Genomic DNA, 58,158 nt, shown 5'->3' on the forward strand with positions numbered 1-58,158 from the left:
AAGTGCATACATTGCCATTGCGAGCGGATCCCCTTGTGTAATCCCTTCTTCTGACTGAATTTCTCCTCCTCCAGTAACAAACAGCCTAACTGGCACTTGATAGGTATTATTTAGTACAGTTGATATTGAGGGACAAATTATTGCAATGTTATGCAGTGCTACTTGCCGATTGATAGTGTTAAAAGCATTGAGAGCATCTACTAGTAGTACAGCTTGTGTTTCATCTGATGATATGATCTTATTCATTGCATGGATTGCCGCTTCACATCCTGCTTCATGACCTGCACATGCTTGTAAAGGCCCTGCTGCTTCCTGGACATCTTTCCCAACCACTTTAAGAATCGCCTTTGCTACAATCCGCCGTGGAACATAACCAGCACCTATCGGACCTATTCCAGGATTCTTATCTAGCGGTATTAACCGACACGCTACAAAAGCTGACAAACCATCGGCACTGACATATGAAGTACACAGACGACGGGCAACCCCTGCAAGTGCATTACACAGGTCAACTGATGCCTCTTTGAATGAGGAGCAAAAACTTCTCCAGGCATATGCGTCCAGTCCTGATGGACCAGTTGCCCAGTGTGTGTTGGTTTGGGCTACTTTTATTGCTTCTCCGGTAATTTGATCAAAAATTATAGGATCATAACAAAATTTATCAACTTCTGCCTGTTTTATAAATGTTTCCATATTTGGGAGAGTACCTTGTGGATGTTTTTCTAACAAAATTTCTCTTGTCGTTTTCCAAATCTTTTCTTCAACATTAATAAGTGATTAAATGGAGATATGTTCTTCGCACTTTGCTGGAAAATTTAAGCAATTGTCTCATGAGCCCATGAGAGCAGGTTATTATATTTGATATCTAGCATAAAAATATCTTTAACGAGACACTAAAAAAGAATTGCATTTTGACTTTAATTGCTTTGATATAACAGGTCCAGCTTTGAATAAATTACCACTTAATGCTTAAAGTGCATTAAGTGCTTAAAGTTACAAGCCTTATTTAATCCTATATCTTTCACTTTCAGTATGTTGCATTTCTTATTGCACCACCCTAAGTTCTAGAAAATGGAGGGGGCTTACCTTAAATTCAGATAATTAATTAGGCACAACATTTCAGTACAGTTGGTGTAAACAAGAGTAATACTAGCCCAGATTAACTAGACTTCTTAATATTTTGAGCACACCTTTAAAATATAATTTACGATGTGATTGATTGAGCCATTTGACAACTATGTACATCATTTGAAAATAAATAGATATAAATATTCTCGATTCATGCTAATTGCTTTAGATTAACAAATCTCTAACAAGTAGAAAAAGTGCAGCACTTTTTTAATCCAAACATATTTGACTTGATACCTGCTGACAAATGGACAAGATTGCGAAACATAATTCATACATAATAATTAAAGAGTACTTACTCCGCTTTTTTCTTATTGTCTAGCCAGTTGTGCTTTCAATCTGAGGCTTCCACCATATCATTAGCTTGTGTGTTAATTTTATCAAGCGATGTTGTTCTCAGCCTTCTAGTTGTACCTGATTTTGGGTTGGCTATTGAGTTTGGACCTGAGGTCAGGTTTACCAAAGTCAATGTTTTTAGTGCAACGTTTTATATCTAAGTCCAAGGACTTCTCTGGCATCCATACAATTTGTCTTTGTTTGCTCTGAATCCAATCATGTCTAGTCCCAGATCTAGCTAAACACTCTGGAAATGATACAGATTTGGAAGGAGATCAAGTAGAAATCCATTTAAAAGTAAAAATTACAGTAAGAACCAAAGAAACAGTAGGCAGTATGTAATTTTTCAACATGTTTCTTTTACCAGTACTGTCAATGCCTAAACTTTTATCAATCTTCAGACATTTCAAAATATTAACTATTCTTTATAAAAATAGCAAATACCATGATTTTGAAATCTATCTTTAAGTTTGTCACCACGACAAAGTCTCTGTTTCATTATTCTTTATCATGAGAATTTGCTTTACCGGAGAAAACCTTCACATTATTTACGTGAAAACAAGTTAGTTACAGCGTTAGGCGTTAGGGTTAGGTTTACTGTGATTGAGGATCAAGGTAATATATCGTTGTCTAGTGTGTTTTGAAGGTTTTTACAATGCCAGTTGATTGAATTTCTTTTCTACCACCATTTTGAGTATAGTTATAAGTTATAGTTATAGTTTACCTGTCTAGAAGGAATTATGATGTAAAAAATTCAACTAATGATTTATAGAAAGGAAATAATTGAAAATGAGAGCAAGTAATTGTGGCATAAGAAATAATTAGGAAGTAAAAAATTTCATGACACCCCTCTAAACATGTAATTAATGATTATGTTAAGCTCTCCAGCTGAGCCCATCCTAAGTTTATAGAATCTGATGACCGACGTGCATTCGTAGAATTTGGCGTTGTACAAATCACGGCAACTGTATGACCACGAGCTTTCTTCAAAGATGACATTGGTCGCCAGATTTTCTCATTTAGGTTGTATGATTTGACGGATCTAGTTGGTCCTTTACGACCCAACCCCCCCATAACAATGATCTCATCACCGTTTGCGACAGCTGCGCATCCACGTCTTGCATTATTAAGGCGAGGTAACGAGGTATACAGCTTCGTTTTGATGTTAAATTCAATGACTTCATGCGAAAAACCATTCTCATTTTGACCACCAATAAGCATGATCTAAAATATTACAAAAATTATAATCCGTCAAAAGTCTAAAAGCATATTATAATAAGCAAATATTGGATGAGAATGAGAATGATATCAAGAATTATTCAGAACGACTTCAACGTTATCTGCTAAAGCAAAGCTGAGGCGGATAACATTGACCGAGATCTGAATCATTCTTGATATCATGCGAAAAACGAATTCAATAATTGTTTTATTATTCATCTCAACTAACTGAAATATTAAAACTTTTAAATGTAAAACATTCTCAAGCCTTCGCTGATTTGTCACTAAAAACGGTTTTTTCAAGTCTTTCTCCTTTTAATATGCTGTAACTATGTTCAAAACTAGTCTAGCCGCTTTTTTAATGTTTTTCTTATGCTTTTTCTCAAACGTTTTTCCTTGTCGTGCTTAAAAACTGTGATAAACTTCGCTATTACTTTATGTTTTTTCCAAACCGGCCTTTAATGGCGTCAATAATTGTAGAAACTATTGTCAGTAGATATGACGTCATAATTGCAGATATCGAGAATTACCTGCAGGTACTTGACCAGTCACAGCAAACATTACTTACATAGTGAACAGCAATAATAATTAACAGGGGTGAAATTAGAGCGCCAATTGGGAAGGGTGATGAGTTTTCATAATATATTCAACTACAACTTATGCTGATTTCTTTTCAAATTATAATCACTAACGAAATATGTAACGAGTAGCAACGTGTTCTTTTATCACAAGACCAAACAGCAAAATGTTGCCGACAACCGACGTGACGAACGAGCCCCCATGCTATTACCAATTGAAATTCACATATACCAAAAGAGTTCATGATGTAATGAAACTAAATGTGGTTTCTAAGGCAACAAATAATTTCATTAAAACGATTTTCGTGCTTTTTCCCTTTAACTGCTTTACGATTTTTACATATTCAATTAGTCTTTGTCTCAATTTTTAATGCCTAAGGATCATACATCGATCAAACTAGAATAGTTGGAACATGAGCGGACAAGTTTGCTATAGCATGTACTAGCGATAATCACTTTGCACAATTGATTAGATTTTTGGCTTTTTGGGCCAAGAATATTAAACCTGCTTGATATGTAAGAGAAATATGAGAACGTTGCATGAGCTGCAGCTACAAATTAGCAAAATCCAAATTCGAAAAACGAGTTGTCAGTTAAGCTTACAAGCATGAGAAACTTTTTGCTCAGGAGATCGTTTTCATGTGCTGGAGGCTTTAGAGCTTGTTAAGAAAACAGTGGCCAAATTAATCTTTTTTTGTCATATAATATAATTAATTTGTTTATAAGCTCCTGTGAAAAAAATTTGAAGAAAATATTTCAATTTAAAAGGAATTTGTATATTATAAATTTGAGCTTTCTTTACAACTGCAAAAATGTGCTCTACGTCCACAAATCCTCAAAAGGGGTTTTTAAACATTTTAATTTTAAAAATCTGTGGGATTCACCTTTTTTACTAGCTTAGTATGCCATAAAGGCTAAAAATTTTACTAAAGGTTAAACTTCTATAACGTACAGTGCCCCATCGTAAAATATAAAACAAAAAAACTAAAAATTACTTTGTGTTTACAGCGAACAGTGCCCATGCTTCGTAATGGGCGCGGCAATTTTGAGATGATCTCACATTTGTTTGTGGTAAGATCCAATAGTACGACGTCATTATAAGTTTTGTTTTCATCTTTCCCACCAAAAATAAAAACCTTGTCGTCAACCTTTTCTGACCCATGATAACCAATTGCCTTGGGTAAGTCACAGAGTGGTTTACATTGGTAAGGTTCAGACAGAGATATTTCCATAATTTCTTTAGAAAATGCACCTTAAATAAAAAAGGAAAGAAATATTTTGGAGCTGATGATGTTTATCTCCTTACAAAATCATGGTCAAACTCTTGTGTCCGGATCTAACAAAACCCTAAAGATTTTAAATGAAAAAGCGTAAATTTTATTTTTCCTGCTCATATAGTTACCTAAAGTCTTATGTTCATTTAAACAGAATAATTTTTTAATGTTATTGACGAATCTTCCTCATGGGTTCTTATTTCCCATATTTTCCACAGTTAAGAAGCCTGAATCATATTTTTGCATTTCTGCCATTTAGATAGTTTAAGTTACTTTGAAAACTTTTTAATATATTTTATAATTAGAAAATATGATTTTGCTGGATCTTTTTACACTCCAAGTTGAAAAATTGACCATTTTCACTGTTTCACGCCTTTACAAAAATATTGGTAACTAATGGCAATTTTGACGTGACATCGGGAATTCGTCTGTTGTATTTTGTTTAAAATTGGATGTTTTTGAACATTCACGACACAAGATGCCATCAACGTCTTTAATGCGACAATAAAGCTATGCTTTTGAAGAAGTTATATCGTAAAATAAAAGGTTTTCTTAAAGCGTTTTCCCGATATGACTTCAGGTGTAGCCCTAGTTTTTTTTAATGTTATAATCAGGCAAATAATCACCAATTTGAGCTTTAAAAAAAGGCACGAAGATCAAATTTTCGAATTATAAAATAAATTGACAATATGTTTTTAATCTTTTGAACTAACTACACAGCTAAATTGCAAAAATATGATGCAGGCACTTTAATGAAAACCCGTTTTACGGAGCAATATAACAAACCCACCCACCACCCCCAAGAAAATTTCACTGCAGCGTCTTTTTCAATAGCTTTAAACACAAATTCACTTAAAAGTCTGCAATTAAGACTTGATTTCTGCAAAAAAAGGTTGGATGTCACAAGCTGTGGATGTAAAAGAGAATAAACATATTAAACAAATATGTTGCAAGATGGAGAATTTTATAAGGTAAGGAAATCAACAACGAGTGGTCATAAAGACAAAATTTGACGAAATCGGTCCTTAATTACTTTTTTTTGTATACCAAGAAAACGAAAGGTCTGTCCTTGGAATCTGTTTTATTTTGTATTCCTTACTTAAGACGTTGCCTTCGTGATTACTCAGCCTCCTAGCACGTGAACACACTTCCTATCATATGAGAATTATATATTGACATTTATTTTCATGCCAAAGCTATGTTAGATATTTGATACAGGATTTCACTACGGCATTAAATGATCATGTGCAGGTGCTATGGAAATATTAAAATTTTACACAGGTATTACAACAAGCTTAAAAAAAAACCTACAATACCTTCATCTTTATTATATCCACCAATCAGGATAATTTTCCCATTATGCATAACTGTTGACTGGCTGTTAACTGCAAATGGCAACTTAACATTCGATATCTTCCACTCCAGTGATTTACTATTATAGTCCAGGAACTCAATAATGTCTGAGTCTCCAATGACGTAAATTTTTGAATCAATTACGACAGCCGTACTGTGGTATCTAGTACTTTTTAGTCGTGGTAACATCTCCCACGTGGCGCCACTCTGGTTTAGTGATAATTTTTCAACCATATTTATATCTGACTGGTCGGTACCTCGGCCACCCCAAACGATGATATCGTTATTAAGGTCAAGACTTTTAGATCGAGATAGTGTGGCAGGTGTCGATACCTAAGTCAATATATAATAACAGCGTTTTAGTGAAGAAATCATTTAAGTCGAATCATTGGTTTTCATTGTCTTATCGAGGAGATTAATATACCAAGTAGAGTAGCTTGCTTGAAGTCCTAATTCCATACAGATTTTTCAGTAAAAGAAAATCTAAAATTATTTTCCCTAGAAGTAAAACGTCTAACAAACAGCACTACTGAATGGATTTTTATATCTTTCTAATAAAAACATATCTGCAATGCTTGCCTTTAAAAACACTTTAGTTGCTGCAATGTGTTTGAACATGATAGGAAGGCTAAAATATGAAGATTTAGTGTCTAACATACAGCTTTCTGTCTGAAAAATTTTGCAAATAAAGCACTTTAGTGCATGCTTGAACTACACGAAGAAATTTTTACGTATATTAGTCCTTGCTGAACTCATTTCATTCAAAATATCTTTCTTGATGCTGAAGGGAAAACAACGCCAGTATTGCATAATAAAAAGGTGGTTGCAGATTAATAGCAAGGATTTTATGTCAGTTTGTTTTGCAAAAATCTTTCAAGCGAAATGCATAAGCTGAAAGATCATCCTGCGTAAAATAAGAAATAACAACGTGTATAAAGCTATATATACTAACAACGTTTTGTCGTACCTCGCGAATTATACTCTGCTCCATAAAATGTAGATGCTCTTTCATCTCGCGCTGATTTTTTTCAATATTATCAAGTTTTCTTGACATTTTAACGAGTTCAGCCTCAGATTCCTGTATTCCACATAAGGGGTTTTCTGATCTCGTGTTAGAAAATCTAAATTTATATTTAATGTTTTCTTTCAAAAAATATTTAATTAAAAATTATGTCTTTTATTACTCGTTGGCTTATTATTCTGATAAAATTAATCATTACAAAAAGAACTTGAAAACTTTTACGTTATACTTAACCCCCATCAAACATACACACTCTATTCTGATACTTTTGTCACTGTTGAAATTCTACGTACACAAAAGCTATTGGCTTACTCTTTTTTAGTATTATCCCGTCTCCTTGCTATTTTAACAAGATCTCCCTCAGATTCATCTTGCTGCATTCCACAAGACAGGTTTTCTGATTTCCTTTTACGAGATCTAAATTAATGTTGAAAGTGAAAGTAAATCTTTAAAAAAAATCAATTAAATGAATTGATTATATCTAGCTAGTTTTTGTTACTTCAATTAACTTATTATTGCGATATCCTTAACCATTATCAAGAGAACAAGAAAATTTTAACGTTACTCTATACTCTCAATACACACAAGGGCTTTCTGCTTACTATAATGTCATTTGTATCAGCGTGCTTAAGCAACGAGCTCGGGGGTGTGGTGACTTACTGCGCAAATATTCAACTTGCATCATAAATATTTTTTCGGCGAATAATAATTTTCTTTTGTGAGTGTGCCAAAAGTTCTGAAGCTCGCTTTTATTATCATAAAAGCACATACACATGTTAATGAATCTTACTGACCATAAACAAAAACAAATTGGGGTACAGACAGTTTTGCAGATAGAAACAGAATATATCTTTTCAACTCAATAGACAACACGTGTAAATGATACAAAACTTTAACTAAAGCTAGAGGAGGATACACAGGTTGTCGCAAAAGAAACGAAGCAAATGAATACATAGCTATTTAATTTATGTTGTTTCCGGTTTTGATGAACGCTTTGTACTATGAATGTTACTAAATATAATGTTAAAATATATACAAAATCATGTTTACAAAAATATTTAATGTATTGATCAGCTTGATATGCAATATGACACGCAAATACAACAAAACTTTGACTCGAGTAGACGAAGTTGAATGCTTGAATACTTGATAAGACTTGACCATGTATGCACTTTGCTTAAATATTTCAATTTTCTGTTTCACTTTTAGCAAGTTATTCGTGAAAAAATTATAACATATTACCCATTTCAGGAACATATATCGTGAATAAAACACCCCATAAGATCGCCGTTGCATGCTATTTTTCTAAGAAAGCTGCCACAAAATAAAGTTAGTCAAGCAAAAATCTTCAGTTAAAACTTGATTTACACTTCATGTAGTATCGTGTCCATTTGTATACGCAGTTGCGCACGAATATGACAGAGAGAAATAGAAAATATCTTTTACGAAAAAAATTGTGTCTAACCTATAATTTATGATCTCCATTTTTTCCTTCACCTCTTTTAAATTTTTGATCTCAACTTTTAAACCTTCTACTTTAACGTCATGTGCTTCAAACTCATCTTGAAATCGTTGCAGTAGTATTCCTGATTGATAGTCTTCCCAAACTTCCTTGAATTGGTCTTCAGTGAAGCAGGAAAGATCGAACACAAAGGAGCCTGATCCCACATTACTGACTTCTATAGTATAAATAAAGATATTCAGTACAAAAGCAACCACTTTTCGTGGCTTGTGAAAGTGTATGTTGAATCTAAAGGTATAAGCCAGTTGATTATGAAATAAACGGTTAAAATCGACTTTTAAAAATAACTATATGACACAGTTATATAAATTTGTTTGTGTCATATATGTGATTTTGTTTGAGTAAAACTTTCATTTTACAAAAAAACAATTACGTCAAATACATAAATGTTTGTAGTGACTAAAATGCATTGAGCGCACAAATACAATTTTAAGGCTGTGTTGAAATTTGTCATGACGACAAAATATTAAAATAAGTTGTTCAACTTCCATTAGTACATCTGACTTATTGCATCGCAAATACCACAAAAGTTATATAGCTACATTTTCAGTGGGATGAAACTGTATTACTAATAAATACTTCTGATATAACGTGCACACAATTAAAAATCAAATGTAAAAAATAAGGTTAAAATATAGCACATATTATTCAAGCTAAAAAAGTTTTAGCAAATTCGATCAATGTGTACGAGAACGCCGGGCTTTAAAATCTTAGATTATTTTCTGACTTTTCCCTTGAAATATTTTTTCAGGAACAATTATGTATATGTACACGTATGAGCTTACATTATAGGAAACATAAACATTTGCTGAACTTATCAACGCATTGGCCAAATTTCAATAAACTTTGTAAGCTTAAAGAAGTTTGTAATCGATGGGTCATGCTTACCATTACTGGGACCATTCGATGAATTTTCACAGGAGCCTTTATTAAATATTTTTTGAAGTATATACTTTATTGCGGGTTGAAAGATTTTACTTAGAGAGTAAATGCCGTAGAGAGATACAACAGTGATCCCCAAAGGTTGAATAACAGCTTTCTCGCAACTAACTGCAAATGAAAAGTTGCCTACAGAGACCACAGCCCCCCAAGATTCGTTTGCAACGGCTCCCAAAGCTTTTACTGCATCACTCATGCTGACGAATATCTGAAACGTAATTATAACGTAAGTGAGATATATGCAAAAGTTATGACAGTAGATACTAACCGCCCACAGGATATTAGAATTTAAAACCGTCCATAAATGCAGAGGGTCAATAAAATTCGATTCAAACAATAGTTTTGCACAATTAAAATAAATGTAACGATTAGCTTGGCAAGTTAGGGCTTGATTATATGGAGGCAAGCTGGCCAGGATAGCAAGCTAGCCCGATGATTTCAAGGGAATGAAAGAGGCCAATACTTCAAGGTTAAAAATTACAACTGTTTGCAAAACGCAACACATCATTCCGGTTGTAATTCTCAAATTAAGGCAAAGAGTTTTTTCAATTTAAAATATGTTGCGTAGTTATTGAATCAGAATATTATGAAATTGCTTGAGATGATTTATCTGATGATGAGTATTGAATCGTTTCCATTTGTCAAAATCATTTAACGCTTTGCTGAACCCCGGCTACCAGGCTCATGTAATCAGCCCCTTATATGGCCAGCTCGATAATTGCGGGATGGGAAACATTTATATCTGCATGGATGCCGTGTTAAATTTCTTTGACACAGTTTATTGCATATTGAAGTATTTTATTTTAAACCTTAAAAACCGTAAATAGACACAAAAGTAAATCATATAGGCAATGAACGAAAGTCGTATTTTGGATGCAATATAAATTTTATATATGACAAATTGTTTTATTATCTTAAATCAAATGAGACATCACAGACATCTGTAGTAAAATCTATTTCATCACCAATGTTTGCATGCTTTATTTATGCTTGCAAAATAATATATGATGTTTGCATACCGCCGTCCCCAATTTACATATTTGTTTTTTGTACTTATCTAGCTAATCCAAAATTTAATTTAAATGCTTGTAATGTCAACAAGCTTTTTATTAAGCTTATCTATGTCGCAAGCACAATTAAGTTGCTCTGTTTTAGATACAAACTGTTGTCTTCCACGTCAAATCCTGACTCAATTTCAAGTTCTTTGTGGGCATCCAACTTAGTTTTTCAAACGTGCAAACAACGTCCATTCAGTCAAATTAACTTTTAACGGAATGAGCCAATTTGATTTAAAGACTAAAGCATAATTATTTAGACATTAAATACAACGTATTCATATACCCGGAACAAGACATATAGAAGATATTCCTTCGTAATTGCTGAAATGTAGCATGAATATCAAAAACGTTTTTAAGTTAATGATACGTATAGTTAACTATGGTTTCCATTCTTTCAATGTATCGCGTACAAGACCTTTTAAAGCCTCTTAACGCTTTTGCCACGTCAAACTAAGCACATCACAGCATGTAAAAGGAAATTCACTGAATCGATTTGAAACAGCGTACTTTTCGTCTTTTGAAATATATTAGCTCATTCAACAATTGTCATAGAGTATTTTTGCTCCTGATTTACAAACTCTTTTACTCGTTGATTAATAACCACGATGTGCAAATAACGGAAATATAACTCTCTACGACACGATAATATCTAATCATTAAAGTCTTCTCGAGTTACGTTTTTATTCTGCTCGATAATGCTAAGACGTCACAAAACACAGCAGACATAAAAAATTTATTTGCTTACATTTCAGTTCAGTTAATACACCGTCCTTATTCCTAGCACTGCAAGTTAATGTGTCTAAATGAATTGGCAATAAAGATAGCTTTCAAGTATCTTGTACTTCAGTACAGTAGTTGAATATTTCTGAGAATTGTTCATTTTCAAATGTTTGACAGGCAAAATTTTTGCTAATTAACGATTCATGTTGGATTACCTGATGATTAAGACACAATCTAAAGCAACAATTAAATATTTTAAACGGGATATAAAATCGAGAAGATGCAAACTGCAAAGAAACATAAGCCTAAAACAGAGAAAGTCAATTTCACATCAGCATCATTAGGCAAAGTACATACATAAGCATTAAATATATTTTGAAATTTTGTTTTATTACATCGTTCTATAAAACATGTAGCGTGGTTAACACCGTTGATAAACATCATTGGTTTGTGCAGTCTCTTTCATGATCGCTAACGAACGTGCTAGTTAGACTTTGCGTGCTGTAAATTAGTCACTTTTCTGATATTTTCTACGATAACGCAGTTAACACAAAAGCATCTTTGGTATACTTGAGAAAACGAGAAAGATTAACACACAATTAGGAAATTGCTCATACAAAGAAATCTTACGAATGATGTTATTTTGAGAACAAAATTTTTGTCCTATATGTCTATAAAATTTGTGGCTTTGCACCATAGTCTTTGAAGCAAGCATAATTTCTGAATGACTGAATCACCTGTTTTACTTATTTGAACGAGATGTTTATCATATGTGGTGTTGTATTAAAACTAACTATTTCTAAATCATAACAAGTTGAAATATCCTCACTTTAAACTAAAATGCATTAGTAGACAAAAAATAAAGATCTTAAAGTAAGATTGTTAAAGTGGTTCTTATATGAACAGTTTATACGCCTAATCAACAAGACCATTCGGTCGCAAATATACAAAAATTTGATAGAATGAAATGATGGACTGAAATGTATTTCATTGTTGAAATCTTACACTTATTTCCGCATTTGCAAACTAATGTAAGGCGAAGAGACGCAAACATTTCTTACCTTCACAATTTTATAGTCCTTCTTCTGTACGACTGACGTCTGACGAAGCTATGTACTCGAGAAATACCGAGAAATTTATTTACATAACAAAGAAATATTTACATAACATTTTTTTACATAATAAACCGTGAACAAGAAACAGAAACGTTGCTAAGGATTTCACGATTATTTTACGAAAGCTTACGTGTATTACACTCGCTTCTTTCCCTCTCTACTCTTGACGCCATTACTGTTATTTCGTGAATGCTACTAACTAATGATGAGTGATGTCCCTATCAGTTTTCGACACACGCACCATATAACTCAGAATTGAAATATATGTCCAAAAGGAAATGATTTTGGATTGAAAAATAACTGTAATAAAATTTCTATGGAATGGTTTGTGTTTTATTTAGTTTTCCTAATATTTACTTGCCAACAGGCGCCCACACAAATATTTCTATGAAGAAAAAGGTGATTTTACATGCCATGCATTAATATGAAACATAATCTGTTGAGAAGAACGTGGGGTGCCGTTTAATAAAAATACTTGACTATGAAATAGCCTTTTATAGAGCTCATTTTAATAGCTTTTTAAATCAACAGTCTATCACAGCTTATAAACTCTTAAAGATAACAAGTTTAACGCTGAAAAAGTTTCTGTCGATAATTTAGTGAAATTTTTACGAATTAGTTTGTGTTTTATTTAGTTTTCCTAACATTTTACTTAGCAACAGGCGCCCACACAAATATTTTATCAAGCCTAAAGTAATCTACGTGCCATGCATTTATGTGAAAGAGAATCTGTTGAGAACAACGCAGATTGTATGAATGCTTGACTATGTAATTATCTTTTAAATAGCTCTTAGAGTTGCACCTGGTCATCATAAAAAGTTATGCTCTCGAATTTTTTGTAGTACATTTGCTTTGTTAAGTATTTGTTGATAATAACGTATTCGTGCCGAATATGTCTTAATCCACGGGATGTCTAATTTTATCTTGTAAACTAAATTCCAATCATATACGAGATAACTGTACACAAATGCATTGCGAAATGTACAATACTATGTTTCAGTTTATTAAATAGTATCACAAATGAATTTTCAATACGTTTGACAAATTTTAAACACAGATAAAGTGTAAAAATTGATGTTTACATGAAACAAAACTGTAATGAATAAGATATTTTCTCCATATAGTAAATGGTTTGAACCCGGGAGTATCGTTACTGCTATTGATATTGCAAAAAATATTTTAATGTCTCTTATATCAACAATGTGATTGAGAGAAAATAACCAGCAAAAAAAGGTTGTGTTGTATAAGCTCTACTTGCGATATCATATTACAAACACAAGAAATTTATAAACTACAGTTCTTATTAAAACTTAGAAAGATCCAGACATAATGTCCTTGTTTGGTAAGAATGTTTAAACTGCATATATTAAATTTGCTTTTGGCAGCTGGGAATAAAATATCTGTACCAATTGGCTGTTTGTTTTCTATGAGCATCTTGTAGCATCTGAAATGTTTGTAATACATAAACTTTTTTTAAAACTGTTATTATTTGGACACAGTGTTCTGCTTATTAATTTATTGTTGAATGTTAAATGAAATATTTTTCTTTATTATTAGGCTTTATGTTATAAGTAATCTTTCATTGAAATTTAACTTCATAGTGTTTTTATCCATATGCATGTTACTGAATTCAAGCTGCCATTTACCTTCACACTTCCTCATGCCGACAAACCTCATGCAGAGGTTTCATTACATTATATGTTAACCTACTGCTGATGAAGCTGCGATTTAAATAACTGGTCCCCACTTTAGGGGGACAAACCAAAACAATTATGTTGTTCATGAATAACTATGTCACCCAAATCCTCAGAGTCATACTTATTTGCTCGTCTAAATAACTCCATGACTTATGGTCTCAAATTCAGCTCCTTGTAATATAGGTAATATAACTATGATGGTCAATGCTTATTTTTTATATAAACAAATTTACAGCATTTTGGCTATCCTGTATGATCTTATTATGAGTTTAGTCAAATAGTAGTTATTTGTTAAAGCATAACGATTTTAACCACATAAAAATAAAGAAAAGGGCATTTTGGAAAGGAAATATCTTCAGTTAGCTATTTTTTTTAAATATCACTCAAGAAAAAGTCCTTTACAGACATAGTATAGTTTGAATGTGTGTTTTTTGAAAGACAGGCACAAAATTACTGTGCGGCACAAGGAGGCTGACTTTCTGGTGAATTATTTATTTACAAATGAAAGAATATTCACAAAATAGTCATTGAGGCATCTGTTATGTTTTCAACGAAATCATATTGTTGCATTCCTACAAGAATTATTGGTGCAGCAAAGTTTGTAGTTGAAGTTACAACAACTAAGCAGCATGATTTTGACAATTTTATGTTGTGTAATAAATTGTTGCGTGCACATGCTTCAACTTGAGAAGAATAACTTTGAATCAATTCAGGTGCCACTGTCCAGATGTTTTTTGGCAGCAAAGATTGCTGATTATTCTTTTTTTCTCTTTATTTCGCGGACTTAAATATTTCTTTGAAGAAGTTGGCTGACATGTATCATTTTTATTTTTCAAACTGTTTGACTTATTGGATTCTTCTATTTTGGCTGCTGTAGGATTCATTGCTATAACAAACTTATCATCAATTTTTTTGCTATTGTTGCGTGGTTTAATCGTTTGAGAATTACTTTTGCTTGTTCTATATATGGAGGTACTCTCTTCATAGTTTATACTATTTCCTTCAATAATCATTGGTGCTATTTTCTGTCTTTCAAACTTGGCACAATACTTTCGTGGAAGTGACTTTTTTGACACAAAATAAATCTTAACATACACTATAACAGTTCCAACTAAATGCAAGACAGATACGTAAGCAAAAAAAACTCTTTGATACTGAAATTGATAATGCAAGACTACCCACTGCGTACATCAACAGAGAGAAAAAGCAACCTGAAAAGATGTAAGCTTTTAACTTGATTTTTGAAACTTCTGTACGATGATAAATTGGATATAAGATAGCCTAAAATCTTTCTATGTTTATACAGGATAACACAGACACCGAGGAACCAAAAAACATAAAGCGGACAATCCATTGTATTTGAAACACTTTCCAGTTGACATTTATCTTAAGAAATGCTGGTAAGATTTGCCAAAATCTTAATACTATCATCGATGTCCCAAGACTAACATCACTTATGGATTGGACAAATATAAGAAAAAATAAAACAGAATTTCCTAGACTATTTTACGATAGAAATTTCAAGATGGCGGTAAGATTCAAGAAACGTTTAAGCAATATAAATATAAGTAATACCAAAAATGCAGCTACATAGTTTACAAACAATTCTTCACTTGAAACAGTAGAAGGAATGGGATTGACACCATTTTGTATGTAGGAAACATGTGTTGATTCATTCAAAGAGAAATTCATGATCTTATTTGGTGAGGACCAGTTAGGTTACGAAGTCGGTATGTGCAATGACAACGAACCCATATGTGCAAAACCGGTACACTCAGGGAGGCCACCACAAGATCTTGGTGCTAATCTGCACCACACCCAAACTCCCCAAAAGACGAGGTACAACATTACCAATACTAATTATTTATATGTACAAACTATCAATTGGAAATTAAATGATAAACAACTTGATAAATCTTTGTTGTTTGCATCAAGCCTTTGAATTTTTTTCCTTTTATTCATGGTAAAAAAATTTTAATGAAAGACTAAGAGCAGTTAAGTTAAAGTTCAGTGATCAGATGACATGTAATTTATGACGAAACTTCTGACAGTTGAGAGAAAATAAGCAAGCTATGCTAATGCGCTTTTGGAACAAGAAGAGCATGTTTGTGTTTTGATGTAACAATTGTTAAGAGATCAACCCTTCATTTTCTGACTGAAAGATTATTTCAGCAAAATTTCGCGGATTTGACATACCATGGCCAGACTATGTATGTATATTTTTGTCACAAAAATAAATTCTCAGCATTTTTGGTCATCGTTGGGGGTTGAAATAATATTACCTCTCAATATATTTTAACTCTAAAAAACATCATAATTTTTCTAACAAATTTCTTAACAATTGGGATAACGCTGGTGCAAAAATTCATTGATTCTGTTAGCTCTTCATGGATAAAATTATGACTCTTGCAACTGTACGCTAAAGATAGCTCAACCTGTAAAAGTATTTTGTGACAGACAAGGTGGGATACAGTCATTCATTACTTTAATTGTGACTTTACTTTAATCATAATCCATAAGCCTACAATCCATTATCTGTAATTGAATAACTTACAGCTTCTAAGATATGATACTGACCTCTTTATACTAACATTACAATGCGTATAGTTTATGCTATACTAATAAATACCTTATTGAACTTTTTGAAACAACTAAATTCGTTATATCTTTACTTCTCCTCAGGTTTAATTTTTAACTGATCCTGTTTTGGAAAGTAAAATTTGATTCGTTTTTTATAATCTTTTTACTTTAAAACAGCTTCATTCCACACGACTTACATTATGCCATATGATACAATAATGTAATGCGATTGAGTTATAAAAGAAAAATTAACATTAGTTTATGACGTTTGAACACGTTGTTTTTTGAGATAATTATATGCCACTGATCTCAAATAGTTGCGTACACATGTTAATTCAAAAAATGAAAGCGGAAGAAAATCTGAGTAATTTGAAGTTGGGGACCTAACTTTGTAATTATATGTTTACCGTAACAAGAAAGACGTATGAAGCAGAAGACGTTTATTAAACTTTTTTATATTTAATCAATAAAAATGCTAATAGAAAGCATTATCAAGATAGTAATAATTTATTTGTCAAGGACAACAATAAATACTTGTTCATTCTTTTAAGACAATCACTTAAACACACTTCTCTGTCTTTAAATATTCACGACGATAAACGTACCGGCAAACAGCAAATTGTCTAAAGCGTTAAGTTTTTCTCTGCAATTAAATTGTCTTTGCTCTTGATAAGTAGTATGTTCATATTTTACTATTTTGACAGCAAGACTTTATCAGAGAATTAGCTTTCAGAAGTCTGATCCAGGCACATATACTAGTTAGTAGGTATTGATTACCAGACTTTGTTTTAGGCGATGGTGCGATCAAAAAATAAAAAGGAATCGTGTTGAAACGCTATAGTCGACGAAAGAAAAACTTTCAGCTATATTCTTCGGGTGAGAGCCGTTGATTTCGATTACAATTGTGTTTACAAAGACCAAAAAGCATAATCATATGGCATAGGTTGCTTTGTAGACACTTTTTATGTGTCAAGATGTGCTTTAAATGAAAACCACTGTTTTAAAGAGTCCTTCTCATTGCTTAAAGAATGAGCCTTATCGTGTTGTTGTACGAAAAATCCATACTACTTGGTGTACTTGTACTGCTGTGCAGAAAGTTGTAACCATCAATGGCGTAACTAGCAAAAAACATTTGGTCGGGCTCACGAGGCGCCACCACGGTTGGCACCGAGCGAGAAAATTTTCAGAATTTAGACTCCCTAGAACGTCGGAAACGGCTATCTTAGAAAGCAAATGCGTGATATTAATGCAGGAAATAGAACCATTTTGGTTAATTTAAATTGCCGAAGGATCTTATAGTAAAGCAGAGAAACAGTTCAAAAATAGTTGCAGATATGTGATTTATTTTCTCAACACCACATACATAAATAGATACCTATGTACACCTTGTAAAGAAACTTTGACAAAAGAACCGAAAAAGGCTCAGATTTGTCATCAACAACTATCAAAATTTGCGATGAAATTGTCGTGCTGAAATGACAATTATCATTGACTGCATTAAAAAGTTCCCGGAAAAATTCTCACATGCCATGGACGTAAGACATCATCAGCTTGCTATCAGTCATATATGAATACCTATTTGTATAAGAAAGCAAGTCTTCGTGGTTTTTCAATGAACTTCTTTACTACCTCATCATGCAATGTGTTGGCGTCTTCTTTCTCTGACAGTTTGTCTTTGTGAATGGAAATCCTGCAAAGAGAACTAAAACGTCCTTGGCTCATAGTATTTCTAAGATAATTTTTTACCCTCTTCAAACAAGAAAATGATCTCTCAACTTAAGCACTTGTAATTGACAAAACCCCATTTATCTTTAACAGTTTTACAACTTCTGGAATACTAGATTGATAATGGAACTGAAAAATATATTTCAATAAGTCATCGCATGAATCACAGTGAAAGTCTTTATCTCTGTAAATAAAACAAAGTTGGCTAACTAGCATTGGTATGTCAAACATATCACCATAAACCTCCTTTAGAAGATTTATCTTTTCTGAGGGCACTTCACCTTTCCACATCTTAAACACCCTAGGGTTAACAAGGTCAAAAATCTAAAACGCTCCATATCCTGAAATCGCTCAGTCAGCATAGTCACAATTGTTTCAAGAATTTCAAAATACATTTGTTAGTAATTATGCCGTTGGTCATACCTGGTTACTGGTGGTCTCACTTTCTCAACAGCCAGGTCGTACACCTGACATTATTCTGTATCATTTCTCAGAGAAGCAACAAAGGCCTTGAATCTCTCAACCCTACTCATTCCATAATGAAAGTCAGTGTCCTTGTCTTGCAAGATAGAATAAAGTATGGATGACTGCTCAAGAATTCTCTGGAAAACATGTACCAAGAAACAAAACAAGAAGCCATTAAGGTAGCCAAGTAAACCAGTAACCTTACTTAACGTTTCATCATCCCAACCTATTGGATTATCAATAGGATTTTCAAATATGTCTATCAGTTTCTCATAGTTAGAATGCAAGACATTGATGACATGAGCCCTATAATACCATCTTGTGTCACCAGGACTAGGAAACTCAAGCCTATGGGATGATAGTAAAGCTTTTCTTTGGGGAATTGCTAGTAAAGGTGCAGAAAGCACTAATATTAACAAAGAAAATCTTAACAGGTGAGATGGAGGATGCAGCTTGACATAATACTAGATTTAGTCTATGGGCAGCACAGTGAACAAATTGAGCATAAGGATAATCCTGCTGAACTTGAGCTTGAACACCATTGAGATGACCAGACATAACAGATGCACCATCATAAGTCTGTCCAATAAATTTCTCTTTCACATTATTATATTGACTTAACTTACCCTTAACCACTGATGATATAGCAGTTGCAGTCCTATCACAACTAACATCAACAAACCCAAGCTGTCTTTCGATGACACTTTCCCCTTTGTCCATTCAAACAATTACACTCAATTGTTCTTTGGTAGAAACATCAGTTGCCTCATCAACCTGTATACTTAAGAAAGTGCAGCAATCTATTTCCCTTAAAATCTCATCCTCTATTATCTTATCAAGACAATCAATCAAATCATTTTGAATGTCAGGAGAGACTCCAGTAAACCTCCCTCCCCCAGCAGGTGGGTTTCGGCAAGCCTGCCATGTAATCGCCTTTCAAAAACAGAATCCATCTTGGCAAAACTTTCAAGTAGCTCTCTATAATTTCCTCTATTCATGCTGCCACTAGATTCATTATGCCCCCTAAATGCAAGCTATTGCCTAGACAAGTATAAAACAGCTTCTGTTATGGTTTTGAACATTTCCCTGTTTCGCCTTACCTCCTCGTTATGACGCTTAATCTCTTCACGTCTAGTTTGTGACATGATACAGTCGATACGAGGCTGAAAACCGTAGGACTTCCAGGTCTTGTAGGCACCCATGTGCGATTTTGCCTTCTCAGGCTTCTTCCAATCGGATAGGAAATTCTTCATGTTTTTGAATCCCGTCTGCGTCCATGAAGATGACGATCCAGGGCAAAATAAAACACAATGCCAACAGAACAATGCATTCTTTTCTGAGCTACCACAAAGCCAATTTTTCTTCGAGTACCAACTTTCCTGAAAGCTTCAATTGTCTGTAGTCGCTTGTAAATTTGGAATTGGCCGCTGCTTTACGAGCATATTTTGCTCGCCTGATTGTCGAACAGAAAAGGGTTTCTTTTGTAGTTCACTTATTATATCGATTTCATTAGCCGAAGCCATTGTAATGTAAGTTATCACGATTTCCGAACGTATATTTCGAAAGCTCAAAATTCAAGTCACGCTTTTGAAAATAAGCCCGACTAGATGTTGTTAAACGTTTGAGTGTGTTCACAGCTACTCTCAACCAATCAGATTACAGATATTCCCACTATAGATTTTACTACTTGGTCGGGCTGAATTTTCAGAGCCCGACTAGATGTTGCGAAACAGCGCATTTGACTTTGCTCAGTTGCAGTCAACCACTCAGATTGCAGATAATCCCACTATAGATTTTACTATTTGGTCGGGCTGAATTTTCAGAGCCCGACAAAACTGCGTAATGCCTGGCACTAGAAATGCACTAGTCATTGTTGCTAAGTAACGTTTAAAAATATGATAATTTTACTAATAACGACGCAATTTGACAAATTTTACACTAATAGACTGTGGATTATTCCAAAAAGAGTCGCAGAATTTAAAATTTTCGCAAATCCAATTTTAAAGAAAACAAATTTTTCATTTTTGGGAAAATATTTGGGCCCAGCCCGACCAGCCAGACCGCTAGCTACGCCACTGGTAACCATATCATTGCTGTTCTGTTTAAGATGAATTATGAGAACAAAAAGGGTTACATATTTTTCCAGTATAAACAAGCATGCCTAAATGCAGTAATGTTTGAACAAAAAGAGAATTACAACTTAATAAGTTTTGTTTTGACTATTAGCAAACATAAAAAAATAATGGAAACAACTGAAGTTAATTGGGTTTTATATAAAGAAAGAAAAAATTTGACCATAAAAAAACAGACGATCGACAGACAATGACAAGTGAAAGAGTTTGCTCTTTACATAATGAAATGAAGAGAAAGTGCCATAATCCTCAATTCTTTCCATATGGAACTAAAAATGGCGAAATGCATAATAGCATTATTAAATAGGCCACAGATTCGTAGATGGTAAAAAGTCAAGAAACTCGGGTGCAGGAAATTGAAAATATTTTTCTAGGGCTATGCCAAATGACATTAATCAAATTAATGACATTAAGGTAAACACACGAGGGCAAACTAAAAATTTGAACTGGAGGAAATAATGGCTCGTTCAAAATACTGCTTCAAAATTTTACACTGTCATCATGTCTTCAACTTAAAGTTAATTGAGAGGGAGCATAGTCTGCTATGCCATGCTGATGTGTCATGAAATTAAAATATTTTTCGTATGATCTCGGAAGCACCTGATTAAATATGCATTTTAAATAAATGCAACACAATTTTTGTAATGTTAACTTGCATTAAGTAAATTGCTTTAACTGTTGTCTCTATGATATATTAAATGATTTTGTAGATGAAGAAGACACCTTCAGAAACCTATGCATAATAATGTATCATTTTATATGATGACTTTAAAAAACTTGATGACGGAATAGCAAGTCAAATTTTTTAAACTCATTTGTTGTGTCCATAAACTACACAAATCTGTAAAAATACTACCACCATTAATTTATATTCGATAAAAACTAGTTGTTCTTTAATAAAAACCACTTTGAATAACTGTAAAAACAAAATATTTTTGCACAAAAATTAGAGTGCACTTACCCCACTTTATTCTTGACGTCATCTGATTCTGCTTGCATTCTACAGCTTCCATTCTACAGCTTCCACCATATTATCAGCTTGTGCGTTAATTTTATCAAGTGATGTTGTTGTTAGAATTTGTAGTTGTACCTGATTTCGGGGTGGATTTTCAGTTTTGAGTTTGAGCCAAGGACTACTTTGCCATTAATACAATTTGTCTTTGTACTTTTGAATAACCACGAGGGATTCTGAATCGGATAACTCAAGCTTGTCTGAATCTTAATCATGTATAGTACAAGATGTAGCTTAGCAAGGATATTTTTCGAAGGAAATCTAGTCATTCCAATATCTGCTTGTCCATTAATGCATCAACAAGCAATCATGATAGATCTAGATAGAGATTAAAAAGACAAGTCTTTTGAAAATCGTTTCCATGTCACATAAATTGCATTTTCACAGTTCCATACCATTGGAGTCTGAAGTCAAATTGCCAGAGGCTGGTAAAACAGAACAAGACACACGTTGTGCTTTGTAAATTTTAAGCTAAATCTTGTTAGAGTAAACTAAAATAACCCAAAAAGAACAACTTACTCAACTAGTGACTACAATGTCAATACGAGCATCGAAAGTCTGATGAAATGAACACTTTTTTGGGAGACTTGCAGTCCAGACAAGAAATTAAAATAGCCAAAGCTCTTCTCCTGTTTACAATGAACATTACTACAATGTACGATACAAATTTTACTTAATGTTAAAGGAAGGAAATATTTGAAAATAAGTAATTAATGCAAAATGTTAATCTTGGTAAACTATTTTTAATGAAAACATTTTAGTTTGCGCATTGCCATACGAGTAATTAGAAAAAAATGTTGATCTAACAAGCATGGATCTTTTAAAATAATGTTACAGAAAGATATTGTTTTGGATGCAGTTTCTTAATGATGAAATTAAATAATAAAGAATTTGGATGTAATTCATGACATCTTTCTAAAGTTAATAATAATGATAAACTATTCTCAAATGGAGCCTATGTCTTAGTCTATAGAGTCCGATGATCGATGTGCATTTGTAGAATTCGGCGTTGTACAAATTACAGCAACAGTATGACCACGAGCTCTCTTCAAAGATGGCATTGGTCGCCAGATTTTCTCATTTAGGTTGTAAGATTTGACCGATCTGGTTGGTCCTTTACGACCCAAACCTCCCATAACAATGATCTCATCTCCGTTTGCAACTGCTGCGCATCCTCGTCTGGCGTTATTAAGGCGAGGTAACGAAGTATACAGATTCGTTTTCATGTCAAATTCAATGACTTCATGCGACAAACCGTTCTCATTTTCACCACCAATAAGCATGATCTAAAATATTACCAGAAATATAATTCGCAACAATTTAATAGCATATTATAATAATAATTAACAGGTGTGAAACTAGAGCACCAATTGGGGAAGATGGTAAAGATTCATATATTCAACTCTACCTTGCTGATTTCTTTCCAAATTAAAATCACTAACAAGCAAAATCAGTCGGGTGAAATTGAAAATATGAATATTCACACCCACCCAATTAGTGTTCTACTTTTTTATATCATTAAGTTACTGGCCGTAAAAGGCAATGGCAGCACAGCACTACGAGAAATTGTTTAATGAACTTACTGCTGGTCAGTAAGTTTTACTTTGATATTGTTATAAAATTCTTAAAACAAATTTAACCAGAGTCCATTGAAATAAAGTGTGATAAACGCCCTTCAGTGTTTATTATAGTTCATTTATGGCAAAAAATTTACTAAATTTTAATAACAGATTGAAATTTCTGAAGCGTTGGAACACGAAAGTGATTAGCTGAGCAAAAAGTTACTCGTTCCAGTAATTTCAGGCGATAGGTCACTTTGCACCGTAGATTTTGCTCAGTTTTACGGCTCACGTAACTTTCTCTCATATCAAGCATGTTTTATATTTATTGCGACGCTGGCAAAAATCGCACTGTTTACGTTGAATGTGAGCAAGATGCATGCTCACATATGACCAACTAAAGAACTAATAGCAAGATTTAATTGTTATTCCAAGATTTGGTAATCTAGCTTTGTAATTACTGTTCACGACACATGTGGCATACTGAGGACATTTCTTTTCTTTACATGGATCTAGAAAAAAGATTGGCGAATAAAAATCAAACACTACAGTTCAAAGTCATGCTACCTCACATCTGTTCGACCATGCTGAAATGAAAGACTTACTGCATTTGCCTTCGTGAAGAACTTTTATGTTCCTTTTTCTTGTGCAAGATTTCCTTCTTAGTTGACACTCGTTGTTATAGGTTCTTTCATCATCACCACAAATATATTTTGTTGTTGGAAGACATTTTGGACATTTACATCTAGCTTTGTAATTACTGTTCACGACACATGTTATTTTAACAAGTGGGCGAACTGTTATTTTATCAAGTGAGCAACAGCAAAATGTTTGCAACAACCGACGTTACCAACTGCACCCTCGCTATTACCCATATACAAAACAATTATGATGTGATGAAAATAAAGTGTGATTTCAAAAGCACCAAATATTTTCATTAAACGATTTTTGTACTTGTCTGCTTTAATTGCTTTACGATTTTTACATAGCCAATTAGTCTTTTGTCTTAATTTTTAAAGTTTAACAATCGTATATCAAACAGACAAGAATAGTTTGAATATAAGCGGATGAGTATGTTATAGACTGTACTAGCAATGATTGCTTTTTACAAACGATTAGATTTTTGCCTGACAGACCGAAAAATATTAAACATGCTTGATCGGCAAGAGCAACTTGCATAATCCGTAGAGAAAAGAAAAAAAAAATTTGAAAGGAGCTTGTATAGTATAAAAGTTTGAGCTTCCTTTACCACAACAAGAATGTGCTCTTCGTCCGCAAATGCTTAAAAGAACTTTTAAAACTTTTTAATTTCAAAATCTGCGGGATTCACCTTTCCTGGTAGCTTCCTAGGTATGCCTTAAAGGCTAAAAGTTTTATTAAGGGTTAAGCTTCTATTACTTACGGTGGCCCATCGTAAAATATAAAGCAAAAATGTAAAACTTACTTTGCTTTCACAGCGAACAGTGCCCATACGTCGTAATGGACGCGGCAATTTCGAGATGATCTTACAATATTTTTTGACAAGATCTAATAGTACCACTTCATCATAAGTTATATTTTTATCTTTCCCACCAAAAATAAAAACCTTTTCAGACCAATTAGCTTATCGGAAATATCGCGCACACCCTTATCGATCATGTTTGGTAGAAACAAATATTTTCGACAAGAAATATTCTTATATGTGTGGCACTGTGTGAGTCTGTGAGAAAGACCCTGAATTCTGACCGCAGTGACAAATTATGGCAAATTGCAATTAGAAGATCAATTTGTAATCGACAGTAAAACAATATACAATCAGATTCACTTTCGTACAATGCCAGTCCTTATCTTTATTAATTTGAAACTTATATAAAACGATATGCTTTGACTATGTAGATGTAACAAGGCTCAAAGCAGCATGGGGAAATGACGTACAGAATTTAGCTGTCTAAAAATGTACTTTAAATGCTGGTGCCACGCCTGCCATCGGCAATGGCAGCGACGTCAATTGTTTACGTCGCGAAAATACTTAATACAATACAGCACACGAAGTCAAAAATTTGTCACCAGCCATGGAATTACAAGAGCGAGGAATGTCTACGGCAGTTAATTAAAAGGGAATGCCAAGCATTTACAAAGTAATAAGCAAGTTTAATACCTTGAAGCATACTTCTGTATTCAGTGTCTGTAATTGCATAAACGTGTGGTGGCACTTCGTGTCGTTTTTTTCCCTTGTACATTTCCACCACATTATCGGTATAGATAGGCAGCCGTTTGTAAGGGTTAACGACCACACAAAACAAACCGGAGTAGGTCTAAAACGATAAAAACATACAACAATTTTAGGATTATGGCAGCACTTTGATATTCGGTTATTTGATGACATGAGTCACTTCCGGTTGGAAATTTTTGTTTGCCATGTCGCGAAAATTTGTATTGTTGCTGTTTAAAGAATGTTTTAAATTCGTTGAATAACAAAGTAACCTACATAGATTAATTCTGAATAATAACGATCCTTCAGATTGTGTAAAACGCTTGCTTCGTTGAGGCAAGTTAGTTCGGCCATGTCTTCGACCTTCTCGAATTTTGGTGGATTCATTTTCTGGATGTCATCCTTGCTAAACGTCTTTCGTTTGCCACCTGATAATTCAACAGTTATTTCATCGTTTTTCTCTTGTTTTACGCTTCCAGGGATAAATCCGTGTTCTTCGTCGGGCACCCAAACAAGTTTCTTCGCGCTCCATTCCGCTTGCAAAGTGGGGTCGCCAACACTTCGCCTGTCCACCGCTAAATATTTCATTTCGTTATCCATCTTCACAGGATTTTAGTAAGCCAAGCACCTCTTCTTGCTACGTTGTGCAAATATAGGTTTTCTTCTCAAAGCAGACTAACAATATACCCAAATTTAACTCAACTCAAAGTTGAATGTAGATAAACACAGCTTCTCTTCAATTGAGAATGTTGCTGCATTCTGTTCTCGCTTCGTATTGGTTACTTAGGCATAGATCATGTGACAAACACTCTCGACGTCATGCATAAAATTATTTCAAGGTGTGGCGAAGTGTGGCGTAGCATACGTCCGCTATGAACGCTACAACGTAAGTAAATCCGGGGGAAATCAATCGAACGGCAAAGAATTAATTTCAACCACAGCAAATAATATTAATAGCGCAGATATATATAGTAAAGCGTAAAAATTGAATTAAAAACTAAAAAATGCGTCTTAAAACAAACAATTAATGAGTCAAAGTGGAGCAGCCAATGATAAATAATCAAGTACTTCAAACTTCCTGAATTGTCATACACCATCATCTCCGTTGGTCCTCCTCCATAAGAGGTGCATAGCATGCTTTTGAAATTTGAGTTCATTGTTGTTTACAAACTGATATTTTCATTACACACCATACAAGCTACAATGCATACATACTGTGCAAACTATACACACTATATTATATACGTACCACTGATATTTAAAAATTTGTGTGCCACAATTTTCGCCCACTTTTAATGCCACTTTTATCATTATCACACTATATTATGTACGTACTACTGATATTTAAAAATTTGTGTGGCACAATTTTCGCCCACTTTTAATGTTGCTCTACTACCAGCGTGAAGCAAGGAGAGACTGATGGCATGCCTATATATCGAATAGAATTTAACGTCACATTATTTATCTATTGGAGACAGAACGTTTATTAGAGTGAGGCTTGTGATACAATTTCACGCACATAGGGGTAACTGCAATTAGGCTATTCACGACATACATGTACAGTAGTACAATATTAACAAGAACTACATTGAAGATCATGTTACATGTTTACAGTAGACATAACTAGATGGTTCTTACATCATATAAAGTTTCAGTTGGGTTCATGTAAACAGCTTCTTAGTTAATTCAGATGATGTTTCTTCAATGATTAAGCAATTTCCTTTAGCATAGTGACCTTAGTTAAGACATCATGTTTTAGTTGCGATGATTTTATTTTTATACTGACTCAAAGCTCATCATCTAATCATGCTATTAGGCTTGGATTGGCTCCAAATTAGGGGCCTTGCCATTTTAACTTTTGGAGAGGCCTAAAAACTATCCCCACAAAAATTGAAAATTAGATTTCAGAGTCTCTAAAATTTCTAACATTTTAATAGATTGAGCACGGGAATATTGTTAGACTTTTGTAGATAAAAAAGATCCCGCTTATTAGAGAACTGAGAAGGACTGCTGGCGATGTTGACTGACGTACGTTTGGACAACCTTAGCCCATAATCATCTTCAAAAATATCTTTAAAAGAGAAAGAGTTGCATTTTTGATGATATTTCTGATGGTCCACAGCAATAATATTCAAAGACAGAATTCTTACTCTCTTATGAAAAATTAGTTATTTTTGAAATATTCCAGACTCCCTTTAACACTTGGCAAGTTTTTCTACATAACAAATTTGAACACAGTCAGTTTTGTGTGACTGACATACATAGCTACTAGTTGAAGTTGCTCATGTGTACAAACTTAGTACACAAATACAAAAGAAAAATTAAAGCGGCCAAAAAGTATTGGTACACTCCGTATAAAGTAACCATTTTATTATAAATTAGTCAGAAGAAATGTTTACTCTATACGGAGTGTCAATTGTTTTGTGGTTTACTAAAATATAAAACAGTGTCATGGCAAAAATTTTTTGCTCACTTTTTATTCTTGCTGGATGACCGCTTGTAGTCGTTCATTGTAGTTCTTAGCTAACAAGCTTCATTCAGTGTGGTTTTCACCTATCACCAAAATCAATGCTATTCACTGGCCTGGATATCACTGACACTATCTGTTTTAGTTTTCTTTCAAAATATTCTTTTAGTCTTCCTTTTTATTATTCTCTTAACCTTGACAAGCTGTCCAGCTCTCCATAGCACGATACTAACACACGTAACCATCACCATGTTTTACAGTGGGAATGGTGCAGTTTTGGGAATGGACAAGTTTCAATTTTTCAGTTACCAAACTATTAGCGCTGCTTACGTGGTTGTCTTGCATCATTGCACAACATGGATTGAATTTAATGACTGAACAAACAGGTCAGTACCCACGAGGGCTAAAAAATTTGGCCATGGTACGTTTTCATATTTGCAAACTAGTTTTCTAAACACGAAAAATTTTAGATGATATGCAGTATCATCATATTGCTTATTCACAATATATTCTTCCATGTTTATTTTTAACCATGATGCCAATTCATGGATGTGCTATTCTAAGTAATTATCCCGGTAAGCATGCCAGTCATTCGCCAACTCTGGCGTGTCCGCATACTGGTTGAAAGTCTGATATAATCATCCATTACTCTCAAATTACTTTACAGCTACAGCTTGTAACTTGTCAAACTGGTCGGAGACATTATTTTTTCCATATTTAAGGTATTTGCATAAAATCTTACCAGGTGTTTATATAAGTCTCGTCAGTAGGGTTTTCTTCATCACTCCATGCGTTATTCTGAGACTTTCCCCAGGGTTTGTACCTCAAAAACTTGGTACATTTGGAATAAAGTCAAAGTTTTGACCTTTTGTATTTGAAAATATGTTGCAAATATTTTTTGTAGAACATTTTCAGGCAGCTTTGTAAGTTGGTCTTTTGCTACTTTGTGAGTGCAGCAAATTTTACGAAGCTTATAGTCAATAATTGGGAACTATCATGCTCATGACGATTGGCATATACGTCAAGAAGTGTATGATCGGTGCATGATTCACCTTCTTCAACATTTTCACGTACTCTACGTGAACCATTTATACTTACAGGAATCACATTAAATGATAAACTGTAAAAACTACTCATAACTTCATGGGTATACCCTTCAACTTCCTGTTGCTGCTGCTCACCAGCAAGTAAAAACTACTCATACCTGAAGAGTCATTGTAAACAATATCCTCACAAGGATTATCAGAACGAGGACATATATCGGGTGAAAAGGTAAACTCAGAAGCAATATCATCTTCTCTCTCCACAGTCATAAGCTCTGGTGGTACACCATTTGCAGGCAGCAAACTTAATGCATGCATTAATTAATTTTTCAGATTAATCTGGGTTATTATTATTCAACCAAACTTAAGCATTGTGCACATTTTGTTTTCTCATTATCACATCATTGAATGTGTTATTATTGACAATAAACAACCAAATCTTTAGGATTTCTGGTAAAAAATTTTGCCAGCTCTATAAGATTTTGTGCAAGTTTGATCAATACAATGCCGTGAATAACGTCGTTGACCACTTGCATGGCTTAATATGAACTCTTATAATTGGCAATGCCCGAAAATCAATCAGCATTTTCTCAACTCGCATTAAGTTTTCCAGTTCATCTGGGACAGATGCAGCAATCATGGAGTTTTCAAATGAAAACTTTCAAAGATGTTTCCTGTCTTAAGAGCAACCTAGAACCACATAAGTAGATGTTGGTTTAGATTTAAGGGGCTATGCCTCATAACAAATTGTACAGTGACTGACATTGTATTGCACAGATTTATAAAACTTGTCCATATTAGCTTTAGCCCAAGGTTGCTCTTTTATACCATAACAGTTTCAAAATTAATCTAATAATCTTGTTGATATATTTTCTTCGGAGATTGTGAAACTATTGTTGCCCTCTTTTGTTTTTTAGACTGTCTATATTTCTCAAGTCTTGCTTGCCGCTCAATATCAATTTTAACTGACCTCTTTTGTCTTTTAGACTGTTTATCATAGTTAGTATGGATTGTCGTTCAAAGTCAGTTTCAACTGACCTCTTCTGTCTTTTAGAGAGTCTATTTTTTTCAAGTCTATTCCGTTAGCAGATTCAGTTTCCTCCGACCGATTTCTTTTTATGGACTCAATCACTTTTCGAAGTCTGGATGAGAATCAAACAAATATAAACAGTTTTATTGTTTTATTATAGCCATCAAATATAGCCTTCTAATATAAACATAGCATAGCTATGCTTCATGAATGTTTTAAACCTGCGGAAACTTTATGCACTATGATATCCGTTGGCTTCCATCCCTAGAGATGAATAACACGTATTCTTCATTTGAGTGTATTGATTATCTTGCACACCAATATTTTACCATAGGCATCGAAAGGGGGAGGACTGGGAGGGGCTTTAGCCCCAATAATTTGAAATGGTTGGAGCGGGGAAAGCCCCAAAAGGATAATAATTGGCCAATTTGATGCGTATGCATTGCATGGAAGCTCCAAGGCTATTTTTGTTTTTGAGTGGGTTATATTTGAGTAATGGTTTAAAGTTAACCATAGAAAAAATAATGTCATGATTATGGTTTGTAACTAGGTTTTTAGTTTGATTTGCAATTAGAGAAATATAGTGGAGAAAGAGTATGAGTATCCTCCCACTACAATTTAAGCCAGCAAATCATGATGTCATTTAATTTATGCAGAGATTCACTGGGTCATTTAATTTATAACTCCATGGCATTGACAAGTAGGGCAAGGGAATGAGCTTGGAGGTAATGCTTTCTCCTAATAAGGAAATGAGAGTAGAAAGTAGGAAAGGGGTCAACACTTGTTTGATTATCTATGTAACCTCAAATCCCAACTCATTTAATCCATAATTTGTTCACCAAACTATTTGGTTTTATTAAAGTTTTGGCAGTTCAGAAAAATTTCTAAAGTGGCTACTAAGCGTACTTTGACACTTTTGATTTGAGTATTTACTTGCGTGTCCATGTGCTTTGTTGTGTCATTGAAAGTATTTTTACTTAATTAAAATACTATTGCAATTTAGGCCGTATTCTTTGCCACCGAAAGTCGCTTAGAAAAACAATTCCGTTGCCATCGGTCGGGCACTAAGTTTAATTTAAATAAATCTATAAATTTTCATTTGCTGAATAAGAATTTACTTGTTGTCACGCGTATAAACCTGCAGTTTATGAGCATTTTGCCATCAAACATCAACAATTTTTGCTGCTTTGAAACTTGATCGCCGCCATTGTTTCCTTGAGTACTTCATTTAGTTTACTGTGATATTACTAGTTCCAGTTTCCTATCCGGCTTATTTTTGCTCGGACGTCAACAACTTATGCATAGTTGGTAACTTTTATCAATGTTTTTTGTGGGAAATATCACAAATTTCAGTTAAAAATATAAAATTTCATACATCGCATTAAAGACTATTTGATAAGTATAATATTCCACATTTAAAATTGGTCAATGTCGTCTAAATCCCCATCAGTACTTTCGCTGTCTGAATAATCTAATGAATTGTCTTCGTCGCATTCGCCTGATGTATTTTCGCAGTTAACACATGAACATAAGTCTGTGCAGACTAGGTTAGCTTTTCTACATGAACATCGCATGCTTGAACACCCAGTCTTACAATGACAGTCTACGAAATCAAGAAGGGAGTCTGGAGCTGGAGGACGCGTCATCCATACGATATCAATGTCTCCGTTTGAAAACTGCCAACCGTTACCAATTGGTGAAGGAAGAGTCATTTGGGGTAAAAGAGACTGACACCACACACCCGCCTGGTAATTTACTCTTTCAATGTGTCTAAGAAGGCTGTCACATGTTGGTGGCAATACTTCATCCGAACATTTTCCACCTTTAAACATTGTGTATCGGCATTCATCGGCATTCTTTGATGTATTGTCGCCATACAGTAGACAAGTGAACTTGTTCAGATCGCGTACAAGGACGTTGGCAGGAGGAAAGTTATAACCAAGGAGAGAAAATGTCTCAACAAAGCAAGGATGAGCAATTAGCGTTTTCCATGCTTTGACCTTCCCTTTTTCCGTAAAACGAGCTCGTGCAGTCACTTCCTAAATGTAAAGCAAACGTCAATACTTTAGTATTAGTTACCCTCATATTTTAGAACTTGGTAGAAGTATAATATCAGTGAAAATATACGCAAAAAAATAAGAAAATGATGCAATGATTAGAAGGAGCCATTTCTCTGACCACCCCCATCAAAATACCTGCATTGAAATGCTAACCTGAAAACGCGTGAAAGCCTGGCAAGCAGCGACAAAATTCTTCGTTCATGGCGACAGTAACTGCATTTATATGTACTGTGCGAGATTTGTTTCCAGTACCAGTCATAAAAAACAAATCCTTTGAACCCAGGTTTTTTTGCATTGCTACACAAAGAATGAAGACATCTGTATCTGGACTCCTAATAATAACATTAACGTTAGTGCCCATTGCATGCTTGGCGTGTAAAAGCATGCGGGTGTCGGCTTCCTCATGATTGCTTTCTAGCACACTGCATTCACAACATAAAACCGGGTCCTCGTCAAAAGCTGAACAAGAAAGTACATAGCATTTTTCTTTTGTAGTAATATATAAATTTTAAACTTGCGTCAGTTGAGATGATTTATACTCTTTCCAATGTTGACACAAAAAAATCATAAGGGACTCCTTGTTTTCTCCACAACTTAAGAATTTTTTCCACTGCTTTGGAACGGGCTGATCTTTACCAAAAATTCGAATTCGTTGAACTCCTTTCTCGGCCCGTCTCTTTCTTTCAGCGTTCTTGATACTCAATTTTGGATATCGATCTGTGACGAATTCCAATCTTGTAGCATTACATTGAAATGCGACTTTCAGAAGAAATTGAAGTATCGAGTCAGATAATTCACCGAAGGTCTTCCACTTTCCTTAAATAAGCAATTAAAATGAGAGGCCTCTGATATGCGCAAAGAATTAACAGAACACTTTATGTCAAGTTACGACACAGAAAGACAAGTCTACGTTATTAAATTCAAGAGAATATGTTGTGTTTGCATATATAAAAGAAGGTCTGGGCATGCAACGTGTCTTTAACATTTACCTTTTATAACTTGCAAGACAGCCATTGCATCTACTATAAGAGCATTGTTGTGAAAGCTGCGAATATCGACTTCTGGATTGTCTGCTTCACCCAGTTGCTCTGCAGATAGAAGTCGATCTGCCACAGTGGTTTCTAACTCTACTCCACTTGCCAAATTTATCAAATGTTCTTGATCAACATCAAAAGGATGTGCCATTTGGGATATAGAAGTTAGTACGTCTTGAACACATTGCTCATAGCATTTGCACTTGGAGTAATCAAGGTCTTTACGCTTTCTGAAATGCATGAAAAGAGGATGTCTCCAACATTTGAAGGGAATTATAAATTTATTTACACGAAACAACCCGTCCTAACCCTAAGCTTCATAGCAGAATATGCGAATCAAATTCACCTTGGCTTATATTCCAACCCCGCCATGTAATTACACTTTCTTGTTATTGCTGCTCTCTGCGATTGTGATAGCATCCATCTTTGCACCGCTCCAGGATTCATAGAAATTCCAGTCAAACCACCCTTCGTCTTCGAATCGCGGTTTACAGTTTGCTCAATTGTTTGATCACACGCCACAGCAGAAAAACCATAGTTGTTTTGACGTTGTACAGCAAAGTTACATGATATTTCAGACAAGATTCCTATATAATAAAGATATATCACAATTGTTTGTCGTAATAAGCAAGACTTTAATTAAATGACACAATGACCAAATCAAACCTGGATGTGTCTGATCCAAAGCAACCATCTCAAGCCAATATGCAGACCCATATCTTGCATAGTTTATCCGATCACAGGCGAAAACCATGGCAACATTGCTCTAAAGGTTGTCAAATGTAGTTTCCAGTTTATCTCCCTTGTAGCTCTGATAAACATCAACAAAATATCTAAAAGTAGGAAGTATATCTAAAATTGATAAATTCAAAGTGTATGTCCTGTAGATTTGACCTTGTTACAACCTAGAAAATAAATGAGAGGGTTTATTGTTATTTACCTATCATTTTGATGTACATACTCCAGAAAGCAAACGTTCTTGATTATGAGGATGCATTTTGTATGAAGTTTTCGTACTCTTCGCATATTTCCTCAAACAGTTCACTTTCAATACAATCGCGGAAACCTTTATCTGGAAACGAATTTGACATTTCACATAGGAATGCCATTATTCTTCCATCTTTTTCTTCTTCTAAATCATTCAGGTATGCTTCAAACCTTAAACGTTGCAGTGCTTCGTACAAAATTTTATGGCATGACATCGATCTATTGTAATTCTTTCCAGAAAGGACACTCTTTACGGATCCTTCGCTCACAACACCGACTCAATTAACAGATCCTAAAGAACGTTTTGCGGAATCATTACTTTTAGAAAAGTATTTATCTAATTGCCACTTATTTCTTGTACAAGTTTTATATGTGAAAATTAAGATATGAATTCGCACCTTAAGTTCTCCATCTTCAAAGAGCTTTGACACTGCAGATAGAAAAGACATGACAGTATGAAATTCTCCAAGACGTACGACCAGTTTATCATAGTAAACGGGTTCTTTCCATCGTATGTGCTGGACTTTAGAGTAAACTGCCTTATCAAAGACTAAGACAGCATATTGTAAGTCAAGCTTTTCTGCGATATTCTTGCTTCTTTTAAGAATTTCATTAATTGTAGAATATTCAGTTGGTGGCGCGTTTATAACTGGCAGGTAACCCACTCTCGATACCTCAGGTATTTCTTCAATAAGCATGGTGTTAAAGCCAGTGCTGTTTCATCAGTGACATGAACCATTTTCGTTAAAACATATGCTAAATCAAGCTTGTGAGCAGCTTCATTTAACTCATGGTTCCTATCAATGAGCTTTGAACGGGCGACTTCATTGATATCAAAAAATATTGGAGTCTTTTTTGCCCCAATACTATATTCTGCTATGTTGGTATTCGGCATCTTAACAGTTCGCTGTGACATTTTGACGATGCTGGAATTTTGCATTGTTATGTGTTGCTGGCCAGACAATTTCTGCGTTATAATTCCGTTTGTGACATGGGTTTGTTTTTTATGTCCTCGCCAAAATCAATGTTGTCGTAAATCAGGTTAACATACTCTTTCTCTACAAACTCTTTGGGAACAATATTAGATGTATCAATAGCTGTTTGGGCAAGGGCAGAATCATACGCCATTGCGGATGACAAGGAGACACAGTGTCCAAGACGGTTCAAAAGGCTGATCAGGCTTGAACAGCCAGAAATTTGTCTAACAGCTGTTGCCAAGGCTAAGGATTTAGGCGTTTGCATTTTTCCTTTACTGCTAACGTTGATCAGATCTTGACATAATAAATAAAGTTTAATAGCGTTCTTCTCTCCTACTTCAACATATTCCGACAAGTCCGGGTCGTCTGAAAAACCAAGCATCCATGCGAGGAAATTAAATAGAGTTGGCGAAACAATTTTCCTAACACTCTCATTATTTATGTCAGAAGCAAGGGGCGGCCAGTTTTCGTACCATATTGATTTTGTACTAGCACGTAGATTGCCCCGTAATGTTAGCGCTACGTTAAATACTTCATTAAGGGTCGTCGTTTTATTGCAGCTGCCTTTTGGAACGTCATTGTTGAAAAATTCATCTTCTGTGTCCATCTCACTTTGCGAAGTTTCTGTGTCTTCATTTAAATAATTTTCTGCCACAGTTCCTTGACAAAGACCTTCAACGTATACAATTTCACTTTTGTTCCGTTCTTTTGGTGAAAAGAAAACAATTTGAGGGAATCTCTCTCGCAATCTCTCTTTTAATCGAAAATTTCTATAATTTGACGCATCTGTGCCTTCAATTTCTGAAACTGTCTTAACAAACTCAGCTTTCATTCTCTTCATAAAAAAATTTCTTCGTTCATCAGCAGTCTTTTCTTTACAAATCTTTCACAAAAAACATCAAAGGACTTTTCGTATTTGCATGCGTATCTGTCATAGTTTTCAGAATCATAAACTTCATCTATTACATTGCTGCGTCTTAAAAAGCTAGTGTATCGTTCGTAACACCGTCTATGATACCTAACCTCTAAAGCTACACAATCTTTATCAGCAATATTTACAAGTACACTTTCATCTGAATTTCTCCTAGCTGCTTCTCTTAATTCACCCCCATCTTTTGTCTCTGCCATAACCAGTCGATCTAGCTTTCGCTTTCGAGTGCCCTATTAGTCATAAGTGAACATTTTTTGGTGAAATTATTAATTATCAAGAAGACAAAGATTGTTTCTCACGTAAAAAAATTTCTTTTCATTGTGGAAAAAATATATAAGCGAGCTTTTAATGTAGGATGTAAAAGCTTTCGATAAAAAGAAAAACACAATAAAAATGTGTCACTTACCACTTCAGTCACAAAAGACTTTTCTTTTTTACAAATGATACATGTAGGCGGAAGTACATGTTTTGATTTTGATGCAATGGCTTGTTTCTTCAGTGTAGATCTAAGTAGTTTTTTTGGCGATGTGCCTGTTATACTTTCGCCACCAGCAGATAATAAATTGTCTGCAGTCGCATTAGTGTCCTGTCTTTCCCTCTCTTTCTCACAACGAGTCTGCGCTCGATTTATAAACGTTTTATTGGTAAACTTAGAATAGCATCCTCTGTGATAAGGTAGGCTTGGTTCATTTTCTTCAATAAACGCCGTTCTCTCTGCAATTTCCCTCTGATCACCATCAAGAGTCACCCAAATTTCTCTGCATTCCATAAACTTTTTAAAAGAAACTTCGGTAAAATTTGTAAGCTGCCCACTCTCTCCTTTAAAGTGAATTAAACATTTCAAGGGCAAAGATGCCATCCTTTCGTTTTTTCCGTTTTATCGCTTCGAACAAACACAGATACACATTTAATTGCCTATTTTAGTTTAAAGCAAATCAGAAGCAGTGCCAATATGAGCCATTTAAGAGACTAGAACTAGTACAATAGCTATTTATTACATGAAGTACTCAGGGAAACAATGGCGGCGATCAAGTTTCAAAGCAACAAAAATTATTGATGTTTGATGGCAAAATGCTCACAAACTGCAGGTTTATACGCGTGACAACAAGTAAATTCTTTTTCAGCAAATGAAAATGTATAGATTTATTTAAATTAAACTAAGTGCCCGACCGATGGCAACGGAACTGCACGATAATTCGACACAGAATACGGCCTAATTGCTTATGAACCAAAAAAGGCGTAAATTGAAATGCCCCTTCCCCTCCCCCCAATTAATTTTCATTGACGCTAATTGTTTATGTCCTCAAATCTATTTTAAATAACAGAATTAAGGGTTATGGAACATTGAAATAATATTGAAAATTTTGTGGACATGTCCCCCAGAAAAATGAATTTAGCGAGACAACACTAAGTGTTGTAGACGTTCTTAAATTTCTTAAAAAAGAACTGCTATTTGAAGGGTATTAAAATAAGAAATTCTTAGTGCAACGCATTTTGAACTCTTAATTTTTTCCAATGCTGTTAAAAACAGATTTATTTTGATGCCGGCTTTTTAGATACTAATATACTTCAATAATGCTGATTTATAGAAAATATTTACTTTAAAAGTCGTCCTTATTTAAGTAGGAGAATATTTCTTATCTATAAATTTCGCAATTAAATGCAAGCATTTTAGCAATAGATATGTAAGTATTTATAAAAATTCGTAAGTTTTCTTGTTGCAAATAAATTTCAACTTAATGCAAATAAAACCCCCACAACACAGGAAACTGATACCACGTGAATTGAGATTTAGAAATTTCGAAGGAAAGGGCATGTCCCCTAACACTATCAGAAAAACCTATGGCGCTCGAAAGTATGTACCCCTAAAGTTCATGTCTGGCTTTTAACAGTTCTCTTTAAAACTATATATTTATCATTCACCATAGCAAATAGGCTGTTCATATATTAGTATCCAAATAAAAAAAATTCTTGAACTGAGTAAATAAATAAAGGTTTGCTGCATACAACAATTAGTTATAAATTTTCTTTCTTAAATCCCCTTCAAAATCTGTAATATTCATTTATCTTATCTAAACGAATATCCAATATAGCTATGGTCTACTGCAATGGCAGAGAATCCTTTACTCAAAAACCAGTTGCTGAGTGGTGAACAAAGTCGACAAACTGTTGATATCTATACGAAAGTTTTCATTGCTTGTAAAACTTTATTAAACACGACGTTTACGTCGGAAAAAGTGCAGATGCTGCAATAATATCATAACAATTAACAAACTATTTATTAAGTATTGGTTGCATGATACGACTCGTCCACCGAGAATGAAAACAAAAACGAGAAGTATTTTCTTTTTGCAGAAGATGAGGTTATATACTTGAATTGTCTAATGGCCATACCAAGAAGATAGAAGTTATCTTCGTTGGACGTAGAGAGTCCATTGTGAAAATTGTATTGCTGTCGTTATCAAGTCCAAAAAGAATATCGATGCAAAAAATCTTTTATTTACTTGTCATTGACCTGAGGAAATTTGAGCAGATCAAAAGTCATAGAAAACCCTTGGAATGAAAAGATGATTTGTTATAAAAAATTAGGTTTGGTGTACGTTCACCAAAATTTTGTAGAATGTGCAATGAGTTTTTCGATCATGTCAAGCAATGATTAAGCAACGAGTAAATATTCAAAGTCAAAACCCTTTAAGCCTCTGAAGTAATGGTAAAACAGCCCTTAACTGTTATCAAAAATCTATAATGGTCTGATTATTCTTTTTGACGGAATACGTATAAAGATAATATAAATCTTTTTTTAATGAAGAAGTAAGTAAAACATATGTCTGACATAAAAGAACATGTCTTGTTATTAAGAAGCATCAAACAATTTTAAAGCGCAACACCGGGGTTTTTTGTAAACAAAAATATAAGCTTCAGAGATATATTTTGTAGGGAGGAACTGTGAATTTATGTGTATTTCTTCTACTGTCTTCATAAAGGTAGAATCACGTTGAATTTTTGTTGGCAATCCTTTAAAATTTATATTATTAAGGACTTTGTCACACAAAGTTGCATGTATGTTTTTCAAGAGAACTCCAACTGCTTGAAAATAGAAGTTTTTATCATTTTAGCGATATTATATTTGCGTAAGCTTCGTTTCACAGTTTAAAACATAGAAAACAAGCTCATTTTCCTCACAGACTTAAATAATAATTCTTTAATCAGGATACGTGCGTCCATCGATGGATACGGACATTTTTTAGAGTGTATGTTTTTGTCTATGCCAAAACTTCTTTTCTATTTTAACTGAAAAAAAAGTTACCAAAGATTGCAATCAGATATAACGCTTATCTGTTCAAACAAAAAACTTGATTTCATTCTTACGTTATAAAAGTTGGTAGCAAATGATCTACTGACAGATTTTATGAAATAAAATTGCAAGAAAAGTACTTTATTCACAGTTGGCTTTCCTGTGGGATATACTTCTCTGCTTTCAAAGAAGTGCGTTCATTTCTTCTGCTTTCTGCCAAACGATAGTTTTCAGTTTCTGTTGATTTTTTATTGATTCTTCCTGTTGTCGTAAGGCATTTAGTGCTTTTAATCGGTCTTCGTACCATGGTTTCTTCTCTAATTCCATAAATTGATGAAGATAATCTGTATATTGTTGTGTGTTGTTTTTTAGAGCGATTACTGAAAGCTTCTGAAGACTACACTGCATTGCTTCGACTAAGAACGAAACTTTTTTTTGGTTTTTGCCAAGTTGATTTTGGAGTTGTTCCACTCGAGCATCCGAATCGGCTTGCGCTTGTTTTGCCATGCTATACCTAGTTTTTTTTCCATGTCTTCTTTTTCAACTTCAATAAGCACAGTTCCTTCAAGATACGTTTGCTTAGCATTACTTTTTCGTTCACATTATTCGGGAAACTCAAAATGTTTTGAGCTTCTCGGCATTTTTAAAAGTTTTTGGGTTCATATTATGAAATGAGGCAGGTTTTCTTACATTTCTTACGATAATGAGCAAAAATGTTAGAGGGTAATGGAGTTATACCATTTGTTTTCTCCTTCACATTGTGCACGAAATTTGTATTTGCTTCCTTGTCCGCTGCATGCTGTTGAATATTTTCTTCTTCGTTTTTTAGTTGACAAAGGATATCGATTTCTTGGTCCATTTTATCTTGCATGTTTTTAATTTCATTTCTAAACCCGCTCTTTCCATCAAAACATCTTTAGTCAACGCATGAATTTTTGGCTCCTTTTCATTGAGAGTCTGGAAAAATCTCTCAAAATTTTTTTCTCCGTTGTAAAACTTCACTTAATAATTTTTTTTCGAGAAACGCAGTTTTCATATGAAAAACTTCAATGTAATCGCTGACAGGAGTTTTATTAAGAGCACAAGCTTTGCATAGTAAGTTGTTTCTGGTTCAAGATTTAAAAGATTAGCGATTGCACTGCTCTTGCCTTGCATTTTTTTTCTATGCCTAAATTTCCAGTCACGCTTATGCCCTCTGTAGTCACAATTCTGTAACCTTTCGTATCATCTTTGTTTTCTTCGTTTTCATTACTCCAGGTAAGTGTTAAAGAAGTGTCAGATAGTTGAATCGCTTCTAAATCTTTTGGTTTTGAGCTGCATCGCAAATCTTCGTTTTGAAGCCTGCCATTTTCATAGAGGCAAAGAAAAGCACCACTTGTACCATTGTAATCAGGGTGGGAAAAGATTTTTCTGTCAATAAAAATTTGACTTCGTCATTTTGTTCGTTAATTGACTTCAACATGTTAAAGTTTTGCAGGGCAGAACGGATTTTTTTGAGTATTGATATCACGTTTGTTTTGAACATGTTATTTTCTGGTAAAGCAACATTTCTATTAAGGTAGGCATCCATATTGAGAACTTGAAACTTTTCTTTACAATAAATCTTGAAAGTGCAGCAAATAATGACTTTAAAACTTGGATCAAACAAACGATCTTCCAAACTTTCTTAAATGATAAAAGGTGTTTCCCCGAAATTATATAGTTATGACAGGTTGAATCATTGTTTTACATAAACGATATGTAAAACAATGATTCAACCTGTCGTAACTCCTTGAAAATAAATAGCAATTAGTTATTTATTTTCAAGGAGTAAAAAATTATAATAGTTTGTTCATTGAAATACGGCACGAAAAAATTATAATAATATTGTAACGTGTCAAATGGATTTTTTAAACGACAGCTGTAATATGTTATTTTTAATAGTTTTTTTTTTATTTTAATAAATTTTAGTATGCAATTCTATAGGTTATAAGTAATATGGAGGACACATCTTGAAAACAGTGTTTTTAATGCTGATTATGAAATGTCGTTAAATAATAATAATAATAATAGTAAGAACAATAACAACAACAATAATAATAATAATAATAATAATAATAATAATAATAATAATAATAATAATAATAATAATAATAATAATAATAATAATAATAATAATAATAATAATAATAATCATAATAATAACAAATATTATAAATATATCAAGATAAATTTTTATGTCCCAAAATTCTAAGGAGCCAAATTCACTGCTTGAAAAACGACACTGTTAAAAGAGGTATAGCAATAGAAAGGTAAAGAAAAAGATTTGGCAGGAATTAGCTGTAACATTACTGAGAAAGTTTGCAGTCCAGTTATGCTCATTTTCAATGCTGGACAAAGGGAAATTGTAGTGAACCTTTAAATATGATTACGCAATAGCAGCAACAGCAAAGAAAAAAGATGCAAGATTTTCAAATCATGATGCAAATTATGATGTCTAGATCTAATGGGAAATTAACACTTTACTCTATATTCAAAACATTATATCTTTTTAAAGTGAATCAATTTATGTTACAAAAACAGGTTAAGTTATCGCAAAGAATTTTTAAATATGAAAAGGTTTTTCAAATGTTATAGCTGGTGCAGATAATATTCTTTATAATTACTGCAAAACTAAACACAATGCGTCACTTAGAATGTATTCATCAAAATTGAAAAAGATGAATTGATTAACAATGTCATATTTGAGAACATTATTGTGTTGTATTTAACTAAACCATCACAACTACTCTGACGTAGCTTGTGCTCGTCAGTAAAATACAATCGTTTCAAAGCACTTATCCGGTATCTTTCCACTGTCAGTTAAAATACAGTTTACAAAAGCGTTTTTCAATTCTTTGAAGACAATCCCTAAGATTTCATGGCAGATTTGTAAAGACCACATTTAAAAAGTTGCACTTATAATCATCTGATTTCCAAGAGACTTCTAACTACCACAATGACTTAATTTCTTGCTACTTTTTTTACCAAGAAAATGTTTTGTGTGATCTTTTTTTTCTAAAGGTCATTTGTACAGACTAAAATGTTTTTAATCCAGTCACGTTGATCAATTGAATGTCTTTTTAAACATATATTTTTTTTATATGGGACTTGGTTTACACATTTCAGTCAATGGCTTACTTCTGCTTAACTACGTGTCTCACTCTCAAAAAATCTTGTAATGTTTATTTACTTTAACATTGGGCATGTGGTTGACTCTTAGTTTCATGCCCATAGATGAACTTTAATAGATTTTGCTTAGTCAAAAAATTAAACAATTAAAGAATAACAGTTATTACATAATACCGAAGAAAAAGATCTTTAATACGATACAATTACAAAACTTCTAAAAAATTTTGGTGGAGTTTTCAGTTTAAAATTTTCCTTTAAACTGAATAAGACACAGAACTTGTGCAGTATATTGTGATACTCTCCAATAGTAATAAATTAAAAGATACATTTGTCGATGTATTGTACAATTACAACAATTACAAAATTGCAATTTCTGGGTGTTTTTCTTGTTTTAATATAAGATTAGATTTATAGAAAGCTAAGATTTGGAAGATTTGGTCGAGTGCTTTTAGACAAAACTATCAATAATACTTTACCTCATTGGTATTAATTTGCTAGTCAGCAAAATGTAAACCAACCAAGTCATTTATTTTGACCAAACAAGGGTAGTCTATTAAACTACCCTAGTTAGAGGACAATACTCCCTTTTCTCCACCTGCCTTAAAAGCCTCAATTTCACAAATTATTACATTTCACATATGAACATATTTCCTCACGAAATTGTTGATGTGTCAAATTATGCATAAGCTAAAAGCTCCTTTAAAATTGTAGCCCAAAATTATTTACTTGTTAAACACTACTTTGAAAACTCAGGACATAAAAAACCGGGAAGGTTTAACACAACCAGTATTTACAAAAACATAAATAACACAACTAGGAAAATAAATGTATACACAAATGTATAATAAACCACACAGTTTGAAGATTAAAACTATATTTATCAAAAACAAAACTTGCTCTTAACCATGTTTTATGTATACTTTAAGATTTTACTTTAATCAAAATGGTCATTAGCAGTGGCGTAGCCAGCCCGCAAATTTGGTCGTGCTATGTAAATTTCAAATCATTATAAATATTCATTTCTTTAGGAATCTATTGTTTTTACAGTACGTGTACACTGGAAAATTTACATAGCAAGACCAAACTTGCGGGTTAGCTACGCCACTGGTTATTAGTAAACTAAGATGTACGTAAAGTCAGAATTTCTAAATTATTTTATCCAAAATGAAATGAGCAAATGATTATATTTGATATCTAGCATAAAAATATCTTTGACGGGACACTAAAAAAGAATTGCATTTTGACTTAAATTGCTTTGATACAGCAGGTCCAGCTATGAATAATTTACCTCTTAATGCTTAAAGTGCGCTTATCAAGTTCCGTTTTTATGCTTCTTTTACAAGCCTTATTTAATCCTAACTCTTCTACTTTCAGTATGTTGCATTTTTTTTGCACCTCCCTAAGTTCCAGAAAATGTGGGCTTACCTTAAAATCATGTTATTAATTAGGCACAAGTTTTCAGTACAGTTGGTGTAAACAAGAGTAATACTAGACCAGACTAACTAGACTTCTTAATATTTTGAACACACCTTTAAAATATATTATATGATGTGATTGCTTGAGCCATTTGACAACTAGGTACATCATTTGGAAATAAATAGATATAAATATTCTCGATTCATGATAATTTCTTTAGATTAACAAATCTCTAAGAAGTAGAAAAAGTGTAGCAATTTTTTAATCCAAACATGTTTGACTTGATACCTGCTGAATTATGGACAAGATTGAGAAACATAATTCACACATAATAATTAAAGTGTACTTACTCCACTCTTTTCTTAGTGTCTAGCCGGTTGTGCTTTCATTCTGAAGCTTCCACCATATCGTTAGCTTGTGTGTTAATTTTTCAAGCGATGTTGTTCTCAGCTTTGTAGTTGTACCTGATTTTGGGTTGGCTATTGAGTTTAGACCTGAGGTCAGGTTTACAATAGTCAATGTTTTTAGGGCAACGTTTGAAATCTGAGGCCAAGGACTTCTCTGGCATTGATACAATATATCTTTGTTTGCTCTGAATCCAAATCATGTCTAGTCCCAGATCCAGCTAAACCCTCTGGTAATGACACAGGTTTGGAAGGAAATCAAGTAGAAATTCATTTAAAAGTAAAAATTACAGTAAGAACCACAGAAACAGTAGGCATTATGTAGTTTTTTAACATGTTTCTTTTACCAGTACTGTCAATGCCTAAACTTTTATCAATCTTCAGATATTTCAAAATATCGACTATTCTTTATCATGAGAATTCGCTTTACCGGAGAAAACCTTCACATTCTTTACTTGAAAACAAGTTAGTTACAGCGTTAGGCGTTAGGGTTAGGGTTACTGGCATTGAGGATCAGGGTAATATATTGTTGTCTAGTGTGTTTTGAAGGTTTTTATAATGCCAGTTGATTGAATTTCTTTTCTACCACCATTTTGAGTATAGTTATAAGTTATAGATATAGTTCACCTGTCTAGAAGGAATTATGATTACTACAATGTAAGATACAAATTCAACTAATGATTTAATGAAAGGAAATAATTGAAAATGAGAGCAAGTAATTGTGCGCATGAGAAAGAATTAGGATGTAAAAAATTTTATGACATCCCTCTAAACATGTCATTAATGATCATGTTAAACTATTCTCCAATTGAGCCCATCCTAAGTCTATAGAATCTGATGACCGACGTGCATTCGTAGAATTTGGCGTTGTACAAATCACGGCAACTGTATGACCACGAGCTTTCTTCAAAGATGACATTGGTCGCCAGATTTTCTCTTTTAGGTTGTATGATTTGACGGATCTGGTTGGTCCTTTACGACCCGACCCCCCCATAACAATGATCTCATCACCGTTTGCGACAGCTGCGCATCCACGTCTTGCGTTATTAAGGCGAGGTAACGAAGTATACAGCTTCGTTTTGATGTCAAATTCAATGACTTCATGCGAAAACCATTCTCATTTTGACCACCAATAAGCATGATCTAAAATATTACAAAATTATAATCCGTCAACAATCTAATAGCATATTATAATAAGCATATATTGATGAGTTTGAGCATGATATCAAGGATTATTCAGACCGACGTCAACGTTATCTGCTAAAGCAAAACTGAGGCGGATAACATTGACCGAGATCTGAATAATTCTTGATATCATGCGAAAAACGAATTCATTATTTGCTTATTATTCATCTCAACTAACTGAAATATTATTAAAACTTTTAAATGTAAAACATTTTCAAGCCTTCGCTGATTTGTCACTAAAAACGGTTTTTTCAGGTCTTTCTCCTTTTAATATGCTGTAAATATGTTCAAAACTAGTTTCGTCGCTTTTTTAATGTTTTTCTTATGCTTTTTCTCAAAAGTTTTTGCTCGTCGTGCTTAAAAACTGTGGTAAACATCGCTATTACTTTATGTTTTTTCCAAACCGGCTTTTAATGGCGTAGATATGACGTCATATCTATTGTCGGTAGATATGACGTCATAAGTGCAGATATCTAGAATTATCTGCAGGTAATTGACCAATCACAGCAAAGATTACTTACATAGTGAATAGCAATAATAATTAACAGTGGTGAAATTAGAGCGCCAATTGGGGAGGGTGATGAGTATTCATAATATATTCAGCTCTAACATATGCTGATTTCTTTTGAAATTATAGTCGCTAACAAACAAAATATGTAACGAGTAGCAACGTGTTCTTTTATCACAAGACCAAACAGCAAAATGTTGGCGAAAACCGACGTGACGAACAAGCCCCCCATGCTATTACCAATTGAAATTCATATATAAAAAAAGAGGTCATGATGTAATGAGACTAATGTGGTTTCTAAGGCAACAAATAATTTCATTAAAACGATTTTCGTGCTTTTCCCCTTTAATTGCTTTACGATTTTTACATATTCAATTAGTCTTTGTCTCAGTTTTCAATGTCTATGGATCATACATCGAACAAACAAGAATAGTTTGAACATAAGCGGACAAGTTTGCTATAGCATGTACTAGCGATAATCACTTTGCACAATTGATTAGATTTTTGGCTTGTTGGGCCAAAAATATTAAACATGCTTGATATGTAAGAGCTGCAGCTACAAATCAGCAAAATTCAAATTCGAAAAACGAGTTGTTAGCTTACGAGCACGAGCAACGTTTTGCTCAGGAGATCGTTTTCATGTGCTGGAGGCTTTATAGCTTGTTAAGAAAACAGTGACCAAATTAACCTTAATGTCATATAACATAATTAATTTATTTATGAAAAAAAATTTGAAGAAAATATTTTAATTTAAAAGGAATTTGTATGTTATAAAATTTGAGCTTTCTTTACCACTGCAAAAATGTGCTCTACGTCCACAAATCCTAAAAGGGCTTTTAAAATTTTAATTTTAAAATCTGTGGGATTCACCTTTTACTAGCTTTGTATGCCTTCAAGGCTAAAAATTTACTAAAGGTTAAACTTCTATAACTTACAGTGACCCATCGTGAAATGTAAAACAAAAAAAGTAAAAATTACTTTGTGTTCACAGCGAACAGTGCCCATGGATCGTAATGGACGCGGCAATTTGGAGATGATCTCACATTTGTTTGTGGCAAGATCAAATAGTACGACGTCATCATAGGTTTTTTTTTCATCTTTCCCACCAAATATAAAAACCTTGTCGTCCACCTTTTCTGACCCATGATAGCCAATTGCCTTGGGTAAGTCACACAGTGGTTTGCATTTGTTAGGCTCAGACAGAGATATTTCCATAATTTCTTTAGAAAATGCACCTTAAATGAAAAAGAAAAGAAATATTTTGGAGCTGATGATATCTATCTCCTTACAAAATAATGGTAAAACTCTTGTGTCCGGATCCAACAAAACCCTAAAGATTTTAAATGAAAAATCGTAAATTTTATTTTTCCTGCTCATATGGTTACCTAAAGTCTTATGTTCATTTAAGCAGAATAATTTTTTAATGTTATTAACGAATCTTCCCCATGGGTTCTTATTTCCCATAATTTCCACAGTTAAGGAGCCTGTATCATGTTTTGCATAGTTTAAGTTACTTTGAAAACATTGTAATATATTTATAATTAGAAAATATGATTTTGCTGGATCTTTTTACACTCCAAGTTGAAAAATTGACCATTTTCACTGTTTGACCGCCTATATAAAAATACTGGTAAGTAATGGCCATTTTGATGTGACATCGGGAATTCGTCTGTTGTATTTTGTTTAAAATTGGATGTTTTTGAACATTCACGACACAAGATACCATCAACATGTTTAACGCGACAATAAAGCTATGCTTTTGAAGAAGTTATGCGTAAAATAAAGTGTTTTCTTGAAGCGTATTCCCGATATGACTTCAGGTGTAGCAATAGTTTTTTTAATGTTATAGTCAAGCAGTTAATCACCAATTTGAGCTCTAAAAAAGGCACGAAGATCAAATTTTCGAATTATAAAATATATTGACAATATGCTTTTAATCTTCTGAACTATCTATACAGCTAAATTGCAAAAATATGATACAGGCACTTTAAAGAAAACTCGTTTTACAGAGCAATATAACACCCTCCTCCCCAGAAAATTTCACTGCATCGTTTTTTTCAACAGGTTTAAACATAAATTCACTTAACAGTTTGCAATTAAGACTAGATTTCTGTAGCAAAAAGGTTGGATGTCACAAGCTGTGGATGTAAAAAGAGAATAAACATATTAAACAAATTGATTGCAAGATGGAGAATTTTAGGGTAAGGAAATCGACAACAGGTAAGGAAATCGACAACGAGTCGTAATTAAGACAAAATATGACAAAATCTGTCCTTAATTTCTTCTTTTTGAATACCAAGAATACGAAATGTCTGTGCTTGGAATCTGTTTTATTTTACACTCCTTACTTAAGACGTAGCATATACACACGTGAACACACGTGAACACACGTCCTATCATATGAGAATTATATATTGATTAACACTTATTTTTATGCCAAAGCTGTAATGAATAATTGGTATTTAAGAGCATTTTACCAAGGCATTAAGTGATATGTGCAGGTGCTATGGAATTAGTAAAATTTTACAGACGTATTACATCATATTTGAAAAACACTCTACAACACCTTTATTTTTATTATAGCCACCAATCAGGATAATCTTTCCATCATGCGCAACTGTTGACTGGCTGTTTACAACAAATGGCAAATTTAAATCCAATTTCTGCCACTCCAGAGATTTACCATTATAGTCCAGATATTCAATAATGTCTGAGTCTCCAATGACGTAAATTATTGAATCAATCACGACAGCCGTACTGTGGTACCTATCACTTTTTAGTTGTGGTAACATCTCCCACGTGGCGCCACTCTCGTTTAGCGATAATTTTTCAACCACATTTATATCTGACTGGTCGGTACCTCGGCCACCCCAAACGATGATATCGTTATTAAGGCCAAGACTTTCAGATCGAGACAGTCTGGCAGGTGTCGATACCTAAGTTAATATATAATAACAGCATTTTAGTGAAGAAATCATTTAAGTCGAATCATTCGTTTTCATTCTCTTATCGAGGAGATTAATACACCGAGTATAGTAGCTTGCTTGAATTCCTAATTCCATACAGATTTTTCAGTAAAAGAAAATCTAAAATTATTTTCACTAGAAGTAAAACGTCTAACAAACAGCACTACTGAATGGATTTTTATATCTTTCTGATAAAAACATATCTGCAATGCTTGCCTTTAAAAACACTTTAATTGCCGCAATGAGTTTGAACATCACAGGGATGCTACATTATGAAGATGTAGTGTCTAACATACAGCTTGTTGTATGAAAAATTTTGCAAATAAAGCACTTTAGTGCATGCTTGAACTACACGAAGAAATTTTTACGGATATTAGTCCTTGCTGAACTCATTTCATTCAAAATATCTTTCTTGATGCTGAAGGCAAAATAACCCCAGTATTTCAACTGTTGCATAATAACAAGGCGGTTGCAAGAATTAATGGCAAGGACTTTATGTCAGTTTGAGTTGCAATAATCTTTCAAGCGAAATACATTAGCTGCAAGGTCATCCTGCTTAAAATAAAAAATAACAACGTGTATAAAGCTATATATACTAACAACGTTTTCTCTTATCTCGCGAATTATACTCTGCTTCATAAAATGTAGATGCTCTTTTATCTCGCGCTGATTTTCCTCAATATTATCCAGTTTTCTTGACATTTTAACGAGTTCAGCCTCAGACTCATCTTGCTGCCGGTTTTCTGATTTCGTGTTATAAGATCTAAATTAATGTTGAAAGTAAAAGTAAATCTTTCAAAAAAAATTAATTAAATGAATTGATTATATCTAGCTTGTTTTTGTTACTTCAATTAATTTATTATTGCGATATCCTTAACTATTATCAAGAGAACAAGAAAATTTTAACGTTACTCTATACTCTCAATACACGCAAGTGCTTTCTGCTTACTATAATGTCATCTGTATCAGCGTGCTTAAAAACGAGCTAGGGGGTGTGGTGACTTATTGCGCAAATATTCAACATGCATCATAAATTTTTTTTCGGCGAATATGAATTTTCCTTTGTGAGTGTGCCAAAAGTGCTGAAGCTACCTTTTATTAACGTAAAAGCACATACACATGTTAATGAATCTTAAAAGCACATACACATGTTAATGACCATAAACAAAAACAAATTGGGGTACAGACAGTTTTGCAGAGAGAAATAGAAAATATCTTTTACGAAAAGTTGTGTCTAACCTACAATTTATGATCTCCATTTTTTCCTTCACTTCTTTTAAATTTTTGATCTCAACTTTTAAACCTTCTACTTTAACGTCATGTGCTTCAAACTCATCTTGAAATCGTTGCAGTAGTATTCCTGATTGATAGTCTTCCCAAACTTCCTTGAATTGGTCTTCAGTGAAACAGGAAAGATCAAACACAAGGGAGCCTGATCGCACATTACTGACTTCTATAGCATAAATAATGACATTCAGTGTAAAAGCAACCACTTTTCGTGGCTTGTGAAAGTGTATGTTGAATTTAACGGTATAAGCCAGTTGATTATGAAACAAACGGTCAAAGTTGACTTTAAAAAATAACTATATGACACAGTTATATAAATTTATTTGTGTCATATATATAATTTTGTTTGAGTAAAACTTTCATTTTACAAAAAACAATTACGTTAAATACATAGTTGTTTGTGTTGACTAAAATACATTGGGCATAGAAATACGCTTTTAAGGCTGTGTTGAAATTTGTCATGATGACAAAATATTAAAATAGGTTTTTCAACTTCCATTAGTACATCTGACTTATTGTATCGCAAATACCACAAAAGTTAGCCAGCTATATTTTCAGTGGGATGAAATTGTATTACTAATAAATACTTCTGATATAACGTGCACACAATTAAAAATCAATTGTAAAAAATAAGGTTAAAATATAGCACATATTATTCAAGCTAAAAACGTTTTAGCAAATTCGATCAATGTGTACGAGAACGCCGGGCTTTGAAATCTCAGATTATTTTCTGATTTTTCCCTTGAAATATTTTTTCAGGAACAATTATGTATATGTACACGTATGAGCTTACATTATAGGAAACATAAACATTTGCTGAACTTATTAACGCCTTGGCCAAATTTCAATAACCTTTGTAAGCTTAAAGAAGTTTGTAATCTATGATTCAGGCTTACCATTACTAGGACCATTCGATGAATTTTCACTGGAGTCTTTATTAAGTGAATTTTGAAGTATATTCTTTATTGGGGGTTGAAAGATTTTACTTAGAGTGTAAATGCTGTAGAGAGATACAACAGTGATCCCCAAAGGTATAATAGCAGCTTTCTCGCAACTAATTCCAAATGTAAAGATGCCTACAGAGACCACAGCCCGCATTGATTCGTTTGTAACCGACCCCATATTTCCTACTACGTCACTCATGCTGACGGATATCTGAAACGTAATTATAACGTAAGTGAGATATATGCAATAGTTATGACAGTAGATACTAACCGCGCACAAGATAATATCCTTTAAAACCATCCAAAAATACTGAGGGTCGATAAAATTCGATTCAAATAATAGTCTTGCACAAGTCAAATAAATGTAACGACTAGCTTGACAAGTTAGGGCCTGATTATATGGTGGCAATCTGGCCCGGATAACGAGCTAGCCCGATGATTTTAAGGGAATGAAAGAGGCCAATACTTCAAGGTTAAAGATTACAACTGTTTACAAAGCGCAACACATTATTCCGGTTGTAATTCTCAACATAGGGCAAAGTGTTTGTTTTAATTTAAAATGTTTTGCGTAGTTATTGAATCAGAATATTGTGAAATTGCTTGAGATGATTTATCTGATGATAAGTATTGAATCATTTCCATTTGTCAAAATCATTCAACGCTTTGCTGAATCCCGGCTACTCATGTAGTCATTCCCTTATATAGCCACCTCGATAATTGCGGGATGGGAAATATTTATATCTGCATGGATGCCGTTTTAATTTTCTTTGAAATCCAATGTTTTTTATAAAAAATTATAATGAATGTTTGACCACAAACTACGAGAAATCATTTGTATTTGTAATAGAAAAAATTATTTTAAGGTAATAGAAAGGAAAACTAAAATTACGTTTTTTTCTTTTTTTTCAATGACACAGTTTATTGCATGTTGGAGTATTTCATTTTAGACATTAAAAGCCGTAAATAGACTTTTGTAAGTAAATCATATAGCGAACGAACGAGAGTCGCATTTTGGATGCAATATAAATTGTATATATCACAAATTGTTTGATTGTCCTAAATCAAATAAGACATCACAGACAACTGTAGTAAAATTTATTTCATCACCAATGTTTCCATGCTTTATTTGTGCCTGCAAAATAATATATGATGGTTGCATACCGCAATCCCCAAGTTACATATTTGCTTCTTGTACTTTTCTAGCTAAGCCAAAATTTAATTAAAATACTTCTAATGTTAACAAGCTTTTATCGAGCTTATCTATGTAGCAAGCACAATTAAGTTGCTCAGCTCTAGATTCAAACTATTGCCTTCCACGTCAAATCCTGACTCAATTTCAAATTCCTTGTGGGCATCCAACTTAGTTTTCCAAACGTACAAACAACGACCATTCAGTCAAATCAACTTTTAACGAAATGAGCCAATTTGATCTAAAGACTAAAACATAATTATCTAGACATTAAATACAACGTATTCATTTACCCGAGACATGACATATAGAAAATATTCAGTCGTAATTGCTGAAATGCTGCATGAATATCAAAGACATTTAATTTAATGATACGTATATTTTACTATTGTTTCCATACTTTCAAAGTATCACGCACAGGACCTTTCAAAGCCTCCTAACGCTTTTGCCACGTCGAACTAAACACATCACAGCATGTAAAAGGAAATTCACTGAATCGATTTGAAACAGCCCACTGTTCGTCTTTTGAAATATATTAGTTCATTCAACGATTGGCATAGAGTATTTTTGCTCCTGATTTAGAAAGTCGTTTACTCGTGAATTAATAAACACGATGTGCAAAAAAGGAAACATAACTCTCTACGACACGATAATATCTAATCATTAAAGTCTTCTTGAGTTACGTTTTTATTCTGCTCGATAATGCTAAGAGGTCACAAAACACAATAAACATACAAAATTTACTTGCTTACATTTCAGTTCAGTGAATACACCGTCCTTACTCCTAGCACTGAAAGTTAATGTGCTTAAATGAATTGGCGACAAAGATAGCTTCCAAGTATCTTGTACTTCAGTACAGTAGTCGAATATTTCTGAGAACTGTTGATTTTCAAATGTTTGACAGACAAAATTTTTGCTAATTAACGATTCATGTTGGATTAGCTAATGATTAAGACACAATCTAAAGCAACAATTAAATATTTTAAACGGGATATAAAATTGAGAAGATGCAAACTGCAAAGAAACATAAGCCTAAAACAGAGAAAGTCAATTTCACATCAGCATCATTAGGCAAAGTAATACATAAGCATCAAATATATTTTGAAGTTTCGTTTTATTACATCGTTCTATGAAACATGTAGCGTGGTTAACACCGTTGATAGTTATCAATAGTTTATACAGTCTCTTTCACGATCAATAACGAACGTGCTAGTTAGACTTTGCGTGCTATAACAGACAAAGGAATATGTGTCGTGGTAAATTATATCAATAATGTTAGGTCGTATTGTGTTACAAATGTTCACTTTGCTCATGGAACGACGTTTATGTTTTTGAAGAAATATATATCTCGAATAAATTAGTTACTTTTTTGTTATTTTGTACGAAGACGCAGTTAACACAAAAGCACCTTTGGTATAATTTAGAAAACAAGAAAGATTAAGACACAAACAGGAAACTGTTCATACAAAGAAATCTTACGAATGATGTTGTTACTTTGAAAATAAAATTTTTGTCCTATATGTCTATAAAATTCGTGGCTGTGCACAATAGTCTTTGAAGCAAGCAAAATTTCTGAATAACTAAACCACCAGTTTCACTTATTTGAACGAGCTGTTTGTGGTGCTGTATTAAAAATAGTTCTTAATCATGACAAGTTGAAGTATCCTCACTTTAAACTAAAATGCATTAGGAGACAAAAAATAAAGATCTTAAAGTAAGATTCTTAAAGTGCTTCTTATTTGAACAATTTATACGCCTAATCAACAAGTGCATGCGGTCGCAAATATACAAAAATTTGATAGAATGAAATGATGGACTGAAACGTATTTCATTGTTGAAATCTTACACTTAATTCCGCATTTTCAAACTAATGTAAGGCGAAGAGACGTTAACACAAACATTTCTTACCTTCACAACTTTATAGTTCTTAATATACACCTATTCTTCTTCTGTACGACTGACGTCTGACGAAGCTATGTACTCGAGAAATACCAAGAAATTTATTTAAATAACAAAGTTTTTACATAATTAACCCGTGAACAGGAAACAGAAACGTTGCTAAGGATTTTACGATTATTCCACGAAAGTTTACGTGTATTACACGCTTACGTGAATTACACTCGCTTCTTTCACTCTTGACGTCATTACTGTTATTTCGTGTATGCTACTAACTAATGATGAGTGATGTCCCAAACAGTTTCCGACACACTCACCATATAACTCAGAATTGAAACATATGTCCAAAAGGAAATGATTTTGCATTGAAAAATAACTGGTTTTTTCCAAAAAATAGTAAATATAAGATTAAAACAAAATTAATGTTATGTCTACTCAGCTAATCGTTCAGTGTTCCTCCTCAGCATCTTTCTTAAGTCGTATCTTTGCTGCTACCTCTGCATCCCTTGTCAGTCGTGGAATAAACGTTGCAGCCTTTGGGTTTGGTTTCCACTTCTTCTCGTCGCAAGACAACTACAGTGTGTAAATTTGTTGAATAGGACATTCAAAGTTGCCGTCAGTCGTACGAATTTCTGCTCCTCGTATTACAACGTCTCTTCCTTTTACGACTCCTTCCGCTACTTCAAGTTTCCAAGTGTTTCTTTTTTTTGCTTCATCCTGAATGATAGCACCATCACCAAAATTGAGATAAGATGTTTGCTTACCGGTTTGTTGTTCAAGACGTTCACGTAGACCTCATACGTATTCCTTTGACCAACGTTCCCACATGGTTTCTTTGCACTTTTGAAGGAATTGCGCTCTTTTCCGCACGTCATCAACATCTTCTAAGGATAGAGTGTCGTTTTCAGGCAACCCAGTGGGATTAGCATCTAAAAATGAAGAGACAGAGTAAGATAGGAAGTTGGATGTCATCCTCAAGGTACGCGAGGAGGCGATCTTTGAGAGAAACTTCTGCGTCTAGGACAATTTCTTCCAATTCTTCAAATTTCAACGTCGATATGTTCGAACTATCCTCCTCAATATGGAGTACGACTGAGATTAAGCCTCCACTCAATCTCCTTGTCCGCCTGAAATGCATTAAATTTCTCGTCTCTTCTTACCTCTTTCAACCAACTGTCTGCAGCCTTGAACGTCTTTGCGTTATCAGAATAGATGATATTAGGTTGACCCCGTCTTGCAATAAACCTTCTCAGGTTGGGAATGAATTCGGTCAGTTTTATAGATCCTAAGAGTTCGATATATACTGCTCACGTTAATCTGCATCCGCAAAGTACTAGGTACGCTTTCTTCTCCGCCTTTGCCTTTGTCCGATAACGGATTGGACCTGCAAAGTCTACCACAACAACTTGAAACGGAGTTGTGCCTTAAGTTTTCGTCATTGGAAGGATTCCTGGTGGTGGTTTTACATACGATTTGACTCTGAATCTTACACAACCTTAGCAATTGGGTAGTACTTGCTTTACTAGTCTTCGCAGCCTTGGTGCCCAAAATTGCTCTTGCAGCTTAGCCACAGTCATAACCATACCGTAATGAAGTGAGCTGAGATGTGCAAGTTCGACTTCCTTTCAGTGAACATAGCATTGCGTGGTAGAAACACTGGATAATCTCCCTTGGTCTGACCACGACATACAAGGACCACACGTCCATGAAGTCGAACGAAGCTCCAAACAATTTCCTTTAAACTCAGGATTTTCTTTTGCACCGTTTTGTGTTTTCTTGATCCACCTAACTTCACTTTTCTTGACTTCACTTGTCATTAAAGGACCCTTCTTTTGCCAGTCCGTAGAACCTCTACATTTTTCTTTGAACATGAGTATTCACACACATATTGTCATGACCTTTTAGAGGTTAAATTTTTTTAATAAATGTGTGAAGCTGTTGTCGTTCTCGGTTAAAGCTGATGTAGTCAATACGTGTACACTTTTCTCAGGCTTAATCTCCTCCTCAGCTTCAATAGTACATTACTTTACTCGTTGTGGTGGCCACTTTAAAGGATCATTCAGCCATTCGGGACCGTTTCGCGTTGTTCGTTTCCAACAATATTTCCAGCACGACTTCCCATGTCTTCCGGATTCTGTTTAGTGTGTACTTAATGCCATTTCACACAAGCGTGACAATGTATTTTTGCAACACTGTTTGCAACAAATTGGCGATACTCTCCCCAACGGTTGATTTAGTAAAGTTCTAATGTAGAATCCAACCAGCAACGGACAGATGTTAATACTCCTCACCTATCGCACACTTTACATTCGGTAACAAGTTAACGGCCATGTGTCCATCAACCAATTCCAAGCGAGATATCGACAGATTTCGTTTTGCCAACATGGACTTTACACATACCATACCTTGCGTTACTCCATTCTTCTCATCACCTGCAAATGCTGCTGCTGACATCCCGACTTTGCTCGCATTACCAAAGGCATGAAGAGTGACAGCAGACACAGTTTGTTTATGCAGAGCTAAAAGTCGGTGAAGTTCGTAACTAGATGGAAGTCCCAAACAGCAATCATCCCAGCGTTTCCTTATGACAATGGCCAATTCACCATTCACATTTCTCAAAAAATGGTCTTGACCATCAATGTCCTTGGTGATACCCAAACAAAAGGGTTGTATATTGTTGCAAGTTGTGATAATGCACGTCTTCGCGACCAGACGGTTTCTTCGATTATCATTTGCTCTCTTAGAGTGTCCTTATCTTTATTCCTTTGAAGTCCCAATAGTTTAGCGAGTTACTTCCGTTTTGTTGGTCCGGTTTCGTTGACATAATGTCTTTGTCTTCAGCTTTAGGTAGAGTTTCTAGCACGGTCTCATTCGAATGCCATTTGTGCAGCTTGAAAGTGGCGTCTTCAAAGATCTCAATAGCTTGACTCCTCTTTCCATTAATTTCTGAAACAGTCATTCCACCTATCATTACATTGTGAATGTACAGATTTTAACGTATTTTTTCCACAAGGTTTGGGTTTTTCCTTCCCAAGACTTTACACGTTCCATTAAATCACCATTGAGTATAAAGGGAGAACATTTCAGACCAAACAGCGCCCTCATGAGCAGATTCGTGTACACGTCGTTGCTTCCAAGTGCTTTCTAGTGAAATCTAAGTGCATCTCACTCGGTCTGTCTGATCCTGACTTGGAGAAACGCCTTTTCCAGGTCACCATTGGGTAGAACAGGAGAGAATCATGATCTAACGAGAATGGACCAGAAAAGATTTTGCAGTCAGGGGCTCGGATTGAGGCAGTCATTCAGAGATGGTGAAATTCGTGATTTGCTGGCCGAAGCATCGTACACAATCCGCAGCTTAGTTGTCTCAGCTGCGTTATTCACCACTGCTTTGTGAAGTATGTAGAACTCCTTTTCAAACTTTTGTGGTGCCTTTTCAGTCGCCCTGTTCTCATACTGTTGTAGAATGACGTCATCATAGTCTTAATACGGATCGCTTACTTTTAGCCCTTTCATCAATTTTTCCAAACGTCAACAACTCCCCATTGCGTTTGTTGGTAGAGGTAGGGATTTGATTTCCAGGGTAAACTTGTTTCGTACGATCCTTCTTGGCTTCGGTGAAGTTGTTCTTGGAAATTATCAAAACACAGTTGTTGATCGTTTTCTCCGTTATCTTTTAGCACTAGGACGTCAAGACACATAATTTATCAAAGTCAATTTGTGATGTTTGGGACAGGAGCATGTTCGTTTTTTCCAGCTCAATTCC

The 58,158-nt window shown here is 34.0% G+C and overlaps 3 protein-coding genes across 4 annotated transcripts; all 3 read right to left on the reverse strand.

The window, feature by feature from the left end:
- Window positions 1-1,803: 1,803 nt before the first annotated feature.
- Window positions 1,804-29,165, reverse strand: LOC124449800. The gene is made up of 9 exons (XM_047000698.1): window positions 29,161-29,165; window positions 12,209-12,247; window positions 9,319-9,577; window positions 8,374-8,587; window positions 7,221-7,325; window positions 6,855-7,008; window positions 5,851-6,220; window positions 4,256-4,512; window positions 1,804-2,688 (listed from the first exon to the last, which is right to left on the reverse strand). The coding sequence occupies exons 3-9, from the start codon at window positions 9,563-9,565 to the stop codon at window positions 2,335-2,337; spliced, it is 1,701 nt and encodes a 566-aa protein (XP_046856654.1). The 5' UTR covers window positions 9,566-9,577; window positions 12,209-12,247; window positions 29,161-29,165; the 3' UTR covers window positions 1,804-2,334.
- LOC124449802 lies at window positions 22,480-54,646 on the reverse strand. 2 transcript variants are annotated; one of them, XM_047000701.1, is made up of 7 exons: window positions 54,405-54,646; window positions 51,260-51,518; window positions 50,316-50,529; window positions 49,677-49,839; window positions 48,677-49,046; window positions 47,089-47,345; window positions 22,480-23,159 (listed from the first exon to the last, which is right to left on the reverse strand). In XM_047000701.1, exons 2-7 carry the CDS (start codon window positions 51,504-51,506, stop codon window positions 22,836-22,838), a joined length of 1,575 nt encoding a protein of 524 aa, XP_046856657.1. In that variant the 5' UTR covers window positions 51,507-51,518; window positions 54,405-54,646; the 3' UTR covers window positions 22,480-22,835. The 2 variants fall into 2 exon arrangements, with proteins under 2 accessions (XP_046856657.1, XP_046856658.1); XM_047000702.1 differs by lacking the exon at window positions 22,480-23,159 and adding an exon at window positions 44,740-45,560.
- On the reverse strand, window positions 25,232-26,387 carry LOC124449803 (myosin-11-like). Its single transcript, XM_047000703.1, has 2 exons — window positions 25,900-26,387; window positions 25,232-25,726 (listed from the first exon to the last, which is right to left on the reverse strand). The coding sequence occupies exons 1-2, from the start codon at window positions 26,221-26,223 to the stop codon at window positions 25,490-25,492; spliced, it is 561 nt and encodes a 186-aa protein (XP_046856659.1). The 5' UTR covers window positions 26,224-26,387; the 3' UTR covers window positions 25,232-25,489.
- Window positions 54,647-58,158: the final 3,512 nt, after the last annotated feature.

Source organism: Xenia sp. Carnegie-2017, unplaced genomic scaffold (genome assembly GCF_021976095.1).
Source record: "Xenia sp. Carnegie-2017 unplaced genomic scaffold, XeniaSp_v1 HiC_scaffold_23, whole genome shotgun sequence".
NCBI lineage: Eukaryota > Metazoa > Cnidaria > Anthozoa > Malacalcyonacea > Xeniidae > Xenia > Xenia sp. Carnegie-2017.

What these genes read in the sequence shown, in the direction of transcription:
- LOC124449802 (XM_047000701.1), bottom strand. Translation starts at nt 51,506, where the DNA reads ATGAGTGACGTAGTAGGAAATATGGGGTCGGTTACAAACGAATCAATG. An exon ending in ATGGAGATCATAAATTGTAG is followed by an intron (nt 49,840 to 50,315) that starts GTTAGACACAAC and finishes ACATTAATTTAG; the next exon opens with ATCTTATAACACGAAATCAG. An exon ending in GCGAGATAAGAGAAAACGTT is followed by an intron (nt 49,047 to 49,676) that starts GTTAGTATATAT and finishes ATATTAACTTAG; the next exon opens with GTATCGACACCTGCCAGACT.
- LOC124449800 (XM_047000698.1), bottom strand. Translation starts at nt 9,565, where the DNA reads ATGAGTGATGCAGTAAAAGCTTTGGGAGCCGTTGCAAACGAATCTTGG. An exon ending in ATGGAGATCATAAATTATAG is followed by an intron (nt 7,326 to 8,373) that starts GTTAGACACAAT and finishes ACATTAATTTAG; the next exon opens with ATCTCGTAAAAGGAAATCAG. An exon ending in AGCAGAGTATAATTCGCGAG is followed by an intron (nt 6,221 to 6,854) that starts GTACGACAAAAC and finishes ATATTGACTTAG; the next exon opens with GTATCGACACCTGCCACACT.
- LOC124449803 (XM_047000703.1), bottom strand. Translation starts at nt 26,223, where the DNA reads ATGGATAACGAAATGAAATATTTAGCGGTGGACAGGCGAAGTGTTGGC. An exon ending in ATTATTCAGAATTAATCTAT is followed by an intron (nt 25,727 to 25,899) that starts GTAGGTTACTTT and finishes TTATCGTTTTAG; the next exon opens with ACCTACTCCGGTTTGTTTTG.